The 72089-nt window shown below is 40.2% G+C and overlaps 1 protein-coding gene across 4 annotated transcripts; it reads left to right on the top strand.

Annotated features, from left to right (window-relative positions):
• Nucleotides 1-20859: 20859 nt before the first annotated feature.
• Nucleotides 20860-43677, top strand: PTGFR (prostaglandin F receptor). Of its 4 annotated transcripts, XM_074598656.1 has the most exons (4): nucleotides 21441-21522; nucleotides 22131-22978; nucleotides 41464-41718; nucleotides 42757-43677. In XM_074598656.1, the coding sequence occupies exons 2-4, from the start codon at nucleotides 22190-22192 to the stop codon at nucleotides 42775-42777; spliced, it is 1065 nt and encodes a 354-aa protein (XP_074454757.1). In that variant the 5' UTR covers nucleotides 21441-21522; nucleotides 22131-22189; the 3' UTR covers nucleotides 42778-43677. The 4 variants fall into 4 exon arrangements, with proteins under 4 accessions (XP_074454756.1, XP_074454757.1, XP_074454758.1 ...); XM_074598655.1 differs by lacking the exon at nucleotides 21441-21522 and adding an exon at nucleotides 20860-20925 and having other exon boundaries at nucleotides 41464-43656; XM_074598657.1 differs by having other exon boundaries at nucleotides 22131-22657; nucleotides 41464-43656.
• Nucleotides 43678-72089: the final 28412 nt, after the last annotated feature.

Below are 72089 nucleotides of genomic sequence, written 5' to 3'. Positions count from 1 at the left end.
TGCTCTTCAGTTTTAGGGAGAGTGCATTCTGCACTGCATCTCCAGGACAAAGATCTCTGTGTTTATGTGTCTATTACTGTTCCTGGACATAAGTCAGGTTATGGTTTAGGTATGGTAACTGTACAGACACACTCAATCTGCCTTTTATCTCCTTTTTTTTCCTAGATACTTTTGTACTCCAGTGATCATCGTATCCCTTTCAAAACGTGTTCTGCCTTTTTCAATGAAGATTTTTCTAGATGCACTAAATTTAGGTGCCCACGTTGCCGGTATTATTCCTTCCACGGCTTTTGCTCTAATGACAGCCATGCAGTCTGGTCTGTATTTCCACTGTGAGTGAACAGCCATTCATTTCTTTGGCTGAGGGCAGTCCTGGTCCCGCTGAAGTCGATGGGGATTTCATCTTTGACTTCCATGTGCTTTCCATGAGTGTCAGAAAGATCCCAGTGACAGCAGCTAAAGCCTCGGGATTTGACTAAATGTGTCTGCAAAGCAGCTGGCATCGCTGGAAATACCGTCAGATCTTCTTATGTGATGAGACAGGTGGATATGTCTTGTGGGTGTCCAGTGGTAGTAGCTTATACAGGTCTCCAAATGCAGGACTTTTTCATGAACTAATGACAATGGAAGGTAATACTCTTAATTTAAACATTTTACAAATTTTCTTGTCCAGTTTTTTTTGTATTATTTAGGACTAATATTCAGCAGTCAAAATCTAGATATAGAGAAATGGGTGAAAGTACTTCATCTTGTCCTTTTCTGCTACCTCATAGTCATGAAAATATATGCCTGTCTTAAAATAAATGTCTGCGTGTTTCATGCTGCCCAAAAGAGCATTAATTGTTTGTTTAATCTCTATCAGAAAAATACAAGTAAAAAACTTTTATATGTTCCTTTCTACCCAACAATGGAAACCTATCTTGCCATCATAAATCCATTAGGAAGGTGATATATGGTATTTGTAAGTTAATTTAGGGATTAAATATGGTGTATTGACTGTGCTGTTTGGTTATTGCCCTTACGTTCCTTTCACCAAAATATTTCTATATGCTTCCTGGTCTCTGTTACTCTCACCACACAATTCCCTCCTATCCTGTTAGTGCCTCCACTTGTTCTTCTCTTAACTCCCTCTTCTGTTTTGTCTGGCAATGATTTTCTTTTCTTTGCCAGGCTTTTGGCTCCATATACATTTTTTTAAAATTCTTGTTTGTTAGTTTGTTTGTTTGTTTCAATAGAACATATCACAGGGGAACTGCATCCTAAAGCGGTTCTCACAAATCCTTTGGGGAAGGCAGGATGATGTACTGGGCAAAAGAATACACTGTTTTGTTCTGTGGCAGGTAAGTGGTGATTATTCTAGGCCAGCTGTTTTCCCTGATTCCTTATCTACAGTTTTAGTACTTGCACAATTTCTCTCTCAGCCCTTGACAAAGAATAAGAACTGTGGACATGCATCATCAGTCTCCAAGAACAGAACAGGCTCCAGCATCAGAGCATTATTTCTTAATTTTATCCATCATCTTGTTTTATGTCATTCTTCCCAATAGTTTACAGTGCTGCTGCCTCTGTCAGGATGAGTCTTCCGCTGTGTTTAAAGCTGATAATCCTAATATCTGAGTGGGAATGGTGTGTTTTTGCCAGTGGGAAAAAAATAAGTCCAGTCTCCACACTTTTTCTTATATCAGATCTTTCTCTATATTGCTGATAAGGGCAAAACTGGTCCGCATTGCAAAGATTAATTATCAACCAAGATGCTGATGTTGTAATTCATAGTCTGTTTTTAGTTGTGGCAGGAAACCTCAGCTCACACAAGAGTTCTGCTGTACGGCAGGAAAACCTGTAAAGCAACACTGGCTGCAAACAGGTTGGGCTGAAATTGGAAACCTGCAATTTTTGTTGGATAGCAAAGTACCTTCCCGCTAGTAATCTCCCTTGGGCTCTCTAGATCAGTGGGTTCCCATACAATGTATTGCAATTTGACTTCTCAAAATTGGGAGTAGGGTGAATGTGGGCACATCTTACAAACTCCGTTTCGACAAATAGATATGATTGAGCTCCCTAGAACAGGGCTTGCAAAATAGTAGCTATTTTTCAAGTGTCTCAATAGTTTCACTGCTTTATTTCTATCAATTATGATGAAAGTCCGGTCTTTGGCCTACTTGACCACTTTTGAAAATGACCCTGCTTTCGATTCTTCTGGCAAGACTGGTTTGGAGATTTTGTGTTTTTTCATTGGTGCTGTGATGCTGATGGAGAAATGGAGATTCTGCTCAAGTATGATATAATAAAAGTGAGGTCGAGCTCATGGCTAATCTTTCAGAATGTCCTGGTGCACAGCTTTCAGGTAGACAGTGAAGAGTCAGTTTGGATCATCTCCTCCGGGAAGAACCAGGTTAATACATCAGGAGTCTAGCAATGATTGCCAAAGGAACTCTCAAGAAATCCACCCCAAAAGACAGGCAGTTTGGAGGTGATGTCTCAGTTGTTGTGGGTTTTTTTCAGACTTTAAAGAACCTTCATGGGAAAAGAGGGTCTACTGAAGCTGTTATTAAATATTTTGTTCTCTCCTTTTTTTTTTTTTTTTTAAGGGACTTTTCCCTATCAGAAATAATTTCACAGAAGATAAACTTTTCGTTAACTCTTAGCAGAATCAGGTTACCACTTATGGAGACAGAAATGTTAATGGCAGAACAAACTAAATTCTAAGAAAGGCTACAGTTGCTTTTACACAGTACCATTTCTCTCGTCATCTAATAAATTATATAGGTTTCATTAAAAAGAAGAACATTTTTAGATTTGGAGGGGCAATTAAGAAGAGGCACCCATTATTTTAAAGCAATAATTTAATTTATGTAAGATTCAACCAGGCATTCTAGATTCAGTGGTGACAGTGATTGCTTCAGTAGGCAGGTGATGATGAGAACCAGTAATATCTGTCTCTTCTCCCAAGTAACAAGTGATAGGACAAGAGGAAATGCCCTCAAGTTGTGCCAGGGGAGGTTTAGATTGGATATTAGGAAAAATTTCTTCACTGAAAGGGTTATCCAACATTGGAACAGGCTGCCTGGGGAAGTAGTGGAATCACTGTCCCTGGACATATTTAAAAAACAGGTCGACGTGGTGCTTAGGGACATGGTTTAGTGGTGGTTTTGGCAGTGTTAGGTTGATGGTTGGACTCGATGATCTTAAAGGCCCTTTCCAACCTAGACAATTCTATGATTCTATGATTCTGTAATATCTATTGAAATAATCACTGAGGTGGAATCCTGAATCCTTTCATGCCTCAACACTTGATTGTTACTTCTATCCAGGGGAGAAAATTTTAAAGAAAAAAAGTAAATTGGGTAGAGATGGATACTGTGCCCAGTACTAGACTGTAACAAAGAAATAATCAAAGTAAAGGAATTTGGTAAATGCGAAGTAGAGCACTTATTCAGAGGCTGTCTCAATGAATATGTCTGAAGTTATCCCAAGGAGGCAATCTGGAGATTTAAACACAGAAAGAATGGATAACATGAGTCAGATAATGCACGGGAACTGTTTGCACTCTATTAGACTGCAGCCAAGGCAAAGCACTGGACATAACTTCATTCCCTGCAGAAGGGACAGGACCAGACAACTGGTTTTGATCCAGAGGACCTGCAGTTCCTTTGGTAGAAGGTTAAGAAGCAGCAGGTGAGCACCATTTATGTTTATTGATGAAAGGTGCTGATCCCAGTTTTGAAGAATCAGAAAGGCGCTTTCCTTTCTGAGCATCTCTAACTTCTGTACTTACAGAAACCGTCTCTTTTACACTTCTGGGATAAGTCTATGCTTTGACTATGCGTGGTTAAAACTGTGGAACTGGACATAACTGAGTTATTTTTGCATTTAGGTTTTTGTGAAGGGGGTCCTAAATGTGTCCCATACTTGGGAAAATCTAACATTTACAACACGGTGATGCAGGAATATCAGTTACTCATGTGGCAGCCCTTCAGTTTCCGAAAAAATAATTCTGGCTGTTTTCACATGTTATGGTGAAGTGGCTGTGACAGCAAAACTTACAGCCTGCCAAGTTGTGAGCCTCCGTGAAGGTTAATTTAATGATCGTTACAGAGCACCAAAGATCATGCACTTTATCACATTCAATCAAAATTTAACACAACAGGACGAGACGTCAACTACTGCTGCTCAAACCTGTTGGAATGACTCTTTTCCAAATTCGTTAATGGCTCTCTGCTGAGCACCTGATTCACAACGTACTGAATGCTGAGGTTCTTTGCAGTCTGTGGATCAGGTTTTGTGCAAAGTATGAGAGAACTTTGCGTGAAGGAAACAAGGAGCATAAAACGTAAACGTCAGCTGTAACAGCGGCTGGTTGCAGCAAAATTAGGACTGTGTTAGAATTTTAATTCCTTCCTTCCTGAGTGAATTACTCAGTCAAATTCAAGCCCAGTGGAAAAAAAAAAAGAGGCCGAAACTCAATTTCTGATGCAGATATGCTCCTGTCAACATTATACACATGGGACAAATATGCAGTAGCATGAGTTTGAGCTCGTTAACTATATTTCAGCATAGTTGCAAATAGTATGAGCTGATTTAGGTATAATAATTCATGAAGAATTGCTATTTACAGTTTACTAAAGCAAGTAATATAATTTACAAATTTCCCCCAATATTTTTTAGATCAATTTTATAACCAGAGGAGGATTTGGGGTATTTTGCTTGGTTTAAGTGATTTTTTTTCTTTTTTTTCCTTTTTTTTTTTTTTCCTTTTGATCATCAAGCCTGAACTCTCTTACAAAACTAAGAACAAGTTGTTTCTTAGTATTACAATTGTCCCCAGACTTGGTAGCCTGCCCTTCCACTTTGTCTAAGAGACCACCAGGAGAACCTAAACAATGACAGAAGTGGTATTTAAGATTGCGTGACTTTAAGATGTATAGGAACAGAGGTAGGTCTGTCTTACAGCTAAATGTAGCAGAGATGATCTGTGCACTGGGTCTGCACAGAATCCTGTTTCACTGCAGGCAGGCAAGCCAAATAGCAGCATGTGGTTCCCTTGCTTGTATCGCTCCCGATTTTCTATTCCTGCGCTCTCCTGCCTTAAGAAATGTTACTCTTATTATAAGTATTCTTATGCTGCAAAGTAGGTAGAGAAGTTTTCTTCCTCTGATCCTAAAAGAGCGTGTTTAACAAACGCTCTTATTAATAAATGAGAGTCACAACTAGTTTTGGAACTGGTGGTCTTGAATTAGCACCATTCCAAATAGCGTGGGAAACCACCCGATGCTGGGAGATGCACTGGCTGAGACTGGATATAAGCCAAGGGAAGGGTCATTTGAAGTGCGCAGCTGGAACACCGTCCTTGAGGAAACCCTGGTCCTAAATCTAGCCAAAAAATGATATGCTGCAATCCCGTAGTTTATCAGGGCACTGCAATAGAGCCACCGCATTGTGGTTATGCATGAAAGCGTGAAAAACTGTGACAAAGTATTTGCTTTGCTACAGAATCATTTTAATTAGCCAAAATCCATTAGCTTGGAATAGGATTTTTCTAGAGGATAGCTGATTGAGTTCTTAACCTTGCACAGAAATATGCCAAGCAATTTTTTCTTCAAAAATAAGGTGGAATGGAACTTTTAAATGAGAAATTCTGGGCACGTAGGTGAATTTTATATAACATATAAGCTTCAATTTTGTTTTTTCTTCACAGATTCTCTGCTTAATCTAAATTATCTGGTGTTAGAAAGCTGTTGTTGATGTCCTGTATTGTTAAACCAAATTATTTCTGTAGGCCTTGGTTTATTGTCTGTACCTACACCTGAAATGTAGAGCATGGCTGACTTCCTCACTAGCGTTTCAATGAAGCAAGTTCTAACTATGGTTTCTCTCTTTTACCTCTGTACCAGGAAAACACTTGAGCACAGTTCGTCCACAGAAAGATTTTGGCAAAATGTACCATGATATTCCTCTATTTCAGCGAGGGCTGAATTGTGCAATGGTAAATAACCTAATTGCTCAGTTACCAAAATCTAAATCAATGGTGATGCTGTTGCAGGGTTATATTCTCTGTTCCAAGCTGTAACTCATTTTCCCTCTGAATCAGAAAGCCACTAATTCTAAGGAACTCGATTCCTTAACACATTTTAATATTTTTATTATTTCTCTTACTTTTTTCCTATTAGCATGTTTGAAACTGTTGTGGTTAACCTGAAAACCTGAGCCAGGAGTGTGACAGTTTGTGAACAAGAGGGTTGTGCCACGCACAAAACAACCTTGTTGCTACTTGGTCCTCCAAAGGCCTCAGTGCGAGCGCTGGGTCCCGTTGCAGGCACTGATTATAGAAAGTACAGACTAATTCGCTGTTTGCTCAATATGATGAAGCAATGGCATGACCATTATGTTTTGGGTCATTAGTTTTTTCTGAAGTTTAACTTCTCTCTACCTGAATTTTTAAAAAGAAGACTGTCCCATCACCTGTTTGTTTTGTTTTGTGTTTGGTTTTTTTTGTTGTAGTTGCTGTTTGTTTGGTTTTATTTTTTTATTTTTTTTATTTTTTATTTTAATGTTGGCTCAGTTAGGAAAAACTTTTCTCTCTCTCTGGATTCAGCTACAGTGTATATATTCCCCCAAAAGATAGCATACATCTGATGGATAGATTAACAGCTCATGGATATTGATGCGTTCCATCCAACAGGTAACCCTGAATATAGCTAAATCGCTGTATAGCAAAATAGGTCCTCAGTGATTTATCTCCAGTTTATTGTTCTGTTGCCAATATAGCTCAGCAAATATAAGGATATACAACTTAAGCAAAACATTAAATGTTACTTGCTGTACACAGCTGACGACAAGTATCAGATCACACTGAATTTCGTCAGAGTAGATTCTGGCAAAGAAAGGATACTGTTGTGCTCAGTGCTCTTACAAAACTCTGAGTCACTTTGACCTATTCTTTTTTAATACTGTATATTGGTTATGATATGTGCTGCTCTGCCTGTGACATTTACTGCGGTTACTGGGGTTGCTGGGATATGCTGTTTCCACATTCATGCTATGAAAAAAGTATTTTTAAAGTGAAACATGGAAACATGAGATTCGAGAACAGTAACTTTTCCTGGCCTTCTGACTCTCAAGGCGTCATGAAAAAGACAGTGATTTCATGCAGCCGCAATGTCTTAATTTTTATTTTTTCATTCAGGTATGGAATTTTTAAAAGTAATTATTGAACATTGACCAGTATAAAGTGTGATGTTATCATGGGATGTAATAGGGCAGTCAAAATAAAAAAACACAATTTCATTCATTCTGATCAATCAATACATCTGAAAAGTATAGCTGCTAAGGAAAAATATTACACACAGTACACTTAATAAACAATAAATAGCCAATTTTAAATTGATAGTTTTAGAAAAAAATACAAGTTCTGTAATCAGTCAAAAAGGTGATTTTGTGACTTGAGCTCTTTTTATGCCTGTGCACTCTATTTTACAACGTAGCGGTTACTATTTAAGATGTAGATTAAGAAATGGATAGTGTTTATTATTAGAAAGTGGGAAATGTTAAGTAAAAATCTAAGTTGCCTTTTCTTTTTTCAAGCATTGACATGTCTTGTCTTTCATAGGCTGCAAGTATTTTTCAAAAAACACCAGTTATTGCCATGAACCACACTGTCTTTCTACAAATGTTACCTTTCCATTCTCTCAGGAAAAAAAACATCTTCTCACGCAAATCTTGGCTGCAATGAATCACTATCTGTTTTCTGGCCTTTAATACGAAAATAATGATGTAACGGCAAAGCAAAACAAAATCAAAAAAAGCCTCTTCAAATGTAAAATGCTACTACTAATAATTATTTTTAAAATCTACTGAATAAAATTTATGTGGCTGAACCTGGCTGTCAGGTTTGGCTATCGGGTTCAGGGCTGCACCAGCGCCCTTACCAGAACACTTCACAACAACCCACCTCCCACCTTCAGCACATTCTTCTCAGATTTTCCATTGCCTGTTCTAGTCCGGTTAGCATTAGTTATGTCTCCTTGGGCTTCGCCCTAAACTGTTCCTTTTCCCCTTCTTTGTTTTCGGTATTCATGCTTGCGTAGAAGTTAATCACATCTCATGTTTAATTTCTGTTTAGCCAGACTGTGTTGATTGACTTACAGTTTTTCCTCAAAACTCAATTTGTCATTCCAACCCCTTAATCCTTCCACTTATTTAATTAATTCCAAACTCTCAGTCATCTATGGTAGTAAGGCACAGCAATCTACATTTTTCTAGCCGAGAGGGAACGATAACATATTTTCCTAGATAACTACTCTGCCAGTCAGCTTTTATCAAACATCGTGGAAGATCTTGAGATTCAGGTCTCAGGAGAGAGTGGATAATTGGTTATGAAAGCTAGGAAAAAATACTAGGAAAGACTGATCCTCTTGGAAAAGAAATCAAAGGGACAGGAGCCATTCAAAATGGAAACATGGAAATTCACTGGCAGTTTTCACTCCTTAAGTACAGCACAAGTGCACTAGGACCTGAAGTGGTGAGAGCTCGACGTTTGCCCTTCATCCTAAGGGTGTTTGCTCTTCATCCTAAGGGCTAAGTAATTCTCAGAAGGGAACAAATCTGTTATCAGACTGGCCAATTACTTAATGTAAAAATGAAAGGAAAAAAAAAATCAAAGCTCTTACTCAGGATGAGATGAAATGTCCTTTTATAAATGTCCTGACACTCGATCAGAGTTAGTCAAGTTTCAATGGACATGGTACTTCTCCAGCAGCCTTACAGACTGCTCAGCACTTTCCTAACCCAAAACAGGCTACTCAAAGGCTGTCTTATTTTTACTGCAGTGCTACATAATGCTAGTACTATGGATTAGTTTTGTATTTTTCCCCCCTTTCCTTAATTTCTTATCTGTTTTACTTCTACTAAGTAAGAAGTTCTGTGCCTACTCCGGCCTCCCACGCTAGAAAGTAGAAGTTGCATACATAATTTCTGGGTTTACTATTAACTAGCTACGACCTCAGGCAATCAGAATGTTAAAATGCTATTAATTGTTTTGTTACTAATTGATGTAAAGAATTAAAAAAATCCCAAACTTGTAATGTTTTAATACGTGTACACTTCACATTTCTGAGCAGGTTCAACTTTCTTTTCTCTAGCTATATGCCCGATGGTTTCTTATTTATGTGCTATTGTGAATCCAGTTCAGACCATTTTAAAGTCAATTGCTGTTCCTTATGCATGGAAATTCTTTTCAGAATTACTCTAACCTGAGATAAAGCCTAGTAAAATTAAATCCTACGGAGTGACAAGGTGAGGTTGAAGTTTTGCTTTACAACCTGTACCATTACTAATGGAGTCACAAGCTGCTGAAGAAAGCCTGGAGCTTTTAAGTCTTTAAACATCACAAGTCAGAGTCACTCTTTCTGTGCTTGCACTCACTTATATATCTGATCTGCTGTGTCTAATTTCTATATACAAATGTGTGTGGCTGGCCTCTAAGAACCTTTATGACATTTCTGGAGAGGCTTGTTTTGAATATGTAAAGTTAACTTCCTCATCAAGCATCAGTACCTGGAGAGTGTGGTTGCAAAACTATGATTCACAGATGGTTTGTCTCTGCTGCGGTATCTTTAGACACACGTGGGCCCATCTGATTACTAAATTCTTGCATCTGAGATTTGTTTGGTCAATCTGACCACTCAGAGGTCTACTACCAAACGTGAACACTTCTGTTGTCTTAGAAACCCAACTCTCTACCCTTCAGAAAACAAAGCCAAAGAAAACCAGTGTATTGACGTGTACTAGATGTGAATTCCTCTTTGCTCTCTGCCTTCATAACATGCTCCCAGGCTTTGATGGTCTAGTTTCTCTCCAAACACCTTCTTGTTCTTCTCTCTTCTCTCCGGTGAAACTCCAGTAATGCCTTTACTGGAAATATCATTATCTTTCATTAGGGCAGTGTTTATCAAATCCTACTGCTTATAAAGTGCAACTGGTTTATTGAGGTTTCAAAGGTAAATTATCTGCTTGTCTTAGGGCTATACCTCTACAGATTGTATTAATTTAGTAAGAGCTGAATGGTTACATGGCTGCCTATCACATTAAAAATGAAATTTCTTCTAATTAAGGATGTAAACTTGTTTACCACCTTTCTTTAGCACAGATATTACTTGAGGTAAGCCAACACTGTCAGAATTACTAAAATTAGATCATTCTTAATTAAATATCCCCACAGAGAGACATCTCCACATTACAAATGAGTACTTTTTATTTTCATTGAGATTAATTTATTTCTCCATCAAAAATTATCTTCTGCCAGGAAATCCAGCCCCTTTTACTTAGCTGGAAGCCTTGAGGCTGAGCTCCCACTTCTAGTTGTGGTTTGTTGTTGAGTCTAAATTTTAAAGACCACACTTTGCTTTAAGATACTAGCAATTCAGGGAAAAAAAGTGTTGTCAAAACATGAAGCTGCTTCTATAATTAAATTTGCTTACCTGCGCTGTTGCCTTATTCCAATTTCATTTAGTTTACTTTGGTGTATATTAAACAAAATGTATTTCTCCTTGCTTTCAGGTGATAAGATATAGAGATAACTTTTTATCATTTATCTGCAGCAATCACATGTTTCTGCATCTCTATCAATCTCTAGCTATGGTGGCATCTCTGAAACGGTTGCCTATTTTAGGGCTGCTTTTCCTGCTAATCAGCTGGCATTTACCCAAAGCCCCCTGATGTTAATGGAAATCTTCCTATTGCTTTTTAATGGACTTTGGATTTGTATTTTATGATAAAAATAACACTGAAGTAGTTTTACTTCAAAATATGAGAATTGAGAGGATGAGAATTAGAGGAAAAAATGCCGCAAAATCAAAATCAACCTGCCTACTTGCTAGTACATGTTCTTGTTTGTGGACATTTCATTGATATTTAGAAGCTCCTTTGAAGCATGTTGTCATTTGTAGTGAAATGCATTCTCCACTGTTACAACAGAGCAAAAGGGTTCTGAATATGCCAATACATGGTTAATGTTAAATAACAGCATCCTGAAGTTACTAAGTTTATTTTATGATTGAAGGGATTCTGTTAACATCTTTCACAAAAATCCACAAAAATACGACCGCATACTTCAATGAAAATTGTCTTGGTGACAACTTACACCAGTTAAGAAGTCATATTTTTGGGTTGTTAACATCCTTCTATTTTCTTCAGGAAAGTAAAGTTGTCAAAGTCTCTTGACTAAAGCCTGCAGAAGCTGCAGAGCTTTGCCAAGCCTGTGCTGCCAGAAAGCTCGGTGTTGTGCACTGTGAAACAGAGGGGTAATAATTACTTTGATACAACCTTTCCCCCCTGTTATTTAAATATAAATAACTCCTATACCATTCCAAATATTTGTTAAATTGGAATTTTGAAAGAAAGAGGATAAAATAATTTAGCTAATGGTATAAAAATGTAAAGGTTACAATGCTGATTGATTACAAATTAATCTCTTCCATCATTTTCACTGACTTTTGTAGGAATTCTCCAGTTATGACCACAATTTTATTTTCTCTATCTGGAAGCTAACATTACAACTGGATGACCATTTTCAGAAATGCTTGTTTTATACTGATTTATTTTAGCCCATTATATTACCCCCCAACAATTATAAAAGAAAAGCATATGTAATCAGCAATGTTAGATTTGCAACTGTCAACTTTCCATTAATTTCCATTCAGAAATTAAAACCTATAAATTTATGGATTCACGATTACAAGTATTCTTTAATTCTTTTCCACATTTGATGTATTAAATGGAATTTTTGCCAGAATTTTGACTTCTCTTTAATGTGGGAGAAACGGTAACATATTTCTAGAGCATAAATTCAAAGGTAAAGCCTTTGAATACAAGATACAGGATTCCAGGATTGCAGATAGCAAATGTAAAAGTTGGAAAATCTTTATAGACTACAAAATGTATGATTAGAAAACTATTATGGTAAGTGATGAAATTATTGACTTACAAAACTTCATCAGTTGTCCCCTTTCACATTTGCAAATGCAAATGGTTTCTACGTTAAAAAGATACTTTTGTTTTTATTTTTAGATGAGGCTGTGTTCTGTTTCCTGACACTTTTGATAATCAGGAGCAACTAATATTAATCTGACCCTGATTTTACAACAGAACCGGAGACTGGAAAAGCACGCATGTTTTGCAAACAGCAGCATTAATCACGGGTTATTAAAGAGAAAGGAAGAATTTCACCCTGTCACAGCTTTGATTGTTCTATCAGCATTTGCTCACAAGAAACAAGGGATCACATCTTTCATTTCTTCCATGAGTTATCACTTTCAAATGTCTTTTTATTCTTGTATGGATTGGAATAGATGCATCTGAAATTGAAAGCATCGCATTTCATCCTAATTGCCTGAAAGAATTGCTTGTTGGGGCCCAGCACAGCACATTGCAAGATGACACTCAACAGTGAGTCAGGTACAAGGGTTGCGTTCATGTTTCTGGGGAGATGATTGCTTCAGCCTCTTCTATCTATTTATTTATGTAGATTGTAAACCCTTCAGGAGCAGGGTCAGTCCTGTGGCTGTTCATACCACCCTGACTGTGCCCTGGTTGTGAAGACCATCGTAAGGGCTGACAGCCTTCTCCTGTTACCCGCATCGCTCCCCTACCTCCTCCCCCAAACCCTTCAGCTTCTCTCCAGTAGTAATCAGTAATGAACTTCAGATGGAGTATTACATAGGCTGCAATATGTAGACTACTTCACATGCGAGTTGGTGTGGGGCATGATCATAGCTCTCGTGGAGTGGTACAGGCCTTTTATGACCTTCATCCATACCTTCTGTGGGGCTGAGGCTGCTAAAACCTCCTTTGAAAGTGCTGCAGGCCACTGAACCCGCCTAGCACTAAATCGTTAGATTTTCCCTCCACCTTTCTGCCAAAGTTAAGGGGTCACAAAAATGGTTTAGAATTCCCCCTTTAAAAGAAAAATAAACAAAATCATAAAATAGTATTTTAAACGTGATTTGCCTCCCTTCTTAATCAACTTCTTAATTAGAAGTCTCCTGGATTAGTAACTAATTTGATGAATTACCTTTATCAATAACATCACCCTTTACCACATTCCTTAAATGAAAAGCGGTTCCATTTAACAGAATTTCACCCTTCTTTAGAGCCACGGGTAAATGCAACACATAGGCCTCACATCCCAAACAAAGGTATTCAGAATCACATGATTAACAGGAGGAATTAAGAATGCCTCTTTAAATCCGCTGATCATAGAATCATAGAATCGTTTTGGTTGGAAGAGACCTTTAAGATCATCAGGTCCAACTGTTAACCGAGCACTGACAAGTTACCACTAAACCACGTCCCTCAGCACCACATCTACACGTCTTTTAAATACCTCCAGGGATGGCGACTCACCCACTCCCCTGGGCAGCCTGTTCCAATGCTTCACAACCCTTTCTGTGAAGAAATTTTTCCAAATATCCAGTCTAAACCTCCCATGGCACAACTTGAGGCTGTTTCCTCTTGTCCTATCAGTTGTTACTTGGGAGAAGAGACCGACCCCCACCTCGCTACAACCTCTCAGGGAGTTGTAGAGAGCGATAAGGTCTCCCCTCAGGCTCCTTTTCTCCAGGCTAGACAACCCCAGTTCCCTCAGCCTCTCCTCATAAGCCTTGTTCTCTAGACCCCTCACCAGCATCAGAACTAGTGCATTTATTTTTTTCTGTTTTAATTCTGCAACTATTTCTAGAAATTTTGAGAGAATATGATTTTTTTTGTTTGTGAAACTGATAAGATCAAAAGAGATAGTTCTGTGCCTGTCAGCTAGACCAGAACCTATGTGGCGAGGTAAGATGGCATGACTATTAGAACTTGTAATGAACTCAGTGAACTATAGGCCATTGATTTTAAGTAAATTATTTCTTTGAAGTCACTGTGGAAATTCTGTTAGCGACCAATAGAACAATATGACCCTTTATTTTCAAAAATATCCTTTAGAAGTGTTTAATCTATCAAAACTTCACATATTAAACCCTAAACATGTACAAGCAAAGAAACTGAATAAATAATACCACATAACTTGAAGGCACACAGCAGGCATACCCTTAATAAGATTTATTTGTGTGGTGGGCTTATTTTGGCCATTACAATGTCGATAGGACAAGAGGAAACGGGTTCAAGTTATGTCAGGGGAGGTTTAGATTGGATATTAGGAAACATTTTTTCACTGAAAGGGTTATTAAACATTGGAATAGGCTGCCCAGGGAGGTGGTGGATTCACCATCCCTGGAGGTGTTTAAAAAAAGGGTAGATGGGGCACTTAGGGACATGGTTTAGCAGTGGTTTTTGTCAGGGTAGGTTAATGGTTGGACTTGATGATCTTAAAGGTTCCTTCCAACCTCAGCAATTCTATGATTTCTGTGAATTCTATGATTACGTCACATGGCATAAATATAATAGGTTAGGACAATTCGAAGGAAATGATTTCTTTATTTAATTTGACCTGAGCAGAATGATTGAAAGGGATACTTGATGAAAGGTTTCTTCTGACTTGGTTTTGCAGTGTTTCCATTCTGGAGAACGGAAGAAGAGAAAAGGAATTAATATGGCCTAGCATTTAGTATCGTTTGGTAGGTTGTTTGTTCTTATGTGTCAGAATATTAAAGAGGCAAGGCATAAGAGACAACATTTTGTCCTACATATTTAAAATGAACACAAGAAAATTGCACCATTATTTTTATGGGTAGAACAGTAGTTCCAGTCTTGATTAAGCCCACTCACTACAAATTACCCCAGCCTGAACAGGCAAGATTCATGTCAGTAGTGGTGTTAGGTGTCTCCTCTGGCCATTTAAAGATTTGGGTCTATGGTAGCACAAAAAATGGATACTTTATATAATTGTAAAGGAGACAACTCTTGATTCTGAATTGGCAGATTGAACTTTAAAAAATACATTTCTGGCTATTAAATCTACTATTGACTAAAGGCAGCCAAATGGGTACAGAATTACAACATGAAGCTTCCTAGAAATTCTTGAAGGGAATGCTTGCAAATGTGTAGGTTTATAGGAAGAACATCCTCAGGTTATTTTGTAGTCAATATTTAAAAAGCAGTAAAAAGATGTTTCAGTGATACACCTGCTCTATAATGACCTTGCTATTATTCTGTTCCTCTTCCCTCATTTCTAAGGGGAATACTTCTACAAAGTAATGCATAAAACTATATATAAGAATGAAGCAAACTACACACAGAAGGATCCTAACCATCTCCCATGTGTCTTATAGTGACATCATAGAAAAAAAGGTATCAAGAAAGTACCAGAAACACAAGATTTGCAAATGAAGATAGAAGGGGAATTACTGTCCCCCGTTTTTTTCTGTTATAACCAAGTTAGGCACTGTTTCTGGTAATCAAATCATTTTAGAGTGACAGTATGTGATTAAGATGAAAGTGTATCTCTAAGTAGGAACACTTGCAAATCAATAAACTGATGCAATGAAAGGTTTCAGTAGCCACTTCTAATATGTATCCTTTGTTGGCATGATCTGTTAGTGAATCATTTGAACAGTAAGCAGCATCTTCATTTTTATATTTATGCAAACATTGATAAGAACAAATGTAAGACAGTAAAGAATCTTTTTTTGTTGTTGTACTGCATATCCTGGTGTATTGCAAATATTCTGGCTTAGACTGGAAACTTCTGGGTTTAGTCACTTTTTTCCACTTGAAGTTTTGTCTGCGTGTTTGATAGCTGGATGACGGATGCTTGAGCTCTCTCCTCCTCTGCTGACACCGTTTAGCCACCATGACTCGTTCAAATTCAGCTGTTTCAGAAGTTTTGGTGATATTTTTCCTCATCAAGGAATTGCTTTGCAGGTCTGCTGGTATCTCAGAAACAAGCTGTTTATTTGGTACCAACAGTCCATTCAGCCATCTGATGGCCAAATTCCTTGGCTAAAATAATGCCTCTCGCTGGACTTCTTGGACTCTTCTTGTGACAGGATCAAGAACTACATTAAACCAGAAAATCTGTCTTTGCTCTTCCTCGGGGAAAGAACTACAATGCAAATACGAACGTCACAAATTAGAGCAAAACTCTGCCCCCCCGCCCCCAAACTTCAGCAGGGGAAGTGTGTATTTCCCCCTTGTTATGTCTACAGGAACTGTTACCCCATTTGCCAGGAGGCATGTCTCATTATCAAGAAGCAAAGAATTGCACTTCCTTGTTGATACGCGTGTTTAGAAAGCAAAACACCGTTATCCACAGCTGTACTTCAAGTAAGAGCAAACAGTCCCTTTTTTAGATGTCAGCAGGTGGAAAGCTCAGCAGAAGGATGCGTGTTTGTTGTTGTGATTCCTGATGACCTTTCTTGTTTTTATTCCACTCTGATAGTGACTGCTTACTGGCATGTTGGTGTTTTTAACCTCCTAAACTGATTTGGGGCTTGTTACAAAACACCATTAATTTATATTTAACTACCTAGGAATTTCCTCCTCTAACTGCATTGGCCAGTGTCCCAATTCAGGCAGTATTTACGCCAGAATTTGTGACTGCATTACAAACTACTTCATGGTGAGGCATGAAGGTCAGAGTGGCAGTAATCTGAATGACAAAGCCATGGATGAGCTGTTCCACACATTCTGCTGAACCATACTTTTTTTTTTTAATCGGAGGAGTGTTTTAACATATTTTAAAATGCGTATTTTGAATATGCCCGGATACTGGGAGTATGTATTTCCACCCTCCTCAAGAATCAAGCAAACCCAGGATCCCAAGACCAGGTTTTGAGGAGACATATTGCAACTTCCATTACTGACTTCATGTACCTACAGTGTCTAACTGCACACCTATATGATCACGCATGTGTTCTTATAAAACATTTATTTTCTAGCTTGAGCGGGAACTTATAGTTTTGTCTTAACGCTATTAAGCCAGGACCTAAATCAGAAATGATGCCTGATTTTGAAAGGGAACATAACAATTCCATAAAGCTTTTAAGAAAGCCTTATTTGTTGAATTCATGTGAGCCTTCAAATGCTTAAGAATAGGTGACATCCTTTATTGTGCACTTATTGCCATTTCACCGTGTCCTTCATAACCTTCCACATTACCGACCTCATTTTCTGCCTACATTTTCCAGGCATGAGGTGTAATTAATTTCTAAAGCAAAACCAGCCTTGATCAGCCTTAACTGTTTCATGACGTGATATTGCAAGTTGTCCTTCACTTATGTGATTTAAAATCACAGTCTCTTTGAAAATCTGTTGTAAAACCAAGTTAAAACCTCCAGACATGTAAATTATTCCTCATTTTCTAATAATGAGAATACTAAATAATGCCACTAAAAATACAAGAAGAATTAGTAACACTGGTGTTCTTTAGGAGTGACTCAGATGTTCAAGACTGTGATTTTTCACCCCCATGTTTCTGCTATCTGTCCGTTGCTAGCTTCAGAAAAGAACAAGACTCTTGAGCAAGAGTCTTGCCCCTGTCCAACTCACCTCTCAGTATTATTTATTGGGCTATTGAAACTCATAATTTGCATTCATTTCATTTTCTTTTCCTCAGCTGTCCTAGATTTAGAATGATGTGTATGCATGAAAAAATGTACAGTATTTTGTAGAGGCCACTTACTCTAAATCTCCTTTCTTACCTTCATCTGAATATCTGATTTTTTATTTGCATACCTCATTCATCTTGTAAAGTTAGAATCATAGAAAATCATAGAATGTGTTGGGTTGGAAGGGACCTTTAAAGGTCATCGAGTCCAACCCCCCTGCAGTAAGCAGGGACATCTTTAACTAGATCAGGTTGCTCAGAGCCTCATCCAGCCTGGCCTTGAATGTCTCCAGGGATGGGGCCTCCACCACCTCTCTGGGCAACCTGTTCCAGTGTCTCACTACCCTCATTGTAAAGAACTTCTTCCTAATGTCTGATCTAAACCTGCCCTGCGCTAGTTTGAAACTGTTACCCCTCATCCTATCATTACACTCCCTGATAAAGAGTCCCTCCCCATCCTTCCACGGCTTTCTTATAGGCCCTCTTTAGGTACCGGAAGGGGCTATAAGGTCTCCTCGGAGCCTTTTCTTCTCCAGGCTGAACAACCCCAACTCTCTCAGCCTGTCCTCATAGCAGAGGGGCTCCAGCCCTCTGATCATCTTCGTGGCCCTCCTCTGGATCCACTCCAACAGGTCCACGGCCTTCTTGGATGGCAGAAGTTGCTCCATGGGGGTGGCAGGGATTGTACTAATTCCAGAGGAGAAGGAAGTCCTGAAGGTCTGCTAATTTAGAAGAAGTGGAAGCCAGTAACTCTAACCTTTCATGGCAATGGGTGCTGTAGGATTCGCTGTCGATGTCTGTGGCCTCAGAAGACTTTCTTTGTCTCAAACAATTACGGGCCGAACAATGTGGCATTTAATTGAAGGATTTTCACTGACAGTTTTATTTGACTGAGGTCTCCCAAGTCTGATCCTATTTTATTAATTTCCATCTATAGTTATTTTGATGTACTACTTTTGTCCCCTCAAATATAAAGACTTTTATATCACTGATATTTCATTAAATGTGATTAGTTGGAAAGATGACATTTACTGTTGTCACGTGCAAAGAAAAAGAAAAGGTTCCCAATATTTTGCAGCAAGAACTATGAATAATGTAATGAAAGTATACAGTAACTGTCATTGAAGGCTGCACAAGAAATTTAAGGTGAGAAAAGAGGAAGAGATATTGTTGTTATTTGCATTCTACGATCTTTGGTGGTGCTACTGAAATGTCTACGTGCTTCTTTACAGCGAGGTTGGTCTTTAGTGAAAAATTAGTGCAAAATTGAGTATGCTTCTGGATCACCTCATTCCACAGAAGCCGCTATTTCAGTTATTCTCATATCAGGAGCACACAGTGAGTACAGGGCTGGGCTGCAGACGCATCAGCCCTGCTTATGGCCATGCTGAGGATGCAGTTACATTGCAGTACAAAACCAGGATGTGGCACTTTGTGTTCTTCAAGCTGTACCAGTGGTAGCAGCACTCTTCTGTGCCTGTTGTCCGAGAAGAGAGATGGAAGTTTATATATTTACTTTCCTAACACTGTTGCTCTCGTATCACCATCTCTACAGCAATTGAAACGTCACTTCCCTCCCTTTGGCAGACCAGTGCTTTTCCCAGGAAGCCCACATTTTCCTTCCTCACTCTAACCACGTTTTTACAAGCACACTGAAACATCTGTCCTGAGCTTTTTCTGTTCTTCTCTTTGGCTTGATCTACCTGATAACGGCGTTTTAGCTTCTACCCCACAGACTGCAGGGTCTTGAAGTACCAACTTCATTGCTTCTTTTCAAACAGATTTGTCCCCCATTTCAGGAGAGATGGATGAAGAAATCTGGCTAGGAAAGAAGGGCACGGTGCAAGCTGTTTGTAGTTTGAGATCTCCATCTCCATTTATTTCTGTGCAGGGAAACATAAAATAAACTCTTTTCCTCTGAAGTTTAATGGGCAATAATGTATTTTGAGATTTTTTTATATTTTATTGTTGTCTTAAAAAAAGATACTCTCGGAATTTATAGGTCCCAATCAGACCAAATTGACCATTTTTGCTTGTTGTAGGAAAAGATGCCAAAATCTGACAAGCATTTTCAGGAAGAAGGCCATTGCATGGTGCTTTTAACTGTTTATGTATGTGATTTGAGACACTATTTGAAAGAATGGATTCTGCTGGCTTGTATTACCTCACTGGCGGATTAGGGAGAGGCAAATTGTACCCTTAGTATTCAAGACATAAACGTAAGCAAAGACTGTAACATGCTTGAGAATTTTAATTTTTAAATTTTTAATTTTTAGCCTTGTGGAGCTAGGAGTAGTACAACTCAAGGCTGTGTCTCAGTGGAAAAAAATACAGGTTCTCCATCACTCTTACCCGTGACAAATTCTGTAGTATTTTACAGTTCGATTTTATATTTTGACCTTGATTTTATGTTTTGGTTTATTTCTTTAGAAAGAGTTTTTAATAAAAAAAAAAAAAAATCCCATTCAGGCTTGTTTGGCAGTCCTGGACATTGATGGATGAGAGAACTTAAAAGTTATAGATAACTTCAAGTTGTAGCAGCCTGAGTACGTGATGGGAAACGAAGAACCTTTGGATCTCCAGCGTTATCCATGGTACCATTAACTACTCGTCGGGCCATGTCCTCGTCATATTGCTCCAGTGGAGCAATGGTTCAAGGAGCACCATTAGCTCCACATGATCTGGTAGGCGCAAGGGGCATGTGCACAGCTGCATCCCATGGGGGCTACCCCTTCCTGAGCTCCCTGTGCGCTGGTGAAGTGGGTGGTTGCACAGAAGCACACGGAAAATGAAAGGACCAGGCCGTGGCTGGGGACAGACCTGGTCTCTTGGTTGTCCCATGAGCTGCTGCTGCCGTGGCCGCAGCACCGTGGGCAGCATCCTGCCTGGCTGGGGTGGCCTTGTCACCTGGCGCTGTGATGCGACAAGGCAGCCTGTCCCTCCTTGCCGGGGACACCGGCAGGGCAAGGCAGGCGGCTCCGCGCCGGTGTGCGAGGGACCTCTCCTGCTGCCCGGGACACAGCCGGGCGCCCCGGGGGCTGTCCGCATTGCCCCGCAGCCCCCTCCAGAAGGGCTCGGTGCGTGTGTGCGGGCAGGTGCCGCGTCCCCGGGCTCACCCGGAGCCCCCCGGTCAGCGCGGGGGGCAGCAGCAACGCCCCGCGGCGGGAGACGGGACCGGGCAGCGCGACCGTCCCGCCGCTGGCGGGTGGCCGGGCCGGGGGCGGCGGGCGGGGAGGGCGGGCGGGAGGCCGGGAGGGAAGGCGGAGGGAGGGCGGGCGCCGGGCGGCGCCGGGCGGGCGGGGGTGGGGGGGGGTTGGCGGCGGTCGGCGGGGCACCGCGCTGCGCCGCCGCGCCTCTCCCCGGCGCCGCGGAGCGAAGCGGAGGTGAGTGGCGGCGGCGGGCCGGGCCCGGGGCGGGGGAGGAGCGGGGTGCGGCGGCGGGAGCCGCGCCGGGGGTGTCAAGGCCGGGGGGCCGCGGCGCGGAGCCGGGCGGCTCGGGGCCGGTACCGGCAGCGGCCGGTGGCACTTGTGCCCGGCGTGGCGGGCTCGCCCCGCCCCCGCCGGCAGCGGAGCGCACTTAAGGCGCTGCCGGTGGCCGAGGGGCGCTGCGGGGCGGCGTGCGGGACCGCCGCTCCCACGGGTGCCCGGCGCTCCACCCGCCGCGCCGCCCTCCCCGGTGCGCCCCGACGGTGCGCCGCTCCCCTCGGTGCGCTCCTGCCGGTGCGGCGGGAAGGGAAGGTGCTCCGGCCGGGGAGTTTGGCGACTGCGCTGCCGTTCGGCCGTCCTGAACGCTGGAAATGCCTTCGGCACGGCCGGTGTCTGATGTAGCCCGGTAGCTGGGAGACCTGACCGCCTCTTCGTATTATGCGTTATTAAATCCTGCGCTTTTTTTTCCGCATGGGAAGTTTTTTGCCAACAGGAATGTCCTGAGAGCAGAGATGGGAGATAAAGTGCAAAGCAACTTGCAGAATTGGCTTCTGAGTAAGGGGGCGGCTAAAATACAAGTTTGTGCTTCAGTGGGGGAACTGGGGTTGGAGACATCAGTGTTGGTCACGTTGAAGCTTTAAAGCATTGAATTGTGAGAGGAGAATTACTTGGAAGATGTTAGGACATTGTTTTGAAAATAAATGCTTAACAGTGAGAAGAAAAATGGAGTGTGATTATCATCTCAAAACATTCCAGTTCGAGTATTTCACTTTTGACTGTGGTTGGGCTGGTAAATACTTTCATTGTAGGAGTATGTTGCACAAACATTTGTTTATATAGGTAGTTTAACCATCAGGATGTTTTGTATGGTTTCTCTGATTACGTGTATGTGAGCATTATATATTTTATACATTGTTTTGTATATCTTAGATGTGCAGAGACTATAAAGATACTCTGCGCTACATCTGCATTGTATAATGCATGCAGATAATTGTTTTATTCTGTGACTGATGTGCTTAAAACATGATGCCATATCATATCACTCAGAAAACTGGAAAATTAGATTTGTACCACAGACTAATGTTATGGAATTCTGCTTCAAATGTCATTTGAACAGTGGTATGCCTTTTACAGTGTGCGTATATTTGTTTTTAATATTGCAGATGCCTTTTGATTGCAAGACTGCTGAAATGTTCTGAGGGCTTCCTCTCCTTTCCTAACCATGAACGGTTCGAAATCACCAGGGCTGGCTGGATTTGGAGTCTTAAAAAACACGACCTGCCACACGGAGAAGAAGATTTCCGTTTTCTTTTCAATCATCTTCATGACGGTGGGAATTTTGTCCAACAGTCTTGCCATAGCAATTCTCATGAAGGCGTATCAGAGGTTTAGGCAGAAATCGAAAGCCTCCTTTTTGCTTCTCGCTAGTGGTTTGGTCGTCACAGATCTCTTCGGCCACCTCATCAATGGAGCCATCGCAGTGTTTGTGTACGCATCAGATAAAGACTGGATTCGATTTAACCAGTCCAACATTCTTTGCAGTGTTTTTGGCATCTGCATGGTTTTCTTTGGTTTGTGCCCGCTCTTCCTGGGCAGCGTGATGGCTGTTGAACGGTGCATTGGAGTCACTAAGCCAATATTTCACTCTACAAAAATGACTTCTAAACATGTGAAAATGATGTTGACTATGGTATGTCTGTTTGCTGTTCTTATAGCTTTGCTGCCTATTCTCAGGTTTAGAGCCTATCAAATTCAAGCATCGAGGACCTGGTGCTTCTATAAAACAGAACATGTTGAGGACTGGGAAGACAGATTTTATCTCTTACTTTTTTCTTGCCTTGGGTTACTGGCCCTTGCTATTTCATTCTTGTGCAATGCTGTCACAGGAATTACCCTCTTAAGAGTCAAATTTAAAAGTCAACAAAGACAAGGCAGATCTCATCATTTTGAAATGATCATTCAGCTCTTGGCTATAATGTGTGTTTCTTGCATTTGCTGGAGTCCATTCCTGGTAAGAGCCTAACGTGTTTGCCAATTTTTAATGCACATCACTGTATAAAAGTTATACTTTTCTATCTCCAGGTTTTAAGGCGCTTTAGCTGTGATAACAGCTCCGTTCACTCTTCAATGTATTAATTTTACAGCACATTGCCCCTAATGTACGTACCTATGCATCTATAACAAAAATGGTAATTGCTCTCCACCTCCTATCATAGGGAAAATAGACCGAGCGAGCAAAATGTGTAAGGACAGCGAGGACTTCATTTCCAGTGCTGTGGTAGCAGAATGGTGGCTAGAATAAATCAGAGCAAATGTTGAGCTTGTCGAAAAATTCAGTGAAATCCTGGAGTGGCAAGTCTGTTTAGTCTGTACTGTGGCTCCTATCATTTTTTATTTATGGTAGTCTGTGCATTGTTATTATTATGATTTACTGCTACTTGTGAACTGTGTTATGGAAGTTAACAGTTAAGAACGTAAAAATCCTCCGCTCCATTAGCAGGGTATTAAGAGCTTTGCTTTAGAGTCATGTTAAAAACCAGTGGCTGGCAGTGGGTTAAAAATAAAAATTTAGTTTAGACCTGACAAGCTGGGTTTGTGATCTGACCAGATGACTAGCAAAGCTGCTCTGGGCAGCGGGTGCGCTTTCCCTGCTGTCCCGGCTGTAACTCGGGACTGACTGATGGCTGGTAACTGCTGTGGCTCGTCAAAGCGGTAAGTGTTGGTCACGTCGGCGTGTGCTCTGCCAGTGAGCAGGGTCCAGGGGCACGGGATTGTTACAGGAAAGAATTTGACGGCTTCTGTTATATGGTGGCATTATAAAGCTGATATTAACTGTGACTCTTTTTAATGCAGTAAATTAACATAGTAGGTTTTTTTACTAGGGTGAGAGAGGTTAAGTGACAAGTAATACGAAATCTGAATTTGCTTCCTAGAGACAAGGTCCCATAGTTTTCTGCTGATATGAATGAGGTGCGATTTTGCTTTGAGCTTAGAAAACTAGAAATTTAAATCCAAGATCTGAATCCGATCCAGCTGTATCTCATCTCCTCACTGCCTATGGTATAGTATGGAGTTACCTGAACTAGTTCTAAATGAGATACTGATATTAGCCTAGCTGCAGCAGTTGGGTCAATCTGGCAGGTAGCGTTTAATTAATCCAGTACCGCAGACTTCAAGGAGAGAGCCTGCATATAAATCTCTGCACTGCTGAAACACACAAAATCTCTTTCACTTTTGTTCAACACACACAGAATTTTTCCCCTCCTCCTTTCTCTATTGATTTTTCTAGACGTGCTCTGCACCATAAGTGTAAATTCACATTGTCTTCTGTCAGTGTCCTGCCCGTAGTGTATAGAGCATAAACAGAGTCATCAGACCAGTATAGCAAGCTTCTGTAGTGAACTTACTTCCAGTTACTTCCAGACACCTCCTGAAGTTTGTCTGGGGCAAACCACAGAGTGGTTTTCAAGAAAAGCAACTCAACGAGGACTTTGCTTTTCATGAAAAAAAGCAGTATATTATCCTCTGTTGACATTTCTTTTCAGATAAAATAACTGTCCTTAAAGGTTGTAGTTAATTTGATTTTTAAAAAAGCCCTTGGGTATCAAAGAGCTCTAGGCTTTTTTTAATTCAAAAGAGATACTTCATTTATTCAACATATGAAATTGCAACTAAATTGCAACTAGTGTGGTTGTTTTTTTGGTGTTGGTAATTTTGTTATGCCTTTCAATTTTTATTAGTTGTAGATTTTTTAATTTATTATTATTTATTACTATTATTAATTATAGAATTTTATTATTAATTATAGATTTTTTTTATTAATTATAGAAATTTTTAAAATCTTGACAATCTTTATTGAAATCGCAGCACTACTTTTGTTAAAGCATTTAACTTCATCTAAGTTGTAGTTGTCAATGAATTATTATTCCAGCTGCAAAATCTTTTTTTCAGAGCCTTTTCAGAGTTTGGTGTTTTCATCAGGGAGTGATAAAGACCCCTGAATGGCTTCTTGCTTTATTTTGTACTTGTTAGTTTTCGGGACTGTGTTGCAGGGGGAGGTGATACCCAAACAATTCTGGTGCATTGGGTGGCAAATGTGCCGGGGCTCTCTGCGTGTTCCGGCCTCGTGATGCTTCACTTCTGGATCTATTTTGAGATGAGACGAGCCAAACTGCCACCAAAATTAGCCTGGCAGCATGGAAAATAGTTAGGCAATATGGACAAATTTATGTTAGAAATGAGAAGTTAAAAACAAAAAAAAAGTTGTGTAAGGCAGGATTTAGTTCTCGAAACAAAGTTTGAAGGAAATGAACAATTAGTGTTTTAGCCTGAGAGTTCGATAGCTCGAAATGCAACGAGACGGGGTCCTTGGTGGTGTTACCTCTCTTAGCTGTTACGATTGTAGAGTTGACATCAAAGTTCATTCTCTGAATCACCAAGTCTTTGATAGTTCACTGAATACAAACAGAATTATAAGCACAGCGTTAATTTAGCAAGCTTTATTGGACTGCAGTGGAGCATACGGATGCAGTGGAATAAAGCTTTGCCAGGAGCGTGCTGCTAAAGCGCTACAATAAAGACATCCAGGGTTTATCAAGGCGTATGATTCACGAAGAATTGCTGATCCAAATCTACTTGTCCGATTTATCTGAAACCTCTCAGGGCTTTTAATTTGTGAAATGAATTGTTTAGGTTCTATAATCTAATCAGCATATACCAAAATAAGTATTTCTTGAAATAAATATGAGCAGGTGTTCATAAGTGAAATTATTTGTCAAAGTAGCTAAATACGTGCTCGTTTTACATTCATTTGCTTGTTTAATTTTTTTCTCAAAGCAAAATCTAGAAGTCAGTGTCACTCTTTGAACTGTGAATTTTACCCATGTTCTGTATCCCAAGGAGCACACAGAACAAAATTTTATGTGAGCGTGGATTGCCTTGGTATAAACCAAAGTGATTAGAAACCAAACAAACCTTTGGAAGAGGAGGCGGAGGAAGGCGATGCAGTTTATGCCACATGTGGTTTGCAGATACAAGGGTTTGGATTTATTTGGTGTGATTCTCCATCTGAGGAGGGGGGTTGCTTTCTTTAGTTTTCTTCTGTTTTTAATCTAGTCTGGTGTTACGTCAATTGTCATATATGCATGGCTACCAAAATCATGTCTATCAAATACTGTTATCCAACTGCAGATTTACTTCACTATTTATTTTTTTTTTCAAGTAGAGTTGTATATTCAGTCACTCTCCTGTGCTAAAATCACCTTTAGATGACATTAGAGACACACGTCCTTGGACTTTGTGGTGTCTGGCGTGGAACTGAACTTGATTTCTGCATGTGCTCAGTGGTGGTGAATTTGTTTTGGTGCCTTAAGGTATCTGTGTATATGTGTATATATACCTAGCATTTAATATTAGAATATTAGAATCAATCACCACCTCTATTTTAAGACTCCTGGAGTTTTCCAGAAGCGGAGCCCATGGCATGGCTCCCGTGGAGCGCTGCCTGGGGCTGTTGGGCAGGGACTTCCTTCTGATTTCTTGTCTTCCTTCTGATTCCTTTCCTGAAGCACCATCTCATTTGTGCCTAAAAAATGGGCACCTTTTCCAAGTTTTCTGCCACTGTGTGGGAATCTTTCCTTAATGGAGTACTAGAATGTAGGGTACTCCCTGCTTCTTCCCTTATGGGGGAACATTTATCTCCTTTTGAGGAGGTGAGAGCGGGAGGGAAATCACAGAAAAGGCAACAAGTGGAATTCATGAGTTTTCCGATAATCTGTTTAGTCAATGATTTGCGGAGGCACATTTGTTCTGACAGTCCAAATAATTTTGCTTTGTGATGGGTAAATCAGGAAAATATGTTCCAAAGATAGTAACATCAACTCCTCTGTGTAGTAAGTCATCTTTTTTCATCCTTGCTAGAGTCTTAGCCCACTGCTAAGGATATGTGAGTTTGGTTGGATAAATTTGGTCCCTAGGGGTTGGATTCCCAAAGCAAATAGTTGGGCTGGAGCATTTTGTGACAAGCATCTCTGATGAAATAGGTTGTTATATAAAGCTGGTTTTTGGCTGTGACTTGATGTCTGGACTGTCATGAAACAGCTTGGTTTTTGGAGCTGTGTTCGTATGAGCCGATTCTGACTTTAGTACGTCAAATTCTGTGGGGCTCCAGGGATAAACGTATTTTAAATTTTGTTTTTGGACTAGCAGAGTGAACTCCCTGTAACTGTGAACGGGAGGGGTTTATTTCAGAGTGAATTTATCTACGGGAACAAATTATGATTTGGAGGAATGTCTGATCTTTTTCACGGGTGGAACACAGTCTTAGCCTGAGAAAAATACTTTTACATTCAAATTATTCTTGTTAAGATCTTTCTCCATGCAGTTACTGGATTACTTTCATCCAGTTTTACCTCCCCTCTACTGCAGAAAATAGCCGCTCCTTCTGTTTTTTTTTTTTTTTTTTGAAAGGTCTCAGCTATTTATTTCATATGATTAAATCAGCTCTTATTCAGCTGCTTTTTTTACTGCCTAGATTAATTCCTAGCAGTTTCTTCTCATGCCATCTCTTCCCTTTCCAATTTGCTATGCTAATTGCCACTCTCTGAACTCGCTCTGATGCTGGCGTTGTCCTCAGGTTGTCTGGTGCAGCGAGGCTTGAGGGTTGGTTCTTCGTGCTCCTAGGGCTGCATTTCGCTTACCGTTTGCCGAATTACTCCAAGCTAGGAGCTGCCGGAGGAGGCAAGAAGGGCAGTGCAGCGCTCATGGGGATGCTCTTGGGGGAATACCTGTCGGACCTGTTGGAACGGGTCCAGCGCAGGGCCACGAAGATGATCAGAGGGCTGGAGCACCTCTGCTATGAGGACAGGCTGAGAAAGTTAGGGTTGTTCAGCCTGGAGAAGAGAAGGCTCGGGGGAGACCTTATAGCCCCTTCCAGTACCTAAATGGGCTACAGGAAGGATGGGGAGGGACTCTTTATCAGGGAGTGTAATGATGGGATGAGGGGTAACAGTTTCAAACTGAAGGAGGGTAGATTTAAATTGGATACTAGGAAGATATTCTTTACTGTGAGGGTGGTGAGGCACTGGAACGGGTTGCCCAGGGAGGCTGTGGATGCCCCATCCCTGGAAGTGTTCAAGGCCAGGCTGGATGGGGCTTTGAGCAGCCTGGTCTAGTGGGAGGTGTCCCTGCCCATGGCAGGGGGGTTGGAACTGGATGATCTTTAAGGTCCCTTCCAACCCAAACCATTCTATGATTCTATGATTCTATGAATATCCCTGCCCCAGCCCACCCCTCTTTGGTGGCTCCACCAGGTATTTTGGGTGCTGAGACTGGCTCGTGGTGGGTACGTGCTGAAGGAGGTCGGTGGGTTGCAGGTTTTACACTAAATTCTAGGCTGTGTAGTTGCATACAGTAGAAGGTACTTTGTTGTACAAGTTGTGCATCTCATTTTAGTATTTTTGTATGTGTAGTCATGTATATACTTGCACAGTGACACTTTTGCCAGGAGTTCATACCCCTGTTGCTCTTGAAGTGTCTCCCTCCATTCCTGTTTTCTGCACTCTTCAACAAGCTGGCAGTTTAAATTTCTGTTGTACTACCTTATGCTTATATGCGCAGTGGGCATCATTTATATGAGCTCATTGCTGTACCAGCGTTGTTTGCATGCCTTCAGATATTGCTCTTTGTATTGTCCCTACAACAAAAGAGTTACTTAAAAATTTGCCCTTTCTGTTGTGCTCTCTGGCTGGTGGTTTTCATGATCAGAAAATGCAGCTGAGGAGAAACGTACACAAGATGTCCCAAGGTGCAGGTCCACGCTTCACCAGTGAGGCCCTTGTCACCATGCACGCTGCCGCAACCCCACGTCTCCAGCATGTGCTCTTCCAGAGCCGCTGGCAAAACACGTTGTTAGTCAGAGGTGCAGCCTCCGTGGGCTCGTGGTGCCAGCATAGGCACTGTCAACAAGGAGAGTGATCTTTTATTCTGAAAAAGAATAAATTAGGCTTTCAATTTCCAGTCATCTGTTTTTGAAGGCTGGAGGTACTCTTAAACATGCTTAGCTAACCTTGCAGCTTTGCGTGCTGTTGTTAAAGTTACTTTCACAGGGGAAAAACACACTTTGTCTGTCTTTTTCAAGATGCGCAATTCTAAGAAGATAATCAATGATTATTACTGTGTTTGTGCTGCCTTATGTCGTTGAATTCTTGTCATGTTTTGCTGGAAGGGTTGTCTGTTGACACCGTACAAAGATGGGATGTGCTGTCAGAGTAAAGAAGACGTGGTTTGAGGTGGGTCTGGGCTCTGCTTGACACCTTGCCTGCGGCAGGCTGACGGGCGCAGGAGAGGTGACCACCTGCTGCAGGACCTCCATGGTCCCTGTTGGACCTTGTCCTTGCAGCTCTTGGGCCAGGAGCAAGCCCATCGCAGGAGCCCACGTTCCACAATGCTTTTAATAAATGAACCAGTTTCATAGGGAAGGGAAAAAAGCTTTTTGCTGTCAGAAGGCCCGCTAGGTATGACTCTTTATCTCTAGTCTGAAGCATCAATACTGTAGTGGTTGTTGTCAACGGTAAGGTGTTACTTCTCTTCCAGGCCTTGCTGTGTCAGAAGAGGTCAGATCAGGAGCGGCTTTTTGGCTGAATAAAATGCTCCCCGAGTTCCTCTGGAAAGAAAAAGAGCCTTATATCAGTTTGCTTGTCATTCAAGCTACACTAGAAAAAGGGCTGTCAGTCTCCCTCATATTGCGGCCTTTTAATTGCTTGACGAGTTTCTCAATGCATCCTTTAACACTGTGAGATTCAATTACTCTTCTTGCTTGAGTTCCTCCAACTGAACTTCTGATCCTCGAGGTTAAATCACTGAAATGTTAGTGTCATTCCTAATATTATGACCCAAAAGATATTTTGGAATAAATAGGTGATTTTAGGGGTGCAGAGAACACTCATTTTGATTGAAGTTTTTGTTAGTCTCCAGACAGAAGTGTCTTTTTAGTTTAGTTTCCTGTCGAGTAAGGTTTAAGCAGCAACTTGGACAATTTGGGTGTGCTTTTGTATGTCACCATGAAAATACTCCATGGATAAAAATTACAGGTGCTTTCAGAGAGTGAATAACGAAGTTTAATACAATGCATTTAAAAATTCAATCCACCTGTTCAGATGTGTTTCTATGATACTAGAAACCCTTTGATAAGATGTCCGTGCCTTTTTTTACTGTTGGTTGTAGAGATCTTTCTTTTATTTTTGGTTCTTAAGAGGCACAGCTGGCAAATTTCCACCAGGTTATATGAGAATCGTTTTAGAGTATACCCACCTAAAATGATACTGAATTTCAAAGGTACTGTTTCAGTGTTTGGAATTGGTCTGTTCCTATTTTCATCTTTTACAGTTTGTAGAGATCTTACAGGCCTTAGCCTTTCTGAGAAATATGAATCATTTAAAAAAAATGTTTTGAAGTGTGGGCCAGGGTGTAGTTTATCATAGAGTGCTTAGAAACTCTATATTAATTGTGGCTATATTTGTAATTCAAGTCTTAACCTTCTTCTCACGGAAGTCAGGGAGTTGAGCAGCTGAGGTACTCTCAACAGGAAAGAAGTTCTGGAGAAGAAATGGACAGTGGTCAGAGTATTGTCCTGGAGTAGCGATATGAACCGGGGAAGGAAGAAGAGCTGACTGAGGTTGACAGACTGTCCTTTACCAAAGGCTTTTGAGGAAGCATAATTATAGTTTTTGTTACCTATATGCTGTTTGGAAAAACTTAAGTAAAGCCTTTTCCGGAAAACGCAGTGCCATCAGAATGCGATGAGATTGGTTTGTTTTGGAGAGAAAAAGTAGGGAAGGCAGGTTTCCAGTCGTGTGAGAACATTGCATTTTCAAAACAACACGGTCCTATTTTTCTTTTTAAACTGCTTGCTGCTTGATTTTTAAATTTATATTATATATGCGGAATTAAACCGTGAAGATCTATAAATTGAAAACCCACATATGTTGTTCCAAATAGATGTCAGTGACTTTCACAGAAAATTTTGATTTTTTTTTTTCAATTTTGAAGTTGCCATCTCAAAAAATAAAATTCTGAAAACTTCATCCAAATAAATTTGCCACTGATAACCTCCCCTTATTTATTCAGTTGGTAAAGTTTTTGGATTCTGTGCTTGATATTAAAAAGTAAATCAATTTGACATACATTCCAATTTTGTTGATATAAGAGAATTCTTCCTATTTCCTAGATATTACACTTATTCAGGCCTTTCTTGCTTGAAAATATCATACACTGCATAACCATTTTTGGAAAATGTCATAAATGGCATAACCATTTTTGGGTGGTTATTTTAGGAACGCTCTTTTTCCTGACTATCTAAAGGCTTTAAATGGTAAACTTGTTGCTGAAAAGTCTCTGGGACAAATACACTTACATGGAACAACTCCAGAAGGTCCTTCAGCCTCACCAGGTTTGACATGACAGACGCCAGGCGTGATATACATTCGTATATTCTGTGAGATATTTATTATGGTGTTAATTCATCTTCTTAAATTTTGCATGGTGCTTAGAAAAGCTTTCTAGCAGAAGTTACTTGTCTCAATAGTGGTGTAGAACCAGTTCATGTCTGAGGGCGCGCATTCTTTGGATCTTCTGGAAAATACGCTGTTTAGATTGAAAACAGAGTGATAATTCTTATTGCGCATGTTTCTAAGACTTAAATTTTACATTAAAACGGTCAGAAATTGCTGAATTGCCATTTGGGTCACGAGCTCCCCAAGGAAGGAGGGAAGATGACTGTTGACCGTGTGCCAGCGTAGTGCCTGGCAGAGCAGGAGCACGAGCCTGTCGTGGGGTCTGTGGACGTGCTCCTAGAAATGGTCATGGTTCAGGTCGCAGAACGCTGCAGAAAGGATTCACACCAGGAGTTACAGTGAAGTTTTAGTAATTCTGACTCATTCTTTCAGATTTGTTCTCATATTGGATGAGGCGAAATAGCTGAGCGGCTGAACAATCCTGAGCCACGCTGTAGGTGATACGCTGTCTCTTGCTGAAGGATTGCCTCCAGGGAGAGGAGAGCAGCTGATAAGCTCTTTCTTAACAACTCTTTTTAATGAACCATGTGAAGCCCTTGTTCAGAGACGCATGCCGAAGCATGGGTGTGATTGGCGCTGGAGTTGTGTTTCTGCATGATTTCCTGAAGGAGGCTGAAGGCCTTTGTGTCAGGGATCCCCTGAACTGAGGTTTTTTAAGACAATTAGGCCTCAATACTAAACTCCCAGACACCGAAGATGACTTTGTCATTGGAGAAGTGGAAGTTCATGACTGATGCGCAGCTGTTCCCCCACTTGCTGTCCCAGACCTGTGTGCTGCCCGCTGCTGCAGGGGGCTTGAGCCCTGGTGAGCTGGCTATGCGTGGCCGCATGGACACCCAGAGTTATGGGAGGGAGAGAGGGAGGGAGAGAGGGAGGGAGGGAGGGAGGATGTCAAGGATGTCATGAGTCCGCCCGTCAGCAACCCTGTCACCCATGTAATGACCAACATCAGGATACGAGGATGTGGGGAGGAAGACTCTTGTGCTGGGGGGATGCGGCCAGCTGCGTTCCCCTCTGCCTCGCTGCATGGGAAGGTGTTGAAACAGAAGGTGAAGTAGGAAGGAGCTGAGGATCCATGTGAGTGACAGCAATATTGTGGTAGGATTTACAGTTCATTAACGAGTTGGAAATAAAATCGAATCCGCTCTTCACCAGGAGCATGCATTTGTAGAAGCAGCGGGACATAAATCACTCTTAAATGGAGATTTGATTTTTCTCTTCCCTCCTCCACCTAAAAGGTGGTCCAGCTGTGCAGCAATCTCTTTTAATTTATTTGCCAACATTAAAGAAAAAAATAATTGCATTTTATGCATTCCAACTTGGTAAATATATTGCTAATTCATTAGCCCTGATATTTCAGTTCACAGCTTCTTAGTATACTTCTCCAGAATGATATATAGAATAAGCCACTTTAATATTTATTAAAGGTGGTTTTCTAAAAAAACAACATGAAAGGAACACATCACATCCTACTTTGCCTCCAGCCAGATTTGCAAATACTGCAAATCAGATAGCACAGAGTCATGAGGTGACTATGACTCCAGTCCACCTTTAAAAAGATTTCATTTTCCTCCACTGTGTATGTTGCATACATGGTAAACATAAACGTACATAAAAAACAATTACAAATTGATATTTTTTTTCCTCCTCCTTATTTTTCCCCAACACCCATATAATAAACACGGTAATTTCTCAGACAATTAAACTGAAGGTCTGACTCCATTGGTAGACAACAGAGAAGGTTCTTTACTTTTTTAGACCTGTTGTTACTTGAGGTCTTGTGGGCTCGGTCCCACATCAAAGCCATCTGCATTCATGAATTCTAGAAGAGGGGAAAAGGCCACTGTGTAGCATGATGTCTCACCGTGAAATTCTTCTTCCTTCTTTTCACACTTGTACGGGTATCTCTGGGTTCGTTGGTATGTGTCCTGGAAGCCTCCGTGTATGTGCCATTCCTCTGAAATCAGTGACCTGGCCAAGGAACCCTTAGCTTAATTCTTGGCTTCTTAGACAAGAGTAACAAATTTGAGAGAATTAAAAAAAAATGGTCAGGTAAGAACTGGGAGAACCTGCATTCCCTGTAGAAGAACATTTTCTGGCTCTCAAAGACATAACTGGAAGATTTGCGTCTGGTGCTGAATCTATGTTGTATCTCTCCTCAGACACGTAAATACGGCAGAGGATGACTTTTTAGTAATAAAGTGGTGTGAATGTGGTGGTGTTTGAAAGGCAGTTCACTTCTAAGTTATTGATTTGATCCTGTGCGTAACAGTAATTACGTGCTGAATTCATTCTATAATTATGGACTGTACAGCTCTTTTTTCCTCCAGGTTGTCTGTATATTCTCTCTTTTTTCTGTATTCAGATAGTTCTTCTGTTCCTCCCCAGTATTGTGTGTTATTTGTGATTCTTTGTTTGGGCATTTGTAGGGTATGAGTGAGAGAAGTCCTATTGCTCCTAAATCAATGAGAATATTTGTTTAACCAATAAAAATGTGATTGTTTTCCAAATGAGTGTGAAAACCTGAAAAAGCAGAGCAATAAAAGAGAAGTAATAGCGCATTTCCAGGGTTTGAAGCTTTACCCAACTGACCATAAAGGAAGAATGAACGGATCCTGAATACATATAGTCCTTAAATACTTATACATGTAGTCTGAAAATACTTATTTGATTTGATTGTTTTTCTCAGGGTGATTCTTATTATGCAGTATTAGAAATACTGTATTGTATTCTGGTCCCAAGAGGTCTAGCCGTTGTCCTGTAAAGTTTCTCGCAGCGTTGCTGGGTAAAGAATATTTTAATTTTATCGTGAAGTTAATTTTTTTGTGTGCAAGAGATTTTTGTTCTAGGCTGTGTTGTTAGGCAGCAGTCCATTCCTCGCTTTATGGAAGCAGGCTTTCTTATAACTTTAAAACATGTAGCACAGGAAACATGTTTATTTGACTTTGATATGGACACTGTGTCTTTTCATAATGAAGTGTCATCTACTGTTTTCAGTACTAAACTCTTCTCTGCCCATGTCCATTCTGCTTTCCTTTCAAATGAGTTAATCAATTAAGCTGCGAGAGTAAATTAGATTGCTAGTTGAACCAAAGTATTTCTAATTTTGAGAGGGTGGAAAGGAAAGAAGGAAAAAATGACTGCCAATCCAAGATAGAAATACCTGAATTCTTTCAGAGAAACAGAGAGAAGTGACCTGGAACCTTTAAAGGCCAGCCTGAATTTGTGTTACTGCAAACCAGATGCAAATAGGTAGTGTCTAAGGGGAAAGCTGACAGAAAAGCTTCACTTTCAGTTAATGTTCCTAAGTTTATGCACACAATGAAATCCTTCTCTTTATGAGGCATACTTCATAATTGCATTCCTGCCTTATATAGAGCATGATAATGCCAAAGGCAGTTAATAAAATATAAATAGTGAGTATGAAGTCATTGGCACTACATTTTTTTCAGTAATTTTGATAAATTCCTCTATGCATAAAAAGTCTCATTTCAAATGATGTTTCCAAATGTTTGTTCAGAAAATGCACTGCCATACATAGATATTTTGCATAAAGCTGTAAAAGCACAGATGGCGTTACTCTCTAGTGGCACTGTAATGGAGTGCAGTAGGCTGCGAGTCCTCTGCAGACCTGGGCCTGCATGGAGAGAGCAGGAAGCTGGGAAGAACAGAGCAGCCTGAGCCAGGAGGCGTCGGATGGTGAGGTTGGACGGAGTGGAGCTGCTGGGTGGGAGACACCCGCAGAGCCTGAATTTAAGGTCGCGGCGGCAGTGTTGTGTACGTGCTGCTGTACCGCAGTCCGTCCTTTGGCCTTCCGTTGATGCGAGATGTGCCCGGCCAGTTCAGAGGTGCTTGGGCATAACCATTCCAAGGCTTTGGTCTTGCCAGCATGAGAAAGGGCATGTGACGGGGATGGTGCCGTGTTCACGAAGCAGCAGCATCAGCTGGTCAGAAATTGCCTGGTCGCAGAATCAACTGCGTCTGAGAAAGGAATATTAGAAACTATTTTCATGGGCTTCATGGAAAATGTTGTATTTTCCTGTTTTCTTTATAGTTTTCTTACTTTTATTGCAGCAGTAGTGCTGCACCTCTGAGCTCTGAGTGCCTTTAGCTTTACAGTACTTCCAAAAGGTTTACACAGTTCCTTTTTGAGGCGGGTAAATTTGGAGCACATGGAGGCTAAATACACTTCTACAAAATGTTTCTGCAACCTCAACTACCTTTGGTCTTCCCAGTCTTTTCCATTTTTCATTCAGGTTCTGTGTTTCCTCAGAGACTGTAACCCTGATAGGGGAAAAGTCTTTCTCAGCCTTTAAGAGGATAATAAGTAAACTTGCGTGCTTAAGGATGTGTATCCTGGCAGGTAGTAGTTACCGTCCTTCATTTACCGGTTTTGGACTAGAACTGGGTTTTAGGAGGTAGACACAGATTTTTTCCCCAACTGAATAGTGATCCAGTGGATCCGGCGTCAATTTTTAGTGGCATTATTATTTTTTCGCAGAAGTGTACATGAGAGAAAAGGGGACTCCCTTATTTTGCGGCTTCTTGTCAAGAGCTGATCCCGCAAAACTTTACACACGGAAGTATTATGTATCCCCTTAGAAGTGAAGGAAAACTTGCGTATTTTGTCTTCTCCAATTGCTTTTCAAGTACACATTTTTCTATAAAATCACTGTGCTCGGTTAAAATTTACTTGCTAGGCCAAATGATCATCTGGTATATAAAAACTGAAGATATGGTTCATGTTTTTCCTTTAAAAAGGGAAAGGAAAACATTAAGGGAAAAGCATATTGCAGATCTATAACATAAAAAGCGTCATGTGGCATAAGTAGTACAGCGTGTGTACTAACATTTTGATTGCAGAAGTGGCGTGCTACATATTTTTCTTGGAAGCCCTTGCTTTTAAACTGACTTATATAGAATCAAATAAAAAATAAAATGAAGCATGCCTCAGCTTTGTCGCAACAAATGCTTGGTTTATATACTGCAGTGTCTATATAGCAATGATATAGGCAGTTTGCTGTCAGTGTTTCTTTTCTAATGGCTGTTCTTAGAAGATATAAAATGCTATATAAAATGTGAAGATAGATGCATTTTGATTTCTGTCTCCCCCTCTTTTGCATATTTTTTTTCTTAAAATCTGTGTTTAGGGAATACTACAAAGCATCATCTTCTAATCAGCTCTTGCCTATAGCAGACCGCAACTTCTTTGTAGCACACAGGATTAATGGGAGTTCCAAAACCTTCTGGAAATTAAAAATATTTATATATATTTTTTGTTTCCCTGGAGTGGGACGTAGTCAGTAGAACCACCTTGGGTCCTGTGTGGTTTCGGTGAAGGGGATATGTACCTCTGGGTTCAGCGTAGGCACCAGTGACAAAATTTAAGTGCTCTGCAAATACTGAAAAAAACCCCTGGACTTTCTTCTATTAATGGAAATTCTCAGAACTCTTTGTAATGAAATCCAAAGGAAGAGGAAGAGGTTTGGGAGGGTCTGCAAGGTTCCCACAGGGAAATGGAGCCTGAAGGCTGAGCTACAGAGGAAGATAGTTTCTGGTATTTGTTTGCACGTAACAAAATCGGCCTGTCTGCTCTGCTTTCTGTGTCAATCTCTTGGTGCCTGGTTTTTATCCAGTTTCCTGAAGTCAAGGATGAACCTGGATTTAGAACCTATGTGCTGAAAAGCATCAAAGAAGTATTACAGTTTGCCTTATTTCCTAACTAGCTGTAAAGTCTGTTTCTTATTTTGACTGTCTGTCCTTGAGTACTAACAGGAATGTGACTAAGCAGCACTGCCATTTAGCTTATTAGTTGTTCTCATATAATTGAGATCCAATTGGAAGGGAAATTAAAGACATGCTGTTTATATTTGGAGAGTGGTGTGAAGCTTTGGAGCAATTTTTTTCAGTTGGTTGCACTGAGCTTTGTCCCTAGGGGAAATGGCAATTCTCTGATGCTATCTGCTAGATGCAAAGTTGTAGAAGTCAACAATTTCATAATGTTTTAAAAACTTTTCCATCAGACTTTCTGGATCTTGCTAAGTGAGCTTTGGTTTTAGTGAAGCCTAAAATTGGACAAAGAGGATGAAGTTTAATGTATTGTGTCAAATCCTTGCGTGACAGGTCTTCCTTTAAACCAACCAGGAGTAATATGAATCAGAGTAACTTTGTATCTTGCAAGCAGGCATCCTTGGTTTAAAAAGTCACTTTAACAGTTATGCTTTTATAGTTACTGTCCTACAGAAAGTTTGAATTGTATTGGTTGCATCATGTGATACTTTCGTTTTTTTGCGCACCAGGGAGACATACTACAGCTGTGCTAATATAAACATTATGTAACTCGGTGAAATGCTACTTGGATTTTTACGTTTCTAAATATGTTAGAAAATGTCATGAGTTACGTTTGTTATTTTCCAGCTGGGGATTAATTTTTTTGAGTCATATTGCTGAATTTGCACGAATATTAAATTCAATTGTGGAGATCAAACGCAACCAGATATGATGCAACCGCGTTGCCTCTTCCCACTTCCCCACTTGTGTACTGCTGGCTACAGAGGGCAGAATTCCTTCATCATGCTAACCTGATGGACTGACAGGGAAGGAAAAAAAAAAAATCAGTCTTTGAACTGGTTTCTTGACTTTGAACTAATTACTGAACACTATTAGTCAAATAATAAGAAGAGAAGTGTCCTTTCTGTGCCTGCAGAGGAGGTCCTGCTCTCAGAAGCCGGCTCAGCACTGCAGCAAGCTCTGGGTGCAGGATCTGAGCCGGTGGCTTGTGCCAGTTCAGCGCCACGACTTCCTCACACCTGGGGAGCAAATACAGCCTCTCTGCGTGTTTTGCTTCAATGAAACCCTTTGTTAAACAGCTGGTAGCGTTTTAGGCCTTTTTACCATTTATGATTTCAAAATTACTTTGGAATAGTATTTTAAGAATATAAATTTAAATAAAGAAAGTTAAAATGAAAATCTGATAGAAATAATAATTTCTATTGGCCTTACTCCATTCTGCCCCTGTTCAGCTGGAGTTTAGGGTCTTGTTCTGGAAATCATCAGATGACTTTCTAGGAAGGCTCCGGTAGCCAGGACATGGTCTCTTCGTTGCCCTCGGTTGGCATGCAGTTGTCTTCATTTGCCTGCAGTCTTCTTACATGTTTTCTCAGAAGATGTGGAAGGGCTCCCAGTACGGTGCAAGCTCTTTGGAGGTGTGAGAAGCTACCTCACTTCATACCCAGAGACAATGTGATGGTAACGTATCTGCTTCTACCACTGCTCTGCCACAAGTGTTTTAGGATAAAAATGCTTAGGAATCTCTCACGCGTGGGATTGGACTGAGATTCTCTATTTTAGTCCAGGCCTATAAAGGAACCTCAGCCTGTCAGAACTTGGGATATCAGTCTTGAACTCCCATAACTTGGGATGGGATGGGATATTGTAACTTGAACTCTCAGTCAGGATGTCATTTTATGTTGGTTTTAGTGATGCAAGAAAGGAAACATTTTTTTATTTCCGCATAACACTGCCAAATAATATAAGTAATATGGCTAGAAATTCCTATTTTATCAAAGGAAATTTGTAGAGAATGTAGGTTTTATCTTATTATTTCCAATACAGGGATTCACAGCTGAGTTTCTTAAGCATTTAGCTACGTATATAAGCTGTACTTGTTACTTGTGAGTTCAGATATATTATTTTTTTGTATGCCCAGTATTCAAAAGAGGTAACTTAAATGTTCTGGATGAAGCTTCTCCGAGTATCAGAATCCGTAAAATTATGTATCAAATTTCCTTGTCCTGATTTACTTTATGTAAATCTATAATTGAAAAAGAGGTACTTTATTTTGAGCTATCAAGTTGAACGGCAACCAAATGGGTTCACTTAGAGGTGATTACTACTAAATGGAAAGGAATCTCACAAATTTGCTAGATAACATGTGAGAAAATAACAGTTTTGCAAAATCTAGGTGGAGCTACTTTTCCTAGATGGCAACATCTGCTGCCTCCTCTTCCAGGCATAAAATTCTGTCGGATTTGGCATTTACTAACTGTGCAGGATGCGAGAGAAGAACAACACAGTTTTGAAATATATCAAGCAGCAGATTAGGAAGCTGTATGTCTGTATTAAGTCAAGCAAAGGATATATCAGATAAGGACGCTGGTCTGTGAGCTCTGTTGCACTGTGATTTGCTGCCCAGTCCTACTTGCATGAGTAAGGAGTGCTCCCTCAGAGTTTGGCTTGTGGTATTGGACCTCTAATAAATAAAATGTAGGACTATCCTGAGAAAACATCCCGTGCAGAAGCCAAAGGAGTTGTCCAAGTTTGGGTGGGCTGCTGATGTCAGAGAGGAATGCGCCCAACGGTTGTGGGGTGAAGAGCAGATTCAGGGAACTGACTTGTGTTTGTGTTGGCTCCGTGCTCAGACATTCCTCCTCCTCCTCACACCAGTTCCCAGCTGTGCTCCTGCCAGTCTTACCAGCTTCCTCAGGAACGTTCCTATGGGCTCTCCTCGCTGCTCCCATAGATGTCCATGCAGAAGCACTTGATCAAATGCTGAATCAAGCAAGTACAGTCTCCTTTGATGCGTTCACTCCGTTCCACTCAACTCTATACTCAGATGTGGTGACCCGCAAGCTATAGATAGGGCCTAGGATTACAGACAAGTGTTTAAAAAGGAGTAACTGGTTTGCTGGAATCTTGAGCAGTAGTTTTCTCTCTTCATTAATTTTTTTTTTATTTTTACAATGTATCTTTGTGAAAATATGACCCTCTGCACTTGGACAGACTGACCCTACCTCTCATCGCCCAATAAATCAGAGTACTCGTAGCATCGCTTGTAAAATATCCCATTTCTTAGTTAAATAACTGTATCACTTTAAAGGTTTTGGAACTGAAAGCCTCACAGTGTTTCATCTTTCTACCAAAAAAGTCTTCATGTGCTTTTAACGTTAGTAATAGAGAGAGATAATTTACCGTGCTCTGGCAGATTCCTGGCTTTGCGGAGTCGGGCTTTCTTCACGCAAGAACTCAGGTTACAAAGCCTTGGTGGCAGCAAGCCTATGAAGGAGGGCTCTGCAGGGCAGGAGCCCCGGCGACGTGGTTTCAGGAGGGATGGTGTTTTAAAGCCTAGGTTGCAGCTCCGCAAAGCGGGGAGGACAGCCACAGCTGACTGGGCTGGGGGGTAGCTCTGGGGCATCCTCTGCCAGGAGATGTCCTGCCGAGCTCTACTGGCAGGCTGATGCCTCCACCCATGTAAAGCTGTTGTCTCCGGTAGCGTTGTTGTTGTTGGAGGTCTGTCCATGTGCAGCACCTCCCCAGGTGAATGAAATCCTCTGTGTCTCCATTGGCAAGAGGAGGGGTGGCGATGGCCTTTGTCACCGTGGCTTAAATTTTCCTAGAAACCTCTAAACGCTCTGCTGTCAATAAATTGCGTTCTGTTGCAGCTTAAAACATGTGAATCTTCTTGATGAAATCAAGGTGCTGTATTCCTTATGCAGACTTTAATTTGGAAAATGTGAAAAAATAAATACCTTTCGTAAAAATGTTCTGATCTACCAGTGGCCTCTATCCTTGAAAAAATCCATCCCTGGAGCAGTCTTGGCATACTTTGTTAGCTCCAGTTCTGGATAAGTTTTTATTCCTTGCTCAAATCCCTGATTTTGGGGGGTAATCTCTGGCTGGTTGCTATCCTCTGCTCAAGGTTCAGCAGACGGAGTTTGGCTGAGACACACGTACATCCTATGTAAAATATTAGAGGATTTCTAGGATGATAAATGTCATATGCCTGAAAGTATTTACTTTGCAATTGGGATGCATTGATGCTGTGAAGGTGTGAAGATGAGAGATAACGTTGAAATGACTTCACTCATTCACATGCTCTCTTGGTGCATTTTTTTTGATGTATAATTTTAAAATGTTCCATTTTCAGGTGACGATGGCCAGAATTGGGATAAATGAGAGTCGTTCAAAGGAGACCTGTGAAACAATACTTTTTGCTCTCCGAATGGCAACGTGGAATCAGATTTTAGATCCCTGGGTGTACATTCTTCTGCGTAAAGCTGTACTTAAAAACCTGTACAAGATCACAAGGGGATGTTGTGGCGTGCACATCATAAACTTACACATGTGGGAACTCAGCTCCATCAAGAATTCTTTGAAGGTTGCAGCAATATCTGAGTCACCAGTAAGTTCCAAACAAATAAACCTACAGCCACTCAGCTCTATGGGACAATTAAGTTAAACACAGTGTATGAAGAGATGATGGAGATGGTGCTCACACACGGGCAATACCTTAAAATGAATTCCAAGGCTCAGTGGTTTGCCGTTTGTTTTAAATTGTGAGTGGTTTGCTCTTGTTGCTTACCGGGTTGATACTGCTACTCCAAAAGATGCACTTGAATATTTTAATTCCCTTCAGAATACATCCCTTCCAAAACTGGTAGTAGAATGAGAAATCATCCTGTATTTCTCCCTTCCAGGTACTAAAGTGAACAGGATTCCTTGTAGTACTACTCCCCACCAAATCCTTTGCCTTAGCAGGCTTCTTAAGAACGCATGCAAGTGTGAAAGAGATCTCCAAGGTGATTTTTGAAAGGGGTAGATTTTATCTACCAGTGATACCCCCAAATCCTTTGCAGAGTCACTACTTCCTAGGGTAAAGTCCACCATCCTTTCCATAATGGTATTCCTTGCTTCTAGGCATTGAATTTTCCAATTGGATATATAAAAGACATTTTGCTTGTGCCCTGCTTATTAAAAGATCCAGTTTGCTTGGTTCATTGACTTGACCTCTTAATTTTTTACTGTTCCGTGAATTTTTGGGAGAGTCGCAGACTTCCTCAGTGTAAGCGTTCCTTTCAAATCACTGGCAAAACATGAGGTTCCCCGTGGGAACACAGAAGGAGATCAGCTCAGCTTGCTTTCAGTTGCATTTTCAGATCTATTGGTGAGTTTTTAGTCCTTTCAACAAATTTTGTTGAAAGTAAGAGGCATAAAGCTGTGGTTAGTCTGTTAAGAGGGTAGGGTTTTTTCCCCCCCAAACTGCGGGAAGTTTCTTGGAGCGTTCCCCTAGTGCACATACTGAGATGCTCGCGAGGTACATCTGCTTTGTTTGTAAAAGGTCACACGTGTCTGATGAAAAATGTGTGTGAGCAAACAGAGGGAACTGCCCTGGGGTCGTGGTTGTGTTTGTGAAAGCAAACTTCACGCTCAGTTTTTGCAGGGTCTGTGTCTGAAGAGCTGAGGGCACTCACTGTATTTGAAGATGCCAGAAAGTTTCCGGGACTTTACGCAGGAGGCCCTTCACCTTTAATGCTGCTAAGAGAAGCTTTGTTTTTTGTGACTGTACTTTGTTCAGAAGCAAAAACGAGAGTATCGGAGACTTTGTAACAGAGGGATTGTTTTAAGATAGAGGTGTTATTTTTACCTACTTCAGATAGCTACATTCGTGAATTGTTGGTGTATTTGGACAAAGTAGTTTAAAACTGATTCACCAAGAAGACAGTCTGAGGGACCAAAACTATTCACAAACTACAAATTCATGTTGTATGTGAGAATAGTTCAAGTCAGAAAATAAAATACCAAGAGGTTTAAATATTTCAATTTTTTTGTTTTAAAAGCTATTTCCTTTTTGTTTTAAAAAGGTTGAAAAATAAATGGGTTAAATAACCCTATAATGAAATGAAATGGCTTTGTTTACCCTGAAGAATTTCTGTGTGTGATTTATTTCCTCGGTCACAGAGCTGACAAACCGTGGACAGATTTGATGCTGGTATGAGCTCTGCACCGTCGCTTTCGGGTGGCTTCTGCTGAAGTCTGGAAGTGCTCAGTCAGCGCTCGGTTCGGCTTATTCATTTTGTAGAATGTGATGCCGGTGTATCTGTTGTTATAAATTATTTGTTCTTTATGGAAGATAGTTGTTTTAGCAGCTGCAAAAAAACGTTGGTCTGTAAATTGTTGAGATATTTGATCGGTGAATGAAGCTCATCAATGTTCCATTTTGTTATGTGAATACGTGTGGCTTGTGTAGTTCATACTGCCTGACTTGTAAAACAAACAGAAGTTTATATGTATATGTGATTTCTTATATTTTGTGTACTGATACATATTGAATGTAAATTGCAAAGCCTCATTAAAGTTATCAAACTGTATCTTGAGAGTTGTGATATTTTCGCATAACAAAAGAGATCTGAAGGTGTTAAAAATAATCCTTATGACAAAAAACCCTGACACTGGATTCAAGCCAGCCACCGCTATTCACACGAGTGACAGCAGTTGTGGAGGCAGAGAGGAAGACTGCGAGAATTCAGATGCCAGTGTTAGCGCACTTCGTTTTCACGTGAACATCCCAGTGCAGTTGGGGGTCTAAGGCGGACAAGGTCAAATTCTGATGATCCATGCCTAGAAAATGCAAATAAAAGTGGAGCTGAGGCAGTTCGGTGTTTGGAATGCAAGGGCTTTTGTCCAAACATCTGCTAACGTGTTACACAGACTCTGATTAGTTTCACATACACTATGAATCCTGAAAAAAATATGAGTTTTGCTGTTAATATTTTATTTTGTCGAGTGACGCGGTAGCCTGCCGAGGCAGCTCAGGATAGATAGAACCACCCAAGGATCTGTTACCGCTGAAAACGATTTGATTATCATTGCATTTCATCTCACCGGAGAGCCAGCAATGTGCTGTGTTGTGTGATTAGCAAATTATATGTTTTACGGATTATGAGATTATAAGAAAAACCCCCAGCAATGGGATAGCTTCACGCTAGGATGTGAGTATTGCCCAGGCAGGGAGGAAAGGGCAGTCTGCTCAGCAACGTGCTGATGATCTCTTTAGATGCTGGCTAACGATGTGAGCAGTCACGAGCTGCCTGTTTACTGGGAGGCAGTAATTAGTGCCTCCAGAGCAGGCTGGGGCAGTAAGTGTTCTGACGGGAAGGAAGTGAATCTCATTTCTGACTAACGACTGAGGAAATCCTCAGGTGGGAGAATATTTTAATCTAATTGGGGTCTTAGGCAATGGCAGGCTATATAAGGAAGCACGTTATCCTAAACCAAGGTCCTAGCCTGGGCTGAATCAACCTGCTGAAGCAAAGAAAGTGTCAGTAACAAGTGGCTCATCGCGGGGATTAGGCAAATGTCTGTAGTTTGTTACCTAGATACGACGATGGAGAGCAAGGTTCGAGGTCTTTTTGATTAGGGGACTGAAACATCTCTCTTATGAAGAAAGCCTGAGGGACTTGAGTCTTTTCAGTCTGGAAAAAAGCAGACTGGGGGGGATCTTATCAATGCTTATAAATACTTAACGGGTGGGTGTCAGGAGGATGGGGCCAGGCTCTTTTCAGTGGTGCCTGGGGACAGGACAAGAGGTAATGGGCACAGACCTGAGCATAGGAAGTTCCACCTAAACATGAGGAGGAACTTCTTTACTTTGAGGGTGGCAGAGCACTGGAACAGGCTGCCCAGAGAGGTGGTGGAGTCTCCATCTCTGGAGACTTTCAAAACCCGCCTGGACGCATTCCTGTGCAACCTGCTCTGGGTGACCCTGCTGTGGCAGGGGGGTTGGACTAGATGTTCTCCAGAGGTCCCTTCCAACATCTATCATTCTGTGATTCTTGAGGCAAAGCATCCACCTTGTGTCTTTGCGTATAAGTATTGTATTATATATGAGAGATTTGTATATAGGTTATTTTTATTAGTTTAGTCTGATGTGTTATGAATTATTTCAGGAGCAGGAATACGTACTAGTTCTGTAGCCATGGTGATCCTGTAGGACAAAGTGTTGGGACCTTTTAGGTGTGCCTCGCCTACCGATAGGCTCCTCCAGGATTTTACTGGTAATGCAGCACCCCTGTGACTAACCGCATAGATTGACATGAAATTTAATGCTCAACACCTGGGTCCTGGGAAAAGTGCTCAAATCCCAAGGGGATTTACAAAACCTGTTGTTACTTTTATTGCTTTCTTAAAAATCCAGATGCTTCTGTGATCTGCCAAAATTAAAAATGGCAGAACTGTTTCTTGATTTCAGAAAAACAATGACTTTCAATTCAGTCTTGCTGCATTATATTGAGGAAAGTATTTACTCCTTGAACAGACAGTGTTTTCCTGCTGAATGTGAGTTAATTTTAATACTTACTAGGAAATCTTAAATACTAACAGTGTAATGCTGTTCCGAAGATGAGATAAAAGAGGGGCTATTTAATATGAGTAGTTGCATTTTGTGTTCTTGAGATAACCCTGAGTTTACTACTTTGTGATGAGGAATAGCTGCGAGGAAGAAAACCAATTATGAGTTACAATACTCCAATGGCCATCAGATAATATGAGTGTGTACCTCAGATGGAAAATATTGCACATTAGTGCTATTTTGATTGGTTCAGTAACAACAAGATTTTTATTCTCATAAATTACTTTTCAAAGGTGGGTTGCTCCTTATCAGTGGATGCACCACCAGGGGACCGGTGGTGACATGTATTGTGTGTCTCATGGCTTCTCATCTCTGGCACTGGAGCTGGGTAAACGATAGGGAAAAATATCATATCTGATTCTCTACATGGAACAACCACTATCACAGATCACTTTCCTGCGACCATTAGTACATCCAGTTAGACGCTTTGGAAGGAGACCTTTTCCTGTTGTAAACGCAACAATTCAAATTGTCAAGTAAGTGATCCCCTCTACAACAAAACATTTGCCAGGCTGCTGTTGCCTCTGTTTCTTGGGCTGCTGGGGTGCTTTTGGAGCAAACTGGCTGAACGGTGGCTGGGGGATGAGGTGTCTGGCCATGTGCTCCTGTGGCTGCTGCTGCCTTTGCACTGGTTTTGGCATTTGGTTGTGCTGTGAGTTGACTGACCTGGAAAAAAATGGCCAAAAAAAAGAGCGGTAAAAGGAGGAGTAACTGTTTACAGGCATAATGAGTCCAATTGCTTTGTCTCAGTGCTAGAAATTTTGCAAAGGCAAAGCAAAGGGAGCGTGGGGGGAGTGCATCAGCAGAGGGAATGGCCGAGACTTCCCTTGCTGAAGAGCTGTTAATTTTAATCAGCTGTTTTGTGAACCAGTGCCTTGATGGGAGGAGATCAGGCTGCTGAGCAGGACCTACACTTGATTATCATTATAGCATTCTTAAATGATACTCATGGATTTGTTAAGTCATTCTTTCTTCAGGCTTTTCCAAGTTTTCCTGGTTATTTAAACTAATTAGGTCACAATTAATTTCTTTTTGTGAGGACTGAAAAAGGTAATGACTACTGCAGGTTTTCCTCTATCATCTGTTATTTGTTCTTCCCTGATAACTAGTAATCCATATTTTTTTCTCATTTTATTTCACTTTAATAGTGTCTCGCAAATCAAAACGGATTTGCGGTTTGACCCTTAGTGTAGTTGGTGCTCTGCTTTTATGCAGATAGATACAATAGACATCTACAACCCGCAGTCCCTGGCTCAAGTAGCTTAAATGCTATAGCTGAGTACAAATTCTTTATTAGCAGCCTTCCCTTGCTGAGTTCTGAGCTAGGGAGCGAGCAGAAAGGATCCAACCCTAGGAGGGCGGCAGAGCATAATGTCAGTATTTTCAGCTCTGTTCTCCATGCTCCTTCCAGTACCAAAAGAAAAGTCTTCCACTTCCTATCTAATTCTCTGCCACCCCAGGAGAGAAATACCATAGGAAAATAATCCCATCCGGCTCTTGAGAAATGTAGTAGTCTGATGGTTTTTTAGGGGTTCCATGTTTAGAAGGGGTAGGCAGTGCAGTCGAGGAATGTATCTGTTGGTGGAAACCTGGGGATTCGATCAGAGAGCCTGAAAATCGTGCAAAACCTAAAACATTAGGTTTTAGTCAGTACAATTTCTTCATAAGAAAGAAGAAAACAAACAAAAATAATGTTTACAAGAAGTTACAAGTGGAATTAATAACACAAAAATACCAAACATCTAATCAATCAATCACAACTGTTTGCCGTAAAAGATCTGCTTCTCCTCGTGTGTGGGGGGAAAAAGGCTTCCTGTGAACATTTCAGCAACTCCAAATGATGATGCTTTAAGAACAAAGCAATGTCCCTTTTCTGTACTGCCTCCTGTAAGCAAGATGACGTCTGAAGTGACTGGACAATCATTAAATATTAAAAATATAATTTCAAATGCAATTTAAAAAAAATTGTTTATAATTAGCATAAGTTAAAGAGTGACATAGATATCCTAAGGACTTTGCTTCTTAGCAACGCATTCATGGAGTCTTTAAAAAAAAAAAAAAGTCCTGTGGTTGCAGGAATATAAACATGTATCTATCTAGCTGTTTAATTTCGGCACCATGGTTGCAAAATAAATAGTTGTTACAGAAATTTGCAAAGATAAACCCATTTCACTTTTTAAAAAAAAGTCAACTGCCAGCAGTAGTGGGTTGACAAGTTAAAACACTTACGGGAAAAAAAATTGTTATCAGTAAAACGTCACTACCAAGTAGCTACCATTCCCGGCAAAAGTCTGTGTGTGTGTGTGTATTTACTTTCTTCTGAAGCCAGCATAGGAAAAATGCTTTAAGTTCCATTATCAACTATAAATTCAGCTATTTGTAATCTGAAACAACTTTTTCATTGGATTACGTGATTCAGGCCTATTTTTTGCTTCAGACACACTGAAGGTCTAGCTGCATGCAAGTGAGGGCTCCAGCAGGAGAACTTACGATAGTCCATGCCAAAGCAGCCTGGTAGCCTAGAGCGATACTTTTGCAATGTCACTTGGACAAGTGATAAAGTCTAAATTACATTTCAGGATTCAAACTTTTGATTTTTATAATCCCTGACGAGCACTGACTTCTAGTAATTTCTAGGGTGCCTTAATTTTCATCCATTAAGTTCTCCGGGTGCCTGGAATACCATGTGCTATTTGCTGCTCCTTCTGTTCTACATAACACTGTCACCAGAGGAAGATGAGGAAGGCAGAACTTTAATCCATGATTGCCTGAAGCAATTAAATCCTCCCTTCCTAAAACAGCAATTTGACATCCGCCATCTGTGGTGAAGATGTACTGGTTTGCGAAAACCAGTGTGACTGACCCCTCAGCAGGGAAGGATCCCGACTCTGCAATGCGTGTTTGGACTGCTCACCCCTCAACCGAAAACTCTGCTGAGCCCCGCGGCCCAATTATTGCTTAACTCATGACAACCAAGTCCCTTTGTGCGTATGAGACCTTGAACTTGATGCATTCATCTGGTGTGTGGGTGATGTCACCTTCTCTGTTGTTTTCCCTCTTCTTTCTCTGGTATTTTTCCACTGCAGTGGAGGCAATATCTGAGGCCCTTGGCTGTTCCATCTTGGCTGTTACCAGCCCCTCTGTGGCAGGCAAGATTTCTCTTTCCATGGTGATAAACCCCAGGAACCTGTACTACCACGTTGCAAAAGCACAAGGTGATACCCACCTTCAAAGCTTGCCTTGCTCTGAACAGGGGGTTGGACATGATGACCTGCAGGATTACTTCTAACCTAAATTACTTCATGTTTCTTGCACAAATTCTTGTCCATATATCTCAAGTCAGACTTGTCATCAGTACAGCTTATTCTCTCATCTGTATTTGTGGCTGTTGAAACAGGATTTCTAGTGGCTGGACTTGCTCTGTCAAGAGGTTTGTGCCTTCTGGCAAAATCTGTGGTGCACTCAATACTTCTGATGTCTGAAGTTCCTTGTAGTTACCCTTCTTCCAGCCCATGTTGCCTGCTGCTGTGGGAGACCAGCAGTGTTCCCCTTTAATTTCAGCTTTAAACAATCCAAACCAAATACCCTCTTTGATAGCACATCCTGGCTCTTAAAATTTAACAGAGCACTCTAAAATTTCTTATTTATGGTTGTATGTCTTCTCCCAGAAGAGAAGGGGTGATTTTTAAGAGAATATGGTGGCAATGTAAAATTTTATATGATGTAAAATCAAGTATCTCCTTCTGATTTATCTCCTCCAAATGCACCTGCATGTTATATGATTCTCTGCAAATACGTTTAACCAGGAGATAATTTTTACTCCCATACTACAGTCCATAGAATGAGAAACTCACAGACTAATAGCACATGGAAGAACAATGGTAAAATTTTTTTTTTTGAAAAAGCTGGAATAACAAAAAAACACATTTTCTTCTTACTGAGAACTTTAGAAAATAACCATAAAAAAATTCCTCTGCCACTTTAGTTAAGAAGTCCAAGACGTCTGAATTTGACAAGATGTAATTAGCACCTTGCTATTTCAGTGATCCTCTGCCTCCCACTTTTACATAACCATTTGCATTGTGCAAATGGCAAGGAGTCTTGGTAAATGTAGAAAATTCCACAAGAAAGAATTGCACTCGCTTTTAAAGTAAAATTATTTAATTAAAAAAAATTTTCTAAATTAAACTGTATAAGAGAAATCACCACTTTTCATTATCTACTGCTGTCTGTTTGAAGATGGCCAAATCAAAGCATTACAGCTGTAGCTCAGGGGTACGCTTCGCGTGTCCCCCCAACATCTACTCTGCACCTACTCTTTGCGTGAGCCTTCTGTTGTGTGTGAGCAGGAACTAATGGCCAGAAGGAGGGATAGTGGTTTTGGATGATTTATCTTTCAAAGCCGAATAAACCATTCTCATGTATGTAAGGAGTGCTTTATACTTTATATACAGAAATACAGTCTTTGTACATATCTCTTCAATAATCTTCTCCTCCAAGAAGCCATTTATCCACTTTAGTGAGAGACTATCATTCTTAGGCTGTGGTGTTTTATTGGTTCAGTACAGCAGAACCAGCAAAGTGATTTTTAAAGTGTTCGCAATGTTTAATATTACATTCTATTTGGTATGCTTACTGTGAGCATGTTCCTCTTGAATTCACTGTCAGAGTTCACATTGACTTTGATGGAAGAGTTTTCAGTTCTGGAAGATTTGACAGAGCTATAGTAAATCATTCAACGCTTGAAGAAATACTGCTATATTTTTAAATTACTTCCTTTACCAAATAATTTGCAACTTGACACCAGTGAATCCCACAAAAATATCACTCCCTGCTTCATTTCACTCCCAAATAAAGGTTCGCATTTCACCATGTTTGGCTGGTGTATTTCTGCTCACTTCAGTTTCTTCTTGGGAAATAGTTTATTTCCCAAGAAATAGTTTATATGCTTTCAGTGATCTGAAAGGAATGCACTAGATGATTTGCAAATACATATAGGAGAAACAGGTTTCTCCCCTGAAGAATTGTAAACTTTACTTCAAATATTTCTGTTTTGAAACAAAGGAAAAGCATTTGTGAAGTGAAAGTTAGCATTATTTGTATGTAAAAATTACTTTCCTTTTTAACGCACTTCAGGTCGTCAAGCAGGAACTATGCTTTTTGCTGCAGTTAAGCAGGGATGATTCTTCCAACTCGCATACCTCTCACTGTAACTAATTTAAGAGGATGGTATTTTGATAAAAGGAAATGAATTATTGTCATACATATACCTACTACTATGTCAATAAACTATACGCTCATTTTTGGTTAGCGGATTGTGCTGTTAATAGTCCTGCTAGTGCTAAAATGTCAGTAGTTCATGAAAATGGGCTGAGTTTAGGGTGGTAACGTGTAGAAAAATAACATTCTGAGTCAAAGCCTTGTTAAGGTTATACGTGAGTGCCGGTGGCTCCTGCCAGTGCAGTAATTAGTGTTGAACAATCATAGATACTGCCACGTTTTGCTTAGTTCATTTCACTTCCTCAGCTATGAAAATTAGAAACGTCGCTTTAATTTAGAGCTGTGGAGTCAATAACAGGGGACTCAGCCCAGGGTGTGTGCGTCTGTGCACTGCCTAATTTCCATAGAAATACAGAATTACAGTCATTTTGCAGTGTAAATGTTCAGCAGTGAAATATAATAAAGCATTAATTTTAAATAGATTATTAAGAGTTGGTGATGCTATTTGGAGTTGTTACTTCCAATGCATTTTATTTTCTTCCATAGAAAAGGCTCAGATGTAAGTAAGATAAAATCAAGATGACGTTAGGCTATTGTAAGTACGTGTCTCTGTCTGATCTCAGTGCTAGTGTGAGTCTTGGATCTTGGATATGTTAATTGTAAGTGAGATCATAAAACATCTGGAAAAATCCTGGATGACAAAACCAAGCCAGTATAACTTCGTAAAAGGTAAAAATATCAAGTGTGATGTTGTCTGGTATACTTATTTTCAGGGAAATTATGCAAAGAACAGATGGGGAAAGTTACAGATGTCGCTTTCTTGGATTTCAAAATAGCTTTTGACAGAGTCCAGTACCATGGCCTGAATGGCTTAGTCCATATCTCCATATCTTAATCCATATCTCCAAACAAGGAAAAAACTTGGCTGGAGACAAGGAAAAGTATATAAAGTGGGTTAAATGATAGTCTCATACACACGTCAGCAGGGTCCCAGCCAGAAGAGTCACTCTTCATGATCGTGCTCTCACCAGGAGACAAGACGATGTGGCAATGCTTCCCTGTCTGTTTTATGCTGTAGTTTCGTTCCAGAGAGACCCCAGATGAGTCCCACTTGTCCGGTCTCCTCACGTTCTTCCGGGTGCTGCTCCTGTGGTTGGGTTGTGATGCTTCCGTAGTGTCAGCGACTGGCTGGTGGAAGCCCTGTGGAGCGGAGGGACATTGTTGAGCCCAGCTGCTGTGACGTGCAGGCGTCCTCGGGAGGCTGGGTGGAGCGGCCAAAAGCCCTGCAAGCCTCCAGCATCAGCAGATCCACTATGTAATTTCCAAGGTAGGTGAAATCTCTTATTTGTGCTCTGGCCGGTACAAGAAAGGTTAGTCTGAAGCCAGGATGATGACATGAATGTGGATTCTTTTCACTGTGAAAAAGGAGAAAAAATCAGTCCTGTAGTAGATTATTTTTGCAATAATAAAACATTTCATCTGAAATACAGTTCTGTGAGAACGTGCTACCCAGAGGGCAGCTCCAATAAAGCACTCTTCTGGGGACCCTTATTTCTCAGGGAGATTTAGGTCACCTGAGAGCAATAACTAATTATAAATTTTCCCACCTACCTTGGGCCTTATTGACTACATGCAGTCTCTCAAACAAGGTTGCATGGAAAGTAGACACAGCTCATAGGAGCAGAGCAGGAATTCCTCATTTGCTTGAAACACTCAGGTTTCCTGCCCTGGGCAACTTCATGAAATCAACCTACAACGTGGTCAGTAATTCCATGCCAAGGGTTTTACCTCGTGCGTAGCAGTCTCAGAGAGAGGCTAAGACAAAAAAGTAAGAAGTCTAAATAAATTCAAGGAACATTAGCATTTTCTGTGGAAAGCAGTATTGCTACTTTTGTGAATTGGAAGAGAAATCAAAGCAGGGCTGGGTGATTTTTGCTAGTATTTCTGATGTTATGTTCTGCTAGCCAATATGGGAGAAACTTTGCTTTTCATTTCATTTGGTATGAAAGTGGGACTTATTTCTGAGGAGACCCCGGGTTTTGGTTCTATAAATCCCAATATAGTAACAGTGCTCCTTCAAATTCAGATTTATTAAATTAAAAAGGTGCCCACATTGAGACTGAATCAATTATTTTTATTCACATGATGTCATGGTTTAACCCCAGCCAGCAACTAAGCACCACGCAGTTGCTTGATCACCCCCCCACCTCCCCTAACCCAGTGGGATGGTGGAGAGAACTGGAAGAGTAAAAGTGAAAAACCTCGTGGGTTGAGATAAAGATGATTTAATAGGTAAAGCAAAAGACTCACACACCAGCAAAGATAAGCAAGGAATTAATTCACTTCCTCCCACCAGCAGGTGGGTGTTCAGCCATGTCCAGGAAAGCAGGGCTCCATCATCCATAACACTTACTTGGGAAGACAAACTCTATAACTCCGAACGTACCCCCTTCTTTCCCCCTCCCCCCCCGAGCTTTATATGCTGAGTGTGACATCATATGGCATAGAATGTCCCTTTGGCCAGTTGGGGTTAGCTGTCCCGGCTGTGTCCCCTCCCAACGTCTTGTGCCCCTCAGCCTACTCGCCGGCGGGGCGGTGTGAGGAGCAGAAAAGGCCTTGACTCTGTGTAAGCACTGCCCAGCAATAACAAAAACATCCCTGTATTATCTGCGCTGTTTTCAGCACAAATCCAAAACATAGGCCCATACCAGCTGCTATGAAGAAAATTCACTCCATCCCAACCAAAACCAGAACACGTAGAAAAACAGCTTAATCTGTGATCGTAGCCTACTACAGAAGAAGCTATTAGGAAAACAAACAAATACAGAGAGGAAAAGCTTCCCCTAGCACTTTTATCAGCACCCTTACTGCCAAACTTTCTTGTAATTTCCATTTTTCATCTTTCCTCTAGTTTTTTGCCTCTTTCTTCTCCGTTCTGATTGTTTTGTATTTTCTGTGTTGGTGGTGGGAATTTGTGGTAGAAATAATCAGATCTTACACTGTTACAATTCTGGTGCACTTTCGTGTCACAGTTCCTTCCCCCAGCTGTCCATCTCTCCTGCCTATCTTCAAGACTACAAATACTCATCACCCCCACTGTTTTGTACATTAGCAGTTAGCAGAAAAATCAGTTTGATGTCTTTCAAAATTACAAGTGATGCAAAAAGACTGAGTTCCAACAGAATGAAGAAGCGGAGAACAGCTATCAGTGAAAAGCACGCGGCAGAGGACTGAGGGTCATGCAATACGCTGTGTTCTTAGTGCTGCGAATTCAGAGCTGCCGCCCTCTGAGCCCGTATGTTGTGCAAATCAACAAGTATAGGGGCAGGCATTGTAACTGTCACCTCTTTGAGGAAATTTCTGATCATCGGGCACATGCTGAACAGAATTAACTCTCTGCTGGGGGGACACAAACAGCACCTGCAGCCCTCATCCCCTTAACACAAGGGCCTGCTTGGCCAAGGGAATCAGACCAGCTTTGCTGTGTCTTACCTGCCTTCTCTGCAAGTAACAACGGTGAGAACGGGCAGGGAATTTAGGACTGTGCTACTGATTTAATGGCATTTATATGCTGTACTTTCTAATTTTTTTTTCTCTATCCCTCACCCAGTATTAACAAACATTTCTTACTGCTTAAAAAAAAAATGAGAAATGGTAGTGGTCACTCTCTAAAAGTTGATTCTCCAGCGTCTTTTCAAAGTGCCATAATCTCTGCTACTACTTTAGAGTGCCTTGTTCTGATTTGGGGATGAGTTATTCTTACTGTGAGCTGAGGTGAATGATTCCACTGCTACTAAGCAGCGATGATTCACGTTGCAGTTTTCAAGAGTGCCATGTGTCTGCTAGTCCTACTCTAATGCCTCAAGTAAACACGACAGTCCACAACCACCCGGCCTGCCTAAGATAAAAATAGACGTGTGAGTAGGGTTAAAACAACGCCGCTCAGTAAAGTCACGCATGCTGGAGACAGTATGTTCAAGTTCTGCCTTTCCTCCTTCAAGAGGAAAGGAGGCTTGGGGTGAATTCTTCAACTTGCATGAGAGGGACTCATCCTTACTAGGTGGGACTCCGGTTATGAGGAAAGTTTCTACTTATCTGGGGAAGATGAGTAAATAGCTCCCTCCCCCATTGCCTCAGATATATAAATTTGAGCAAAACATTTTCACTGTTAGCTAATAACTCTGTATGTGTGAGGCAATATGCGTGAGGCAACATGCCACTATTTAACAAACTATTTACCAAACCAATGTGGGGGTTGCAAGAAAAATCTTGTCGCAGTGCACAAGCTCCACACTTTTCTGGCTGTTTCTCTGTGTGCCATTACAAAAGTACATTTGCCGTTTGAAGCTCTGCCTCTTTGTTTGACTCTGCCCATTTTTTTTTGGCTGGATAGAGCTCAACTTATTTATATTTAACATAATTTTTATATTTAAAAGTTCCCTATAGGCCCAAAGACCTGACAAATATTTATCAAAATCTTTGCAGTTACTCTGAATGTATTAATATGTAAACAAAATCCCTGATGCATTAAAGGACTAACCTGACAAATGTCTGCTTGAGACATCATGACAAAACATAAAAATAGCTACTTGGTTCTTTAAAAATATCCCAAGGCTGTAAATTGGCCCATCAGAAGGCTTTATTGGCTTTCACCCTACAAAGAAACACAGATACCGCCTTCAGTGTCAAAACTAGATGTTGTTGTTATGCCAACACCCAAAGCCTCCAGCCAGCTTCATTTCTCTGGACTGCGTATCTTTCCTATTTATTCAAAATTCCATGCGTGATAAACATAACTAGCTTTTGTTTAGCTAGTTAAAAGTGTTATAGCACTCTAAGCAGAAGGAAAAAGCTGGGATTGTGGAGAGGCTAGAAGAAGCAAGACGGAAAGAAGATTTTTTTAGGCAACCTTAAGAGAATTTAAAAAATAATGAAAATGAAGATTTTTATTGAAAACCAAAGTCTGGTTATTTTTGAAATGTTAGTAATGGGCATAAATTGCTATTTAGTCACAAATGAGTAGTGCATAACAAATTTCTGTGTTCATTAGAAGCTGAAAAAGTTTCATTTATTACTGTTCTTAATGACACATATAACCTGTTCAGTGCATCACTGTAACACTCAGGGTAAAATGCCGAGCGCGGGACGTTCCCTAACTATTCACTTTGTTTTTTCCCTTGTGGGATCTTGGGATTCTCTGTAGGTGTCAAATGAGGCACAGATTTCAGAAGGCACTAGTGAGAATTCCTTTGAAATATTTCATTTTACTAACACCTAGTTCTCATTTATTTGTGTTATATTTTAAAAGAAAAAAGTTTCCTGAAATGACCTGAAAGGTGTGATAAAGATTTGTGTAAATTGCAACTTCCCGTTACACTTCATAAGTCAAAGATGGCTGAAATACAGTTTATTTTATTTTCCCACTTATTATTTGGTATGGAAATTCAAGTGCTGTCCTCTGCATTGATTGTGTTGATGACATGCCTTTTTTTTTTGCCTTTTTTTTTAAACGCATGAAGAAATGGGACTCGATTCTCTTGAACATTCAGGAATATATTTGGGCACTGAAGCCATGGAGACCTTTTCTAATGATGATCACCTCAGCTTAAATGTCATTATTCTTGGTGAGAAGATAAAGGGATCTGCTTTCAGTTATACGTCAGTAAACCCACTTATGCCAATCTACAGAAGTTTAATGGTACAGCAATAAAAATAGACAGAGGTTCACATGGTTTTCATTTTTTAAATATGATTCAAGCTCAGCCACAAAAAGCCCTATGAACTTTTAGAGCTGAAATGCAAATACTTCAGAGAATGGAGGGCTGTATTTTTAAGGCTCTGAAGGGCAGATAACTCCTTTGACATCCATCAAAGCAAGCTCCCCTCCTTATTACCATTGCAAGCTGTAGCAATTGCGTGCTGCGCAGTAAGTTTCTCTGGTGAATAGAGCCATGTTTATTTCTTGTGCCTTGGAGGTAAAACTGTTGAATATATTTCAGACCTGTATCTCCATTGCTTAAGTTGTGGTTTCTTGGGAGGGAGGGCCCAGTTTGTGTAACAGCAGTTTATAAAAGCTCAGACTCCAAATTGTGAAAACCATAAGGAGCTAGAAGAGGTTGCCTTATCTGGTTGTCATTAGCAAAATGCTGTCTAATTGCTGCCAGCAGTGCACATACACCTCAGCCAGAGCTGTGTTTTTTAAAGCAATGACTTATCCTTTTTTTTATCTGCTTCGAATAAATTTGTCAAAGGCAAGAAATTACCTCATTTGAGCTGGTGCAATAAAGATAGGTATGTAGATAGGTATTAATATGCTTTTAAATTGCAATTAAAACAAAGGAAGTGTGATTAAATCTGCAGAAAGATCCAGTCTTGGATTTGATTCTGTTCTCACAGTGATGGAGATGAAAAGCATTTAATGGAAGTAGAAAACCACCCCAAACGGTTTAAGGGTATGTCAACACTTCATGCTCCGGTGTGCAGTGGAGTGATACCTTATCTAACGTCAAATACTGCAGCAGGAGTACCAGAGACAGTGTCAGTGCAGCGCGGAGCTTTGCGAGGCAGGCATGCGTGTTGTAATGGAATTCCAGAGACAGCCTTGCGTTCATTCAGGAAATTGGCTCATAATAAATGCACATGGTTCAAATGAACACGAAAGACATAAGTATACAGTGAAATTGGCCAATTTGGTTCTATATTCTAGTGGAATTAAAATGCTAGAGTTATATGTAATCACACATCAAAGTCGTATCATATAAATGATACAAAATCGTATTACTTAGGAGTAGATTTAATAATTGCAAAGAGATAAGATTTGCTTGCAAGTCCTTTTCAGGTAATCTAATACAGACCTCTTGTTAGACTCTGTTACGTGGGGCAGGAATTTAGATCATGTTCCTAGCTCAAATGGCTGAGGAAACCTGCCTGTCTTTGGTTATTAGTTTTCTATGAATATGAAATGGTAGTATAATGTTGAACGCCCAAGCTGGAAGGAAAAAGCAAGCAGAAGTACAGATTATAAAAAGAAGTACAGTGGCAGCCAGGCTTGCTGACCAGATACGTGTATTTCGTCTTGAGATCAGGAAGGAAATAGAACACCATGGGACAGGTCAGCATGACTGAATCTGGGTTCATTAGCATCTGAAGCAAATCTCAAAACAGCCAGGTAGGGTAATAATCACTCAAGCTGGTGCCAAGAGCAGCTGCACGGATCAGATTCATGCAATGCGCTCTTAGTCCTGAAATAACTTTGTGGCCCAAGTGTAATGTTCATAGTCTCCTACCCCATCCCTTTCCTGCTCCCTGTATGGCAGAGGAGGGTAGGTGAGTTGTGCAATGGCTGGACCCTTTTCTCTTCTAATGAGTTCTGCGTCCTTGAATCCTCATGAAAGGTATTCATTGTCTGTATGCATGTTTGCAGAGATGCGGTGGCCCCGTCTATGGGACCACCTATGAGAGTCCATGAGAACTCAAAGTACGACCAGTTGCATTTGCTGAAGTTTGAAACATTAACCTTTTGCTTGAAAAAGTCATGTTGGATGGCTTCCTGAAGGGAGTCTTTTTGGGAAAAATTCAAACGAGGCAGTTCAGCTGTCCGTGGAGATGGGACTGGGGAATGATATGTTATTTGGCTCACAGCTGGTGGGAAAAATAGCTAAGGACCGTTTTGTGGTGCATATGTACATGCAGCGTAAACTTTGGCTGCAAAGGGAATGCTAATTTAGGCATTTCCTAACTTTTGAGTGCTTAACTTCGAAACCTTTGTGTCTTTAATGAAGTTTTTTATTAGTTGTATATGAGATAGAGAAGCTTGCCTTTATAAAAAGCTTGGTTAATATGAAATCTCATCAGAAATAAATTGAGAAGGTGTTCACCATCCAGAAAGTAGATAGCCTTTCTTTGGTCTGTACACATTCTGAATTTCTCTGGAATGGCAACACATTCGTGCCTTTGGTGATGGGAACGGTATATGAAGCTCCTGTGAAAGGGACAGGTTGTGGGAGAAAGCCGTAACTTTCCTTACTTTCACATAAGATACTGCTAATCTTGTGACTGCTGGCAATAAACTAATCCTATCTGTTTAACTATTTGTAGATGTTCATATTTTCATTACAGAAATATATGCTTGCTTGGGATCATACACCAAATATTAAGAATGAATATGCAATGTGAAAACATAACAGCCATATTGAAGTAGCGGAGTCAAATGATTTAAACATTATTTTTCTGCTAGGAGTATGTCTGTACATAAACAGATGTGCACACACATATTTATGTATAACAGCATAAAGGTTTTCATTTACAAGAATTGAAGAAAGCTCCAAACCTTGTACTTCCCTTTATAATTATTAAAATGGATTGTATATTAAGAGGAGGAACAAATTCTATGTGCAACAATTAATTATGAGAAAATATTCTGTGTAAATAAAATACATCTATTCAATATAAAAGTCGCACTGGTAATTTTATTGGTGCAGAGGGAAGAACAAAGCATTTCCATCCTCTGTAAAAAAGATCATTATTTTCATAATTTTAACCTGACATATTATTATCCTCATCTGAAATACTGTTATTATTTATGTTTTAAGTTCATCTTGGAAGGCTGTTTTAACTCTGCACTGATTTCAATTTACCTAATTCATCATTTAATTGTGTGCAATATTGACCATCATATTACTCAGCTATAATTAGGAAATCACATGGGAAAACGTGACACTTTACACTTGTTACACTCCCATAGTCTTGCAAGGCATTAAAGTGTTCTAAGTCATTTCAAAAACACAGGAAAACATAACAACATGTTTATTCTTCCCTGCACTCCGATCTTTGTTATTGTTATTTCTAAAGAAAGTTGTTTCTTTTCCATTTTGCTGTTTGCTATCAGAAAAAAAACAAACAAACCAACCAACCACCTTAAAATGCTGCAGCTGAAAACACCAAGCCTTTGTCCTGTTGGAATTTTGATTCATTTTGAATCATTGCATCTAATTGTGTAATTCCTTCGGATAAAGGTTCTTTTACAGGTAAGTCCATATATAAATAACTTGCACCAGGAGCTGTGTTTGAATGTGTGTTGCCTATTTGTGACATAGGAGGCATCATGATTTCAACTGTTTTTTCCCTGAATAAGATGTTATTAAAATTATTCATTTTTTTCTTTCATTTTTTTCTTTCTGAATTTGATAAATTTCTAGCTACCTCTAATCAGATGACACTGATTTGCCACTAAAGTTGTGAGAGGTGGCTTCAGACAATAGGACCAACTAGCAGGGCAGTGGTGTGTCCAGCTCTCTGCTGCGGGATCCTGAAGGACCTTGGAGGGAGTTCATCTGCTAAGGTCAGAGCTTTATTCCTCCACCTTCCTGAAGAGCGCCCATATCACCAGGAAAGACGTTTGGGTCTGCTCAGGTGGAGAAAGGAATGAAGATGAGTTTCCCTCACAGTAGGTGAAGGCTCCACTATGGAGGAGTTTGTGTAATGGAATATGGGCTAAGTGAAGAAGCAGCTCTTCCTTCAAGTTGTATCAAGACAGCTGGGGCAGCCACTGATACTAGCATGGTGATTGATCCTGTACCTCTGTACTGAGCGTGCTATGAAACTGCATAGGGGATCAGAGAGTAACAGGGGTAGAAAAATGGCTGAGCTTTGAAACTTCATCCACCAGCTGGAGGCCAAAGAGATCTTTCTACCAAAGCTGAGATGCTGCTGGGTGTCCTTGGAGTAATGAGGTGCCTGTGAAGTGAAGGGTTTTTCAGGATTGCAACACAAGATTTGTATAACTGAAGTCCGTTTTTGGATCTCTACGTAGTCTTTTGGGAGACTCCTGAAAGTCTTTGCCTCTTTGTAAGGGCAAATATGACAATTTCTGAGAGCAGACAGATGCAGTTCTTGGCCAGGATTGCACCCTGCTAGCAACAGAAAGCAGATGCGTATAAAACTACTGGCAAATACCACTCTATTTCCTAGCTGTGCCATTAAGTTCATGGGCCGCACTGATGCTACACAAGCCAGTATTTAGTCTCTGCCCATAGGGCACAGTAAAATGCTTCTTAAAATTATGCAAGTAGTCTGCAGAGAGCCTATGCGCTGGGTTTCCTTCCTGTCCCGCTCCAATAAAATGATCCCTGCTCCCACGCCGTTTACCCTGTGGACAAAAGATTTAAACCTAAGCTGCTGTTCTTCTTTCCCTCTGTTGGTACGCGGGGCTTTGGGGGCTTGATGTATAATCAGGATCACCAGGCAGGACAGTTTGCATAAGACACTTTTGCTTATATGATGGGCTATGTAAGTTTTATTAGTGTAACACTGAAAAATGTGTTACAAAGTGCATTCCTGAAATGCTACTTCATGTTGTGACTGAAATCGTTTTATGCTCATAAGATTGTAGAATTATTAATGATTTTCAATGGTACTTTTATTAGAGTTTCTAAAATTATAAGACTCAATCGGTTATTTAAGGGATTTAGTCAGATTTATTAACACATTTTAAAGTTCTTCCAGCTGAGTGAGAAAGTGGGGGTGGAATTCCTATGGGCTAGACATAAACTGAGCTGTCTTAGTAATGGACTTGTCATATTAATAATTACTTTTCTTTCATCAATGTCAGAACTTTGTTTATGAAATCTAAAGGATTTTGGCTAAAGACATAGAAAGAACAGAAAAAAAATTACTTAGTGCATACATTTACGAGAGATGGTATCTTTCGGTTGATCTATTTTACTTACTATATATTTGTTATAGCTTTCATCCACTAATGGCTTACACTATTTTCCCTTTCAAATTCTACATTGCAAGACTATCACAAGTGGATTATCTCCTTAGAGTTATTTGACCTAGATGGCAATAATTTTGCTGTCTGTTGGCTTCGGGTTTTTGTCTTTTGAGTTTTTTTGATGTTTTGTATTTCAGCTTCCAAGAGATTGTACAGATGAAAAAAAGCACCCCAAAATCAAAACAATTGAGTGTAATTTTCTTTCCCATCTGCATTTACAAGCCTGGCAGGAAGAAGCTCATAGCTGAACAGATGGAGTCGGTACAAACTAATCACTACATCTGTTAGATTTTGAAATTATGACAGGGTGCATAAAGCCCAGCGCTGTGCAAGGAAGACACAAGGGCTTATGAAGCCAGAACCAATGGATGACTGTAGAGAGGGGATGGAAACTTGTTACCCATGAAGAAGGATGGAATCACGAATCGCGGCTCTTGTGGGGCCATCAGTTCATCTTGTTCGTTTTGCTTCAGTGGTAAAATTCCTCATGTCGAGAGGAGCAGCTGAAGTCGGCCCGGGCGATGCCAGGAACAGCTGGAGATGTGCTCTGTGTCTCAGATATTTAAAAAGTGAAAATCAGCTTCTTTTTCCAAAGTCCTGAAAGGGTCTAGAGCAGAACAAGAAAACAAGCCGTTGGTCATACTTTCCGTCTGATACACAGGTTTAATGTGTAATACAGGAAAATCCCCCTCCATGAAATTATCCTCAAGTGTGCCTTAAGCACATCATATCATTTTTTTGGATTACTGAAAAGTTCTGAATTAAATAAAACCAACTGACCACATGTTTATGTAAAAGAAAACAGAAAAAAATATTTAGGCCTGGTTAATGATCCAGAATATTTTACTGGACACTGTGTCAACAAATCAAATGAAGGGAGGTTTGGAAACTTGACATAATATGTAAACAGAGCTGTACCAGGCAGCTGAAGGAAATATTTTCTTCTTTTTTCAAAGAGAATGGGAAAATCTAATGTGAAATTGCTTTGACCTGATTTTATTTTGGAATTCTTTTGCATAGTCTGGAAACTATGTGTACAATATAATGTTGTCTTTGTATAGTATCTATATAATAATCTTCCTGACAAATACAAAATAGGTAGGGTGCAGGTAGTCATGTATTATCTAAAACATTGCTGACTGCGTACTTCTAGAAGTTTGACATCTTAGAGGATAATTCCAGTTGCAAATATTACTGAGTAAATCTGGGAAACATCACATGCCTTTTCGTATTTTTGTCTCTCTCTAGTTTCTTGAATGTGTATATTCTCTGTGGCATGTGAAGTACAGGTGTGTTGATCCAAAAGCTAGGCATTTGGAAATGCACTGCAGCTGAATTTCAACGTAATCTCTATAATAATTTGTGAAATGAAGTATAAAAGGTTCCTCTTTGAAGCATATTCAGGTACCCCCTAACAATTGTAGATCCAACAATACGTGGAAATTTTATCATCTGGGAGACACCTGCTTGATTTTGTTCACAAACCAGGTGAACTTACATTTTAAAAAGTGAGTTTAAAGGTCAAGCAATTTATTAGCAGGTGTATTAGAAAATATTGGGCCAAGGTGGTCTGTTACATTGATCTGTCAGTGTACGTATAATGCTTTTAATTTCCTAACTTATTAAGTATCTATAAATGAGCAACTTTAATTGTTGATGTTCTTAAAAGAAACAGTTTTATCATGAATTCTTGAAATAAGATTGTAAGGGAGGAGAAGAGGCAGAATAAGTTTGAATTTTCTACTAGCAAAGACAAGACAATAAAAACTGTGATTAAAATTAATTTCTACCTTAAACCCAATACCTTCTAATGTTCAAGTTTCACATATAGTAGCTTTAATTCACTTAAGGACAATGAAGAACCAGAATGAAAAGTAAATATGAAACAAAGCAAAGAATCATGATCTCTGTGGATTCCTGTTTAATTCATGTGGTATGTGGTCTGACATTTCTGCATATTGGCAATATGAGTTAAGAAAGGCCATGTAGTGTTGCTGACTTTCAAGACTTCTTTTTCCTCTTTTAAGGATAACGAGGTCCATAAGCAGGTAAAATGTGCGATACATGTTTCTAGAGCAAATTGTTCACCACAAGATAAGGACGTAAAATTTTCTAGTTTGAAGAATATGAAACATATGCCAAAATATTTCACTTGGAACTCCTGAGTGTACTTTTGCCCTTCTAAACCATGTGTGACTGTAAAGAAGCTCCATGGCATTTGAAGGAATAGTTTCAGACTTCCGGGTCTTTTTTTCAAGTGGTATTTATTTTACTTTAAGATGTTATGAGTAAAAATTCTTCATAGAAGTAAATGTTTTAAAAAATTAGTTTATTTTCCTCTCTTGCACCTTTTCTAATGGGTGATGCTGGTGGATGGTGTTCAGTAGTAACTCAGAATCTGTACGCACTTGCACTGTGTTTCAGTGCTTTTGCTCGTGCGCATGTTCTCCCACCATGGCCAGCCCTACACTTCCTCACCAGCAGTTCTTTAAAGGAGCAGTTCCTCACATCTTTGTTTTCTAGGCATGCATAATACTAGCTATAGTTAAAGGCACCATTTCAAATTCTTACCAGCACTCCATTGCCTAAATTACCAGTTAATGTACTGTTATGGTCTGTGATGCCTTGCCTCCTGGGAGGAACTGTGGTGTTCCTAGAACAGCCTCAGAGCTGTCAGGAGAAGATAAATCCGCTAGTTTTTCTGCTCAATTGTTGAAGTATGCTGTATGTTTGTTCTCATTTGAGATCACCACCTCCAAATCAGCACCCGTTCCTTCCTTTTCTTCTCACTTCTGGGAATAAAACTAACATAGAGCTGCTTGTGTCTATCTGGACCTTATGCTACCATCTGCGTTGACAGTGTTTGCTGCTGTATATCCAATACAATATTATTAGCTTAAAGTGCGGACCCCTATCTTCTGGATTTTATTTTTGCATTCCTTTTCCTCTGTATTTGCATTTTCTCAGAAAAGCGATCAGACGTCTCAAACAGTGCATTCCTGTTTTAAGTTTTCAGTTAAATAAGGCTTTAGCCAATGACATTGTTTGCTTTAGGACAAAGCTTTGTAGTTTTTGCAGTTAGTAAAGCTGCGTGCTTTAGCACGTTAATAAAGATGGTTCAACTAATTCTGTCAAAGAACTGTCAAAGAACTGCAGTAACATGTCTCAAACCATACTTAGCTGAAAACTGCTTAATTTCATGCCACTACATGTGGCATGTGCCACTACGGGGTGTGCTATCAGATCTGGCAGGTACTTTGTTGTAATGTCTTCCAGGTTTTAATCTGTTTTTAACTGAGGCTTTAAAGTCGTTTAAAAAAGCCTTCTGCTAGAATGCATCAGTGGACAACTTAATTGTTTATATTTATTGTGCAAGAACAATATTATGAATTCCAGATAACCAGAGGTGGTAGAAATTTGCAAAGGTCAGCCATAATATGGAATTTTTCGGCACTTTGTAATATTCCTTTGGATTGGGCATCTGAGTCCACTTAATGGGAAGCCAAGAATGTATGCCTTTAAATTTAAATTTTGTGCTGCCTTTCAGATGTAGTCCATTTATCTTCTGCTGTAATATTATTCACTAGTTCTCTGAAAAAATCTTTGGAGCTGTTATTACTCTTGTTATCCTTTCTGTTTATGCTGTGAAAACTCTGTTGATATTCCAAAATTCTTGCAAAGTGATAGAATCCTTTGAAGTTTTTGCATCTTTCCCAAATACAGGGTTTTGTTTAGTGATATTTTACCCTTCTGTTTTGTTTTACAGTCTTGAAGATTGAAGTTCACTTTTCTATCTTTATCTTTCACATTATTTTGAATTTCTTCTTGTCCTTGGTGTCAGGATACCATTCAGCCTTCAAACTCGACTAACTTTTGCTTGCCAACAAGTAACTCCTAAGTTTTCTAGTCCTTCTGAACATCCTACTGTAGACCCAAACCGTAATACACTCTGACAGAGCTCAGCTCAACACAGACTGACTCTTTACTTTTAAAACAGTAGCAGACTCTACTTCTTTTTTATACTTTGTCTAAAATTCTCTCTTGTGTAATACTGAGTGTGGTAGATGTCATATGTCAGTATACAGTTACTTGTCTGGCTAAGCAGACCAAGATCTACTGAAAACTGTTTCAGAACTAGCAATATCCAGAAATAAAACTACCTTCTGCTTGTCTTCCTTCTCGTTCACTCCCATTAGTTGCTGCTACAATCTCTGCTTTTGCTCTCCCCATATTTCCTGGTATGTTGATGCTGCTGGGCATTATTAGCTTGCTTTTGCCTACTGCCATATGCTTTTGCATAGTTTCGCACAGGTCTGATGGAAATTTGCTTCAGAGGGTCTTCAAGTACCTGTACCACTTGAGCAACAGAGTCTTCTTCATGCCTGGTCCCAGCTGCCTCATGCTGCTTTCTCTTATGAATTTTTATTTAGTAAGTTTTCTGAACAAAGAAGCTGAACATCTGGCTCACCCCTGTTGCAAGATGACATATGCTATTCTCAAATCTACTGAATGGTGCCTAATGTAGCGTCAGTCTTCTGATTATATTAGTTTGCCAGTATTTATCTAAATAAGTTATTATGGTCATTCCGCAGGAAAAGATAGCTTTCAATTTCCCTTATCACAGAAGTTTTATGTAAAAGAATTAAATAAAATATTGCATTCTAGTTGCAATCTGTGATAACCAATGCACACTGTATGGCAATTTGATCAGATGGATCACAAGCTGTCCTTTGTTTGTATGAGTAAATAAGCAGTTTAAACTGTAAGAAACTGGGTAATGCTCTTTTGCCGTGTTTTCTCAGGTCATGACAAGATGAGATGCAATTGCCTGGTGATCTAGCAGGGACATAAGGTGGAGTTTAGTCCTATCTCTGTTTCCAAATCACTGTCACATCTAAGAAGTGAACTTACAACATCCCTCTCACTTTATTGACCTTCTGCTACTCTATGAATTGCCCTTTATTATTGCTGTCTCAGTCTTCTGCTGCTTTCTTCTTCTGTTTTGTTTTCTGCCTGTGGTTTTGTTGTTGTCCAGCATGCAGAGAAGATGGGCTGATGTGGATTAACAGAAGAGGAGAGAAGTTGGCCTTTAAGATACTAATTTATACCAACATCAATGTCTGTGGGTGCTCCATGTGAAAAGGACCAAACGTTCACCATAAGTAAGCCATCCTCAGCACAGATAATCTGCTGTTGAGAAAAGGCATATAATGGAACTAGAGGAGGTCATCAGACACATCTGTGACAGTGTTTACATGACAAAATAAATTAGTAAAAACATAACAAGGCAAGCCCAACAGGAAATTACTGAGTTTGTATTTACTTCTTGTCTCCTTCTGAGGTTAGAGCAGAAAGGTGGTCTCTAATAGCAATGGCAAAGGCACAAAACTCAAATTACAAATTTGTACCATATGTTTTCTAATGCATGCATATAACACTAACACATTTGGGCGTGGAGGTTTTACTGCTTAATACTGGAAGGCTGTCATGGAGATCATCAGGTTTCTAACAAAATTGAACCACAAGGGTGTGATCAGCGAACTGATGAGCATAACGCAGGTGTTTGGAACAATTACTCTTTGCTTGCTTTGTTATAGTGATAGGATTTATATTTTGTGCAAGTACTTTCATAGATCTCTCTTGAGAGCTTCACTATGCCAGTAGTTCCACTATGTGCCTTTTCTCAACACCAGATTTCTCATGCTTGGTGTGGCTGGTCCAGTAAGCATATTTGCTCCTCTTTGTAAACTAAATCTGGGTAATATTTCTTCCATTCAGCTGTAAAAATACTATCCTCCCTCTTCGTCTCCACAGCTAGCATCTCTCTTGTTTTCACTGGGGACCTGAATGAAATTAAACCACAGTGATAAAAACATCAAGACAAACTATTTTTTTCTCTCTGTTTAACTTCATCTCTTCTCTTATTATCTCCTTTCTTCTATTTCATACTGCTCTCTCTTTCCTACCTCTTCCCTGCTTCATTTTAATTTCCCCTTCTTCTTAGGCATTACAGTAGAAGGCATGAAGGTGTTGTCCTTCAGGACCAAAGGACAGCCACAGAAGAAGGAGGAAAAAGGTGCTATAACTGTTTTATATATAAAATTGTTGTATAAATAATTAAATCTATTTTTTTTTAATTTTTCAGTTTTCATATTCTTTTCCTCAGGATCAGAGCAGGACAAAACATTTTAAAAATATATATTGCATAGATATAGAAGACAGAGCGGGCTTTCAGTAGTTTGATACCACATGTTTGTGTTTGGTATGTGCACTCACTGGTCAGACACTGTCTTCCTCATTGTAAAGGTAGGAGGTTGGTAGTCAGTTCTCTCTCTCACTCTGATCCAGGTTCATGCATTTCCCTTGGTTTTTAGTGTGCAGTCTGTGTCTTAGTGTTCACAACAAGTTACTTTATTCTTTAGTGGTATGTGGCTTTCATTTCTTCATGCCATTTGGGCATAAGTCCTATGCATTATGTCTTGTAATTAATAGTATGTTGACTATAATTAATTAGTTACTGTGTATTTTTTATTTCCAATAGACATGATGGATAGTTACAATGTTCATGGTAATGCTGTAATCAATAATATGGGGCAATATGGTGCCGCACCAAAACGATGTCCTGAAACAATGCAAACACCTGTTCCTTCTAATTATGAAAAAAGCTTGAGTTGTTTCATTTTTTAATCTTTGATTTCGATGCTCTGGCCCAGCAGTGATTCAACATGTTACAGTAGGTACTTCTAAAACGCATGAAAGTTGCTTCAAAACATCTTCAAGAACATGGAGTGATCTTTTCTCTTTGCTATGAGTTAAAAAGAATTGGAAGAAATTCAGGACTACATAGGCCAAAAAAAAGGGTTTGGAGAAAATTTCCAGGGCTGCTAGCAGTCTACTTGAACTGCCAGTAAGGTAAGTAGGGAGCAAACATCAAAAACAGTCTAGGGCATTCTGGTGTCTAACTATTGTACTAATGAAAAACAGAGTAAAATATGAGAAGAGGAGAAACCCATTAATTGCTGAGAATCAGATGACATCAAGGGACCCAGTATAAATATAATAGCATGCTTTCACCTTGCCCGCTAGTTCTGTCCTTACCAATTATGAGTTGAGGCAGGGGGAAGGAGCAGGGAAGAGAAGAAAGCTGTGTCAAGGCTGTGGTGGGAGGGCAAGGATTGAGAGAGCTCTGGCTTCTGCGATAGCCGTGTGCTGACTGATGTGGGGAGGTAAACAAAGCAAAAGCGTTAGAAGGAAGCACAGCGTTTATTTGGAATTAAAGAATGACTCTTCGTGGCCCTGGCTACCATACCCTTGTTTGGGTATCTCTTGCTGACTTAGAACCAAAGGAACAGCATATTTCTCATACACAAATCCCTGTACATATAATCTCAGAGCAGAAATTAAATGATCTCTCTTGTTCCTTAAAGTTTCTGACAAACAGTGTGTCTTAACACCATGAGTCATATCTGATGTCCACTTAAAAATAGTGAAGAGTGAATCATTTCAGAAAGGACATTCTGCTGGAGGATACCATTTTTCACTTTTTATATTCTCTTCCTCAGGACCAGAGCAGGAGAAAAAAATTAGTAGTTTTAAATAATTTTGAAAAAAAAATCCCATTAATTTATTAGTAAAGTAACAGTTTCTGTAGCTGACAGGGTTTTTTTTATTACATGTTGGGAAGCAAATTCGTATATCTTTGCATAACACTGATTTAGGATCATTTATGCAGGAGGAAAAATTTTCAAAAGCAGAGTTTCAAGAAGGATTCGAAAGACTCAGTAAAGAAACTAGGCTCATTTACTGAATTCAATGCTTTATTACTGGCTTGAGAAATGAAAGATAGGATTTATTATGGCTGGGATACATCCACTCTGTCAATGAATTGAGATAACGAGGTTCACACGTCTCATCTCAGAAAGAACTGGATGCAAATTAGATTAGGTTTTCTGGTGCTTCAGACTATATTTGTGAAGCCTGTGTTATACAGCCTTACATATATGCTGTAAATGGCTGTAAAACCCCACTTTTTTGTATTATTCTTTGACTGGAAATTCATCTCATGGAAGTGGTCTATTCAATTAAGCCATTAGGATAAACCAATTTAGCACATCAAAACCTAATGAGCAATAAGACCAAACCAATTACTCTGACATTAATTAGTAAGGATTAGACGAAGAGGCGATAAAGTGGGTTTCACCTGCTTATCACAAAGCCCTTTGCAAGTCGGCATCGCTGGTCCCCAGAGAGAGACTGAAGTGCTGAAGGTCAGTAACAGTAAATGAGAAATAGGACCTTGTTCTTCTGGGGCCTAGTCCTGTGCCCTGGGCAAAAATAGCCCAATTACACTGAGATGGCTGACCTTTTCTGGAAACGTTACTGAAACTAATGTCATGTATTGCTGTTGAAAAACATTTTGACTTAATAAAAGATTCCATTTTGAATTCTTTTTGTACAATCAATAACGTTTTATTTCCAATTACTGTAAAATTACTCTTCAGCCTTGGTCAGGATATTCAGCAGTGGGAAAATGATCTTTCATTTATTTCAGAACAGTTTCAAAATGTCATGATTTGACATGAGAAACCCAGATGTTTTTAATTCTGAAAATTGAGAAATAGATTTTGAACAGGAAAGCTATCTTGTTTGGTGTGCATCCTCAGGAAGGAGGATAACAGAACATTCCCCAGTTCTCTGCTACGCTGTCATTTATATAAAAAGATGGAGCAGAAAGGGTTTTCTGGGCATCTGTGCAGAGCCTTAGGAATATCTTGAAGGAATCAAAAGAAAATGAATAACCCCCATTAAACCTCTCAGGGTAAATCTGATAGTTTTTATTTTTCTTATCATTTCTTAAATACAGTTAAGGGTAACTGCAAACACAGCTTACCAAAATATGATCTCAAAAATTAGCACAATAGAGTCAGGAAATGCTAACGTTATTTTCTGCAAAGATGTCTTTTTACAAATTTATTCTTTTTTTTTTTTTTTTACCCAACTATGTGTGCTATGACATACTTGCATGTCACCCTCAGCAAGAAACATGGTGGGATTTCCACACAAATGTGGGGTAGAGTGCTAAACCTTCAGTTTTGGTGGTAGTTGGCGTAACGGTCCATACAGGATCTGAAGCAGAAAACTCCCTTGCAGGACAGGAAACATCTCTCAGTTCTCCTGAAGTCATCGCGAGCCACTGTGGACGCCGGGACACAGGGAGAGCTCTCCCTGCTCTGATGTCACTGCTCCTCTGAAAAAGCCTGTTTCAAAGGAATTGCACTGGTTTTTTTCTGACTACTCAAGCAAGGTATGTGACGTTTCTCTCATAGATTTGAGTGGGAATCTGCTGTTTACAAATACATTTGAATGCATGGGCAATTTTTAAGGAAAGACTGTTAAAATAATCTCACTTATGAGTCACACAGTATGGACGGGCACGGATCACTTTTCTCCTGATCTCTTGGTGACTTTTTTACATCCTTTGTTCAGTAACTGGGCCCAATGGCTACCACAATGTTTTTCAGTCTACAGATTGCATCTCTGTCTTTGTGTGAAATCCCTTAGGAATAAGGTGGAAAAAATAACCAGTATGATACTCGGATTGCCTATGTTACTGCTGAAGGGTTTGGGATATTCCATACAATGGAACGAGGGGAATGCCGTCATTCATACGTTGAGTTCTGGAGCTGATGGCAAGATGTGGCAAAAGGTGTAAGGGGCCAAGAGTAAACAAATGTATTTCCATGAGTTCTGGCCTTAGGATCCTAAAGGAACAGGTTTTGATCTATAGTTACTGTGGGGACATGCTCTCTTTTGGGTGATATTATCACCAATCTTGATCTTTAGAAATGGCATGTGTCATTTTCCTGCTTTCTAACATCTGAATGTCTAGTGAAGTCATAAGCCAATGCAGTCTCTTTTTTGACTTGGGTAGGGACTTCCCTTTTAACCTGAAAATGTTTTTAGAAACCTGCTTGAACTGCATGACTAAAAGTGGTGGCATTGTAGTGTCAGAGGATGGTTTCATTTCACAGGGATGGTTTTATCCTTGGTCAGGGGAAGGCCCTTTGGATTTTCTTCATTCTTCATTTCTGCTTCTTCATTCTGAAGGGCTCTGGAGTCCTGTCCAAGTCAAAATGGACGACTGTGACTTCCTGTGTTTAAGCAGGTATAAGGAATTTTTTTATATTCACTGAGCAAATAGTTGACGTGACTTAAGATGTTACTTTCCCTCTCCCCAAGCGAGTGGAGAGAAAGATTTGTTCATCTGACTCTGAAGTCAGGGGTGCGTGCGAGGGGGCTGCAGAAGCCCCTTCACATACATGAGTACGGATCTTCTATGAGACTCCTTCCTGCCATGTGGGGAAGATCCAAA

Source organism: Larus michahellis, chromosome 8, assembly GCF_964199755.1.
Source record: "Larus michahellis chromosome 8, bLarMic1.1, whole genome shotgun sequence".
In the NCBI taxonomy this organism is placed as follows: domain Eukaryota; kingdom Metazoa; phylum Chordata; class Aves; order Charadriiformes; family Laridae; genus Larus; species Larus michahellis.
This window is presented reverse-complemented; position numbering and strand designations above follow the sequence as displayed.

Bases quoted from the DNA above. Each gene is read 5' to 3' on its own strand.
- PTGFR (XM_074598655.1), top strand. From the start codon at position 22,190: ATGAACGGTTCGAAATCACCAGGGCTGGCTGGATTTGGAGTCTTAAAA. The intron at 22,979-41,463 runs GTAAGAGCCTAA...TTCCATTTTCAG, and splicing joins TTTGCTGGAGTCCATTCCTG to GTGACGATGGCCAGAATTGG.